Source organism: Lygodium microphyllum, chromosome 5, assembly GCF_053477565.2.
Source record: "Lygodium microphyllum isolate KBCC chromosome 5, Lygodium_microphyllum_v1.1.10, whole genome shotgun sequence".
Classification (NCBI taxonomy): Eukaryota; Viridiplantae; Streptophyta; class Polypodiopsida; order Schizaeales; family Lygodiaceae; genus Lygodium; species Lygodium microphyllum.
This window is the reverse complement of record NC_141139.1, coordinates 19,431,498-19,503,586: the sequence shown is the minus strand read 5'-3', so window position 1 is coordinate 19,503,586 and position 72,089 is coordinate 19,431,498.

Below are 72,089 nucleotides of genomic sequence, written 5' to 3'. Positions count from 1 at the left end.
AAGGAGTTCAACGAAGGTGATCTGGTTCTGGCCTATGATTCAAGATTTGGCAAGCTTCAACAACGATGGATGGGCCCGTACAAGGCACTTGCTGTCAATCCTAATGGCTCTATTCAGGTGTAGACAGTTGATGCCTTTGGTGATCCCTTCCTGATTAATGGCTATCGCCTAAAGAAGTACTTCTCTCCTTGGGGACCTTGACAATCACAGTCACCCCATCCTTTCCCCCATTGGCGTGGCACTGTAATTCTTCTGATGCTACTTCCTGATAGCCGTTCTTCTGTCATTCTTGAAGAGATGCATGCAACCCTCTGTCCCGTTTGGCCACTCTCTTGCCCCTGTGCTCTTATCCTCTATTTTCAATCAGCCGCGGTGGAGAGGATGGTTCTGACAAATGGTGTTTCTACCAGTTTCCTTCTGAAAGTAAAAAAAACAAAAGAGAGAGAATATATATATATAAATGTATATAACGGTTATGGGAGAAAAGGAATGTGGTCCCTACCATGCCGGCCTATTTCTTTGAGAAAAGGTGGAACCTCAGGAATAGGTTAAGAAAAAAAAAAGAGAAAAGAAAAATTTTATGGGAAAAAAGGAAGAAATTCCCTGTCATAGCAGGCCTTGTTCCAAGAAAAGGCGGAATCACCCTTGGGTGGAAAGCTGACTGTGGAAAAGGTGGTAACACCCTGCAATTCAGGATAGCTGATTCACTAACAGAACCTTTCCAGAAGCAATTTGAAGCCAGCTCCCTTGGTGCACTGTCTTTGCAATATCAGTCACTTTGCCCTCCTTAACAGATGATCTTTCATACAAATCATTGAAGTACTAGACATGTCATCTATCTCCCTAGGTATGCATCATCTTCAACACTTTGGTGACAACAACAGTCGACGCGATCTTCATCATCAACCCCTTGAGTGATGCGAGCTTTCATTCTAGCAGGATGGGGATGTGAGTATGGGCTGCCCTCTGTATCTATCAAAAGAGTGAGACAGAGGGTGGGGTGAGTGACCAATCTTTCCCTTCAAATCAAATGAGAGGTGAGATGTGTGAATGGAGCGTTGCATGCAGGGGTTGGGGCTCTCAATGCACAACTCACGATCTATTCCTATGGACTGCACCATAAGGCTCCCTAGCCTTCCTTCTTGCACCATATGCTGGAATAGGGCGGGATGCACTGTTGCACCATCAAATGCACACAAGGAATACAACCTCTACACAAGTGAATGTGAGGATTACATCAATGGGTTTCATGAATGGGATGCCCTCTGTATCTATCAACAGAGTGTGAGACAGAGGGTGGGCTGAGTGTGACTGGTATTTCTCCTCAATCAATTCTGAGAGGTGAGATTGAGGGATGTTACGACACCTAGATTCAGTTACGTTTCTGTTTCCCTATGCACACACGGTATGGGTCTCTGCCACCATCACAAGACACGTCACCCTATTCTGTACACTATACTACAAGGCTTTGTCCTTCCTACTTGCGCTTATGCTAGACAGAGTTGGACGCACTAACGCACCATCAACTATGCACCCTAGCATACTCCCTCTACACCATTCCCCTTGTCGATTTCTAAATCGGGTGTGAGATCTAAATTACCATCAATACTATCTCGAGTGATGTCAGTAATGGGGCGAGTGATTGTTCGTTCATTCCCATTTGAGTGTTGCGAGTTGAGAGACTATCCTTCGTCCCATGACACCTACCAGACGTGCTTTATCAATCAACTACCTCCCTGGGTGCTGTTGCGTGGTCCCTACCGCGTTGGATGTATGTTGTGAAGACACCTTGGTACCTCCTACAGAGCCAACTGTGACACATGCCATGACATCAACCATCAACTAGAATGCTCTGCAAAACGGGCCAAGTTTTTCTAACCTCATCTTTATGATTGCAAGTGTATGTAATGTTTTAAGTGTGGGGACATTAGAGTCTAGTTGATTGATGAGTCTTAGGTTATCTTGATGCATTTTACTATGTCCGTTAAGGTTTTAAGTATGGGGACGCGTCCCTATGCGTCTATAATGTATGCCCCCCTACATATCCCTCAATTTGATCATCCATGTATGCCATGACCTATTTTTATCCTCATGGGGTCCCTTTCCCACCCACCCATCTAACTTTACCCCCCCTTGGGGCATTCCTTCACTATTTCCCGTTATCCCTTGTTTTGATATTTTGCATGTGAATGCATCCTACGTTTATGGAATCCCACTCCACCCTTACAGCCCTATTCCTCCCTTCGAACTACCATTTTTCCTTTTTAGCAACCCTTGTTTCGACACATGGTTCTTGAGATATTAAATTTTCACGCATTTCATGTAAATTAGACAATTTTCCATGTGAATGCACCTTTGTTGCTTCGGCACCGTGATTTAACATGGCAGCCCTACCAATCACCTTTCCCTTGATAATTTTGTTTTTACTCTATATCATTCTGCTGCACGGTTGGTTTGATATTACTTTTTGCAGGTTTTCGAGATATTTTCATGCATAATTTTCACATTTTTTCCATGTGCACATGCCCTGTTTGCACCGGACTTCTAGTTTAATTTGACAGCTGTGTCTAGCCAACCTTTCCCCACCTTTTATCTTTTTTATCCCCCCTATTCCGACCGCCGAATTTTTAGTTATTAATTTTTCCATGTGTTTTCGGGTGTCTTTTTGTGTTTTTTGCATGTGAACCCCTCCTAATTCCCCCAGAACTGTTGTTGATGTGACAGCCCTACGAATCCCTTTCTCTCAGAAATTTTTCATTTTTTCTACCCTTCATTCTACCAAATGGTTCTTTTGGTACTAATTTTCGAGTCCATTTTCGAGTGTGATTTTTGGATTTTCCCCATGTGAACGCATCCTATCTGAGTCAGACTCATGTTTTAACGTGATAGGTTGTTGGGCACATTATTCTGCACATTTTCCCTTCTTCATGCACTTCATTCTGACACGCGGATTTTCCAAAAATTAATCTCCAAATGTGTTTTTGGAGTCGTTTTTCACATTTTTCCTATGAGCACACCCTGCTTTTGCCTCGAACATCCTGTCATACTTTTCCATCCTTTTCTCTTCGTCACTTGACACATTTTTTCTTTTTACGAAATTGCGTTCCGACGAACGGTTTGCGAGTTATTAATTTTTCTTTGTTTTGCCATGTTCCCGCGTGCCTCGCCTCGCGCGTGAATGCGTGCATTTTTGAATTTACACATCTTGAGACGCCCCGTCGCCTTCGCACCCTTTCGTATCGATGTCTTGGTCGTGTTCAATCCCCTCAATGCAAATTTCTTTACCCCCACCCTGTGTATACGTACAGGATGGGGGCGTGCTTCCCTTTTTAGGGCTTTTATTTTATTAATTTACTTTAATTCCCCGCATTTTTACATTAACTATCCCCCCTAATCATTGTTTTAAATTTTTTTTAAACTAATGAATAAAAAGAAGAGAAAAATGAAAACAGCAAAATGATAACAATAAGAAAAAAAAGGGTTTTTTTTCAATTAATTATCATTAAAAACAAGAAAACCAACAACAAAAAACAAAAACACAAACAAAAAAAAAACACACACACGCACAAAGAAAAAACAAATGAAGGAAACGGTACATGCATGCTTAATGTTATGCTATGTATCATCCCCTATGCAAACATATCCATGAGAACCTTCTACCAATGTGTCAAATCACTCTCCATGAGCAGTCACGTGGTTATCTGCTTTGCCTTGTGTAGGCAACTCCTTCTTCACATGTTGCATAGCAAACAACCTATCATCATCGTGCATACCACTACAAGAGGCATAATCACCATGTTTCCTTCCTCTTGCTCTCTAATCATTCTGCTTCTTGTAGCAATCTTTAGCTACATGCCTATATTTTCCACAATAACGATAATCCTTATCTGCATTTGATTGCTGTCCATGGCTCATTTGGGGCTACTGCCAAGTACCTCTTCCTCTAGATGAGTAACCCCCTCTTCCATGAGCATCAGAGACACTTCTATTTGCTTGAGGCTGCCTATTTTTCCATCCACTACCTTGTTGTCCATGGGTTGGATATGCATTTCCAGCCCCTCTTCCTCTAAAGTTTGACCTTGCTCTTCCACCTCTTCCCCTTTGATTTGAGTAGAAGACATTGTCCCTGTTGTTCTTAGACCCATAGGAACTTGTATTACTTCTTCATGCAAAACAAGTGCCACAAGTTCATCAAAGTTAGGCTATTCCTGACGCACCGATATGGAAGTGTCAAACTGCTTGTACTCCTCTCCAAGTCCATGGAGGGTAGTGGCCACAAAATCATCATTCTCAACTTCAGCTCCAGTTGAGCCTAGTTGCTCTACAATGGTTCTTATCTCACTCACATAGTCTTCAATAGACCTCCAGTCCTGGATATGTGGCTAAATCTTTACTTCAATTGTGTCTTTCTTGCATGAGTGACATGGCCATAATTCTTCGTCAACAAGTCCCAAGCGGCTTTTGGTGATGTACAATTTGATTTAAATGGAGTTTAGTGATGGATATTACCTAGTCTATGTCTGCAATTCAATCTCAGTTGATGATGTGGAATGCCCAGCTCAATCTTGCTCAGTTTGGTCACTCCAGTTGCTCTAGTGTAGTCCACTCTAGTTGAGGACTCTTTTGCTATGTTTTGTAGCTTCAATGGTTTCCTCTGAACTTATTGTAAATGAGCATATAATAGCTCATTTGGGTAACGTGCCCGCCTATTAGTTGTCCAGGCATGTTTTTAATGATCCATCGAGAGACGAGTCTAAGCGATGCCACATGGCACTCCCACGGAATGTCACGGGATTTGTCACCTAGGGTTTCTCGAGTCATGCCTCATAACGGATGTTCGCACCGAGGAACCTACTAGGGTTGACTTGAAACTTGGGTCCCTAGTGATCAAGGTCTCCTGACGGCCTTCTAACGTCGATGGGTCCTGGATATCTTACTTTACATAGAGATACCCAAGCCAAAGCAGACCCATGCCGCACTTGGTTCAAGGAGAACGGGAAATGAGAGGGATGCGCCACTCAACCTCTCTGCCCGTAGGGCATAGTCCCATTCCGATCCCCTAAAACGGCATGAATTGGACTCTAACTTAACAATACCTATAATAAAGCTAACCTAACTAGCCTAAATTGGCCTAGCTCCATGTCCAACCATGGATAAAGAAACAGGAAATCAACAAGATAAACTGAAAATGGAAAGAGACTAACCTTCATTAACATGGCAAGTTGCCATAGCTAAAAATGGAATACAAGAAAGAAAGTTATCTAGAACAAGATGCCTTCAAATGATCAAGAGATAATGCTACATTTGGCTGGCTGCCATTTTATATGTAAACCCTAGCTAATCCCTAGCTAACCCTAATTAAGGTTTCTTTACACATGTATGCCCTAATTCATAAAGGTATTTACAAAGGCAAAATAGGAGGGCAAAATTTCATACATGACAAACCATCCCCTCCTGAAGAAGCTTTGTCCTCAAAGCTGAAATTACATTGATTACAAGGATGGAAACATGTAAGAAGGTAGAGTAGAGGCTACATAATCCATGATAAACTCCAAAATTGGATCTTCAATAAATGGTCTTCATAGGATAGGAGTAACTATCATGAAATAGAGAGCAGGGCTGAATAAGTTAGCTAAAGTAAAATGCCCATAACTTTTGACTAAAGTGTCCAAATTCAGTGTTTGAGGTGTAGATACAGAATACATAACCCAAGGCATCAATCTATACCCTCAAACCCATATTTTGATTGTGTCAGGGCAATTTAATTCATCACAAAATTCATATACATCAAGCTTTCTCCTGTTCCAAGACACATGAAATCATCCCAAAATCAACCTCCAAGATCAAAAGGATGTGATAAATCCCATCCATAATCCATAGATGCACTCACGTAAATCCCTGGATCATATGGGAATGAAAGATCATCAGCATTATTGTTAACACCTCCATAATGCAAGGTACCATCCCCATAATCATTAAGAAAACCTGATGAATCATTATCATAATCAATAGGATGCTGAAAGTCATCATCAACATGAGGTATGAGCTGCTGAAAATCATCATGTAATGATTTCATATCCTCAATACTTATTTGGTCAATTGAATCTTCTTCAGCCCTTTCATCTTCAGCATTAGATTCATTGTCATATGCATCATCTTGGTTGACTACATAGTCCTCTTGATCCTCACTGACATTTACATGCTCTTGTTCTTCATTTACAGCTGCATCTCTTGGTTCTTCATCTTGGTCACTAAAAACATTCTCTTCTTCTTGTTCTTCTATACATGATTGCTCCTTAACTACATGTGTTACATGTATGGCATTGAGAGCAATTTGCCCTTGCTGCCCAATCACATCTTTAGGCTTGATTTTCAGCATAGGCATCATCTTCTTGCTGCCCATGACTATTATGTCCTTGCCCAACATATACATCTTCCATTGGGTCTTCCAAGAAAAGGACTGGAGCAAAATGTTTATTCCTGCAATAACCCTCATGATGAGGTAACCAATGCTCATTACACTTGTAGCATATCAACTGCCTTTGCATTTCCATCAGTTGTTGATGAGGAATAAGCTTTCTTCCAATGCCATGAGGAGTATGGAACTCAAGAACAACTGATACGTTAATATGCTTTGCCTTTCATACATTGTCATGCCCAAGGGTGTTCTTCTGCTTGCATTTATAACATAGGCCCTTGGAAGTTATGTTGTCCAAGATATGACTTGACAAGTAGATGCCATGTACACCATTGAAAGAAAATTGACGGACATTTTTCCCATCTATCAAATGATAACCATAACCATGAGCTTGATGTCCATGGTTTACTGCATAAGGCTCAATTTCTGTAGGAGCATTTGATTGCAGCTGCTCATAACCAAAATCATGATCATATACATGTTTCTGCCCATTCATGTACGACTGTCTATTTGAATGCATATCAAAAGAGTTGAAACCTTTCTCAATTCCTTGTGGCATTCCCACATGATTCTCATTCATGGAAGAGTGTCCAAAATGATTGTAAGGGTGTCCTTGCTTTTGGGGCTAACCATAAACATAATGATTGGCATGTTGTTTATGTCCAAAAATATTATGATCATTATTTCTATGTTGCAACTCAATAGTATTCTCATCACTGTCATCTGCATGTTGTTGGACATACCAATGCTCTTTGTACTCACCGTCATAATACAACTTCCGATCATAGTCATACTGTTGTTCATAATATCCATGACAAGAAGATTGTGGCTCATAATGTTGTTGATCATGTGTTTGATGTCCATACTTTGTGTATTCTTCATAATCTTCATGATAAGCATGCTATTGGTTTGCATAGTGTACTTGTTCCTGCATAGCTACTCCAAATGCATAGAAAAATGGTGTTTCAATGCTATTCATTTTCAAATGCACAGGTAGCCAAAGTAGGGGAAATGATCTCTTCCAAATTCATCAACTAGTTGTGATCTGCTCTAGACAGTGAGTGTGACCAAATTCTTGAATTGCCCCAAAACCCTGTACTTCTTTATGATTCACATTTCAAGGTCCAACATATAAAGCAGTGATCTAACACCATGTTACCTCCTTGATCAAGACCTGAATCAGAGACCGCGGAACCAAAGAGAATTTTCTAATCAAACAAGCTGAATCAGAGACCGCAGAACCAAAGAGAATTGTCTAATCAAACAAGCTAAACCCCATGTCTTCATCACTCTCTTCCTTCGGTTCTTCTTCTCTCTCTTTTTTTTCTTTCTTCATGAATCCTCTCATATTGCAAGCATAATTTTTCTCTGTTTGCTACAGTGTTTGAACTTACGAATATGTACTGAGACTGTCAAAATTCTGAAATCACCCTTGCTCTATGTCTTCTTTGGTTATGCTATATCTGAATGATGAACCAGGTTCTGGTCCTTGTGATTAGCTTGCTGGTCTTTCAAAGATGAGGATCAGCTCCAAAACATGTAGATTTAATGGTCTTTTTTTTTTAAGTGCAGCAACTGCTTCAGGATTTCTTCAATGGGAAAGAGCTCTGCAAGAGCATCAACCCTGATGAGGCAGTTGCTTACGGTGCTGCTATCCAGGCTGCAATTCTCAGTGGTGAGGGGAATGACAAGGTGCAAGACCTCCTCCTCCTTGACATCACCCCTCTCTCTCTTGGTCTGGAGACTGTAGGAGGTGTCATGACTGTCTTAATCCCTTGCAACACCACAATATTAACCAAGAAGGAGCAAGTGTTTTCCACTTACTTTGATAATCAGCCTGGCGTGTTGATTCAAGTGCATTAAGGAGCCTTCGAGGAACCATATTCATTGGAACACCTTCAGCGGAGCATATGCGATGAAGCAGTTTTGCTCTTCCTTTAATCTAAGCATTCGATCATGCTTTCGTTCCATCCTGGGAGGGAGTCTTGCTTGTTTGAGCTCCATCTTTAGACCTTATGCTCTCTGTAAGCATTCGATAAAAAAGAAGTCCTCAAATGCTTCCGTTCCATCCTGGGAGGGAGCTGTTGCCTATTTGAGCTCCAAATCTTTGTCGATGTGTAACTCAAACTAACTTCCGTCTCATCCACCTTTGGCCTGGCAACAGTGTAGAAGGCTTGCCGTAGGTTTATTAGAGCGGTGAGAGCCTCGGTGACCTAACCTGCTCTATGTGAAGCTTGCTATTCTTGCCATGAGCTTATGGAAGCCTTAGAAGCTCAATATGACCTTGACAATTTTTTTAAATGCAGTAATGGAGTATGTTTCAGCAGCACACACTCTTGGGTATGACAATGTATGCAAGGCAAAGCACATTAACGTATCAGTTTTTCTTGAGTTCCATACTCCTCATGGCATTGGAAGAAAGCTTATTCCTCATCAACAACTGATGGAAATGCAAAGGCAGCTGATATGCTACAAGTGTAATGAGCATTGGTTACCTCATCATGAGGATTATTGCAGGAATAAACATTTTGCTATAGCCCTTGACTTGGAAGACCCAATGGAAGATGTATACATTGGGCAAGGACATAACAGTCATGGGCAGCAAGAATATGTATATGTTGGGCAAGGACGTAATAGTCATGGGTAGCAAGAAGATGATGCCTATGTTGAAAATCAGGCTAAAGATGTGACTGGGCAGCAAGGGAAAATTGCTCTAAATTCCATACATGTAACACATGTAGTTAATGAGCAATCATGTATAGAAGAACAAGAAGAAGAGAATGTTTTTAGTGACCAAGATGAAGAACCAAGAGATGCAGTTGTAAATGAAGAACGAGAGCATGTAAATGTCAGTGAGGATCAAGAGGACTATGCAATCAACCAAGATGATGCATATGAAAATGAATCTAATGCTGAAGATGAAAGGGCTAAAGAAGATTCAATTGAACAAACAAGCATTGAAGATATGAAATCATTACATGATGATTTTCAGCAGCTCGTACCTCATGTAGATGATGACTTTCAGCATCCTATTGATTATGATAATGTTTCATCAGGATTTCTTCATGATTATGGGGATGATACCTTGCATTATGGAGGTGCTAACGATAATGCTGATGATCTTTCATTCCCATATGATCCAAGGATCTACATGAATGCATCTATGGATTATGGACGGGATTTATCACATCCTTTTGATCTTGGAGATTGATTTTGGGATGATTTCATGTGTCTTGGAATAGGAGACAGCTTGATGTATAGAAATTTTGTGATGAATTAAATTGCCTTGACACAATCAAAATATGGGTTTGAGGGTATAGGTTGATTCCTTGGGTTACGTATTTTGTATCTACACCTCAAACACTGAATTTGGACACTTCAGTCAGAAGTTATGGGCATTTGACTTCAGCTACCTTATTTAGCCCTGCTCTCTGTTTCATGACAGTTACTCCTATCCTATGAAGACCATTTATTGAAGATCCGCTTTTGGAGTTTATCATAGATTATGCAGCCTCTACTCTACCTTCTTACATGTTTCCATCCTTGTAATCAATGTAATTTCAGCTTTGAGGACAAAGCGTCTTCAAGAGGGGATGGTTTGTCATGTGGGAAATTTTGCCCTCCTATTTTGCCTTTGTAAATACCTTTATGAATTAGGGCATACATGTGTAAAGAAACCTTGATTAGGGTTAGCTAGGGATTAGCTAGGGTTTACCTATAAAATGGCAGCCAGCTAAATGTAGCATTATCTCTTGGTCATTTGAAGACATCTTGTTCTAGGTAACTTTCTTTCTTGTATTCCATTTTTAGCTATGGCAACTTGCCATGTTAATGAAGGTTAGTCTCTTTCCATTTTCAGTTTATCTTGTTGATTTCCTATTTCTTTATCCATGATTGGACATGGAGCTAGGCCAGTTTAGGCTAATTAGGTTAGCTTTATTACATCATTCAACCAGGAAAAAAAATCTAACTAAAATTGAAATAGATATGAAATAACAAAAGAACTATTGCATCAAGACATCTTCCATGTATTAATGATGAGAGCTCCAAAAATACATGACAGCCATGGCTGATGCTTCATCTAGCAAGAAGGAAGCTAACATCAAGAAAGTAAAACAACAAAACTTAGTGAATGAGCCAAAATATGTCTTCTCTTAGCCTCTTTCCCTCTTTATCCTAACTCCTCCTCTCCAAAGTTAAGGGTATATTTACATAGGCAAGGGCTGGAAATTACAAGGTATAGAATTAGCATGATTCCAAAGTACAAAAATATCAAGGTATTTTCTTTCATGGCAAACCATCCCTTCCTAAGATGGTTTTGTCCTCAGAACCAAGGATAAATGGATCAAATTCAAGCCAAGGATGATAGTAATCATGTCCAGGTAGTTCCGATATGATAGGAAAGCACTTTCCATATAAGGGAGACCTTTATGTATACCAAACTGTGAGTAAACTGGCTGCTGTCCAAGCAGGACTGAATTACAAAAACTATCATAACTTTTGATAGAGTGGTCCAAATGACACATATGAAGTATAGACATGAAGTATAAAATCCCTAGTATCACCCCATAATGTCAAAATCAAATTTTGATAAAGTCGGGATAGTTTTATTGCCAACAGTAATATCTCATAGCAAGCTGTCCCTGCACATTCTGTCATGTATCATCCTGCAATAACCAAGGAAAATCATTCACATAAGTGGATGGTTGCCAAGAAGACTCCTCTATAGGTAGGCTCTTCCACTTAATGAGGTACTCAATAAGAGTACGATTTCTGAGCACTTTTTCTCTCTTTCCAATAATACTTTCAGGTTCATATTTGACAAGTCTTGCTTCATCCATTGGTGGCAACTCTTCCAATACCTGCACATCAGGTCCAACATACTTTTTAAGCTGTGAAATATGAAATGTATCATGTATTCTAGTGGAAGAAGGTAGTTGGAGCTTATAAGCAAGCTCTCCAACTTTGTCCACTACCAAATATGGTCCATAAAGTCTATGAGCAAGCTTATTGTTCCCACCCTTCAATGAAGCATAGTGTGTCTTGGGCACTTTAAGAAACACCCAATCTCCAACTTTGAAGTCCAAATGTCTTCTCTTCTCATTGGCATAGACTTTCATTACTTCTTGTGCTTTCCTTATGATGTCCTTGCATTGTCTCATGAGTGTCTCCATCCTTTCCAACTCTTCCTTTGCTTGGGGGTTGATACCTTCATGAAACAAAACTGATGGGATTTGGACTTTATACCCATAAAGTGCTTCAAATGGGGACATATCTATGCTCATGTGATACGTATTGTTATAGCAAAATTTAGCAAGGTGGACCCAATGATCCCTTAAAGCTTGTGTGTCATGACAATAATGCCTAAGGTACACTTCCACCCAGTGATTGACTCTCTTCGTTTGCCCATCAGTTTGGGGGTGATAGGCTGTACTAGGAGTGAGAAAAGTACCCATAGAAGAGAATAGACTTCTCCAAAAGTTGCCCATGAATTTTGTATCTCTATCCGATACTATTATCATTGGCATACCATGCAGCTTGAACACACCTTCCATAAATTGCTCAGCCACTTGCCTTGCTGAATATTGTATTTTGGTTGGAATAAAGTGGGTTGATTTAGTCAATCTATCAAAAACCACATAGATAATATTCCATCCATGACTAGTAGTAGGTAATCTCGTTATAAAGTCCATGGAAATGTCAGTCCATTTTCTCGTAGAAATAGGTAAAGGATGAAGGAGTCCCCGAGTGGTAATAAAGTGGAGTCCTTATTTTATTGGCACTCTAAACACTTGGATACATGCTCCTTGACATCTTTCCATAAAGCCTTCAAATAAAAACTTTTATGGACCTTGTCAAAGGTCTTGAAATGATCCAAATGACTAGCCATTGGTGATGAGTGCATCTCATGGAGCACTTTTAGCTTGAATTTACTGTTAGGAACCAAGTACACTTTACCCTTAAACCATAAGAGTCCATTATGCACTTTGAAATTTGGAAATTCTTCATCATGTCCTTGCTGTAATTTCTGTAAAATCTGGACAACATGCTCATCCAACACATATTATTCTTGGATGTCATTTATCCAGTCCTTATAAATTGTAGATACTGTAGATAAACTGCATGCCCACATTCTAGATAACGCATTAGCCACAACGTTATCCTTTCCAGCCATGTATGCTATTTCAAAATCATATGACTGCAAGGTAGCCAACCATCTCTTTTGCTTGGGAGAAAGGTTGGGCTATGAGAGAAAATACCTCAACACCCTGCCCACATTCTAGATAATGCATTAGCCACAACGTTATCCTTTCCATCCATGTATGCTATTTCAAAATCATATGACTGCAAGGTAGTCAGCCATCTCTTTTGCTTGGGAGAAAGGTTGGGCTGTGAGAGAAAATACCTCAACACCCTATGATTGCTTTTGACTTTAACATGTGTTCCATAAAGATAATGATACCATTGTCCTTGTTGATTGATCAAATAAGGTACTAAATACTTTTGTGTTAAATTGATTGTTGGGATATGATTTGGATGATTATTCCAAGTTCTTGTGCTTGATGGTAAATGCATGGCATGGGTCAGTGATGACAAGTTGCCATGGGAAATAAAGGAATGTTTTCTTGGTAGATTATATTAGGTCGATTGCCTTTATTGTGCTTGATTCTTAATTGGATGAATTAAGGAGGGATATTTTGCACGGGTGGATAATCTCCAAGGTCACACTGTGTTTCAACCCAAGAGGGCACTACTCGATTCACGAGCTGAAGGTCGATCATGGAAGTTGTGTCTCACTTGTAGGTCGCTTGGGGTCAGTTAGAGCTCTAAACACCCCTTGCCTAGTCCAAAACGAAGTTGAAGACTGTCGTGACTCCAACGTCTATGTTGTTGGAAGATCCTATACTAGATAAAGGATGGAAATTATGGTGCCATGTGATTTGGACCGGGTACTTCTGTTGGGCAGAAGGGATATATAATTTCTCATGTATGGGCAAAAGACAAAGATTAACATCAAGATAAGTTCAAGAATTTGTTTTAACTTGTTTGTCAAAGGATTTCTTGTTGCGTATTCGTGTCTGTGCCATAAATTACGTTAAAAAACCATGTTCCCTAAAAGGATTAATTAAGGAAGTCGATTTTAAATGCCACACATAAATGTGATATGACCTAATTAGATAACTAAAGAATGCCTATTGAGGGAAGCGAGTGGATGAAACCCCCAACAAGTTTGTCCTATATGGCACGATGGTCCCAGAGAACTGGGAGGCTTCTCACAAGGTTTTATTGTCATTCATCGACTTTAGGCATTGTTAAGTTAGAACCCGATTCATGTCGAGAAGGATGTAGTATTTCCATGGGCCGTGAGACCTGCCCCCCCCCCCCCTTCAAATTAAATTTAAACAAAAAAATTTAACACCCCCTCCAGTTGGTGGAGGGAGGGGGAGCTTTAATATTAGGTGAAGAAGATGACAATAACGGGGAGTTGCAGTGACAGATGATGAGATGACAGGGAGTAAGTCGATGGTAGCAAAGTTGTTGATGATGACGAGAATGATGATGAGGTTGAGGTTGACGATGATAACGGGGAGGAGGGGCACACGTGTGGCACCTCCAACCCCCCCACTATCTCTCTTCCTCCCTTAGAAGTCATCGACTACATGGCGGGGGGACCATTTTGGCTGCTTGGGTGGAGGCAAAGGGAGGGGGCCCCGTGTCAACCCCCCCTCCAAAAAAAAAAACCCTTCTCCCCCCTATAAACCCCCCCCCCCCAAAAATAAAGAACACGATAATTTTTTCTTCCCTCCCTACTGCTGGTTTGATAGAGAGAGAGAGAGAGAGAAGGAAGGTGAATCCTAGAGTAAGAGAGAAAGGGAGAGAGAGAGAGAAGAGGCTCAAGGGAAATTCCTTTCTTGGACGGAGCTTTGAGTACCCTCTCTACCCATGATGATTTTCGTGATCTCTCAATCAACTACCCCTCTACGTGGGAAAAGGTTGCGAGAGTCAAGGCAATGCGCATAAAACTCCGACACAAAGGAGTGCTCCAAAAGAAGAGAAGACCCGCATTCCAAGCTCCAAAATGGCCCCAAAGCGCAAACTCTCCCAAGTAACCGGAAAAGCCACACCCATGGAAGGAGGATCGGGCAAGGATGTCACTACTAACACGAATAGGTTTTCGAGTTTAAATGCTAATTCGACACTCCAAAACTAGATACTAACATGGTGTGTAGTCCTATGAATGAGACATCAAAGCATATTTATCGTAAAAAGAATCATACTTTTGCATCACGTAAATTGCTTAATTGGAGAGGTAGTTGTAAAGGCTTAATGCCCATGATTCGCCACGCCTCTACGGGTTGTTGCAGTACTAAGCCAAGTGTATATAAATATACCATGTAAGTCGATTGCATCCTATAGACCATTAGAATCAATTAACTTGCATTTACGTCAGGTATGATGAACTCATGTATACTCACACTTAAATACTTAGGTCAACTTTATGATTTGCATAAATTCACTAGAATGAATTTTCATGAATGAGAATCCCGCATCCTATCATCAACTAGGAAAAAACTTGCATCTAGATTTGCATGGCATCATGGACAGTTTCGATTGCAGTACATAACAGGGATTCATCTTAAAAGATAGATTTGAGATGCACATGTGAATTGCTAAACTTAATTGCAAGAGGCAGTTCGGTAAATGAAACCCTATATGATAAGTAAGGCTAGGGTTTAATTCGACTCAATCAGGATTTAGTTGTAAATAATTCAAATTATTGTTACGATCATATGTTGAATTTGAGTCAAGTAAACATGCTCATTGGTCTCCATCCTAACAACTAGCCGCACGATAAGTCCAGAACTCCCTTAGAGATATCATTCTAAATTACGATAAAACTCGAAGCCAATACGAGAAAACTCAAATGTCATATCCACATGAAAGAATGACCATTCGCCTTGTGACCTTCACTGCTCACAAGCATTTAAGGATTGCAAAAGGGCTTAGTTTACTCTTGACTTGTGAAAGGAATGAACAAAAGTTTCTGTCACGAATTCTTAAGGGACTGAAACTCGAGGGTAAAGTTAGAAACCTTGATAAGGCTCTAAGGAGAAAAAATGGTTACCAAATAACCAATTAAAACCCTAGATTGAATTATTAAAGACCTATGATACCAAGACAAGAACCTTAGACTAAAGGCTAGCAAATTAGGTCAGCTACCATCCAAAAACTATTAGATATAAATCCAATAGCGTAATTACTCGCTCCTATCACATAAGAATGAGGTCAAAATGAGGGTATTCTCTATCCCAAGGAAGGTCACGGTAATTGACACCAAGGCAAGAAAGACCCAAGAAGGGTGAATTCTAAGCATTCAAAAATAGGAACTCCACCTTAGTAGATGTCCCAAGCACTCATCTTCCTTATTGTTTGTGCTTGTTAATTTAGGAACACCGTCTGTGAAAGGGTTGTATGACCCCAAACTCACAAAAGAAATTGGAACAATGAATCATGTTAAATTCATGGAGGGCACTCCAAACCACCCCCAGCTAGCCGCCAACCCTATCCAAGGGGTTCTAAATAACCGTGATAAGAACGTAGACCAAATCTGCCACAAGAGGTCTCTCCATGGGTTAGTTTGAACGTAGGAGAATACTTGGATGCCAGGGGGGACTCTGGCTATAAATTCCCTGCCTTTGGGTCCTACTCAAACAATCTATGTGACTTGAGATGGATTCTCGAGGCCTTGTTACTAGTGCAAGGGCGAAAACTTGGAGAAAATAAGATGTATCCTCACAGATTGTGGGAATCGTCCTTTTTGGATAAAACTTGTACCTTCGTTAAAATGCTAATATAAATTTCACTCCCAAGGAACCTGTTTGAACAGTTTTCGTGTCAGTGCCATAAGTTACGTGAACGAACCCTGTTCCTTAAAGGGCTTAATTAAAGAAGTCGACTTTAAATGTCACACATAAGTGTGGTAGGACCTAATTAGATAACTAAAGAATGCCTATTGAGGGAAGCGGGTGGGCAGAACCCACAATGGGTCCGTTCTATGGAAGGAAGGTACCGGAGGATTGGGAGGCTTCTCACAAGGTTCTAAATCATACCACCTTTAGGTATTGTTAAGTTAGAACCCGATTCATGCCATTTTAGGGGACCAAATGTCAAGATTGTGGGAGAGAAGGAAGGAGTCTCACTTGTAGCTTTCTTTCTTGCACAATGGGGGAATACACACAAAGGTGGAGGCTGAAAATAGTTTTCCTCTTCTTAGTTGTGTAAGCCAAAAGAACTCTCATACAAAGAAATAGAAGAATTCTATATATGGGTCTCAAACCAAACTCAACTAACTAAGGTGGCATACTAACTGAGCCACGAACTAGAGTAGATAAGGATAGCTATCATGTAGATATTATTCATGGGCGGTGTACCAACCGCATCTGCAACTGACAAGTCGGTGACATAAATACACAACGGTCACCCTAGCGTATCACGAGTGGAGCTCGATATCTCAACACTCCCCCTCGAGCTCAATCCCAATTCCTGCACACCAAGCAGGTCTCTGAACTTGCGCAGCTTCTCTGCGCCCAATGCCTTCGTGAATATGTCAGCTACCTGATCCTCTGTGCTGACATAAACTAGATCAATAAGACCTAGTAAAACCCTCTCTCGCACATAGTGCTAATGCACCTCAATGTGCTTTGTTCTAGCATGATAGACTGGGTTATTTGCCAAGTGTATACTACTCATGTTGTCACAATAAATGACAACTGGCCCATCTATAGACTGATGCATATCATAAAGTAGCTTATGCAACCAAGCTACCTCACATGCAGCCATTGCTGCACCCCTGTACTCAGCCTCTATGCTCGACAAGGCAACTGTAGGCTGTTTCTTGCTGCTCCAAGTGACTGCAGCACTCCCTAGATTGTCTATCAGAAATACTACCAGCCCAATCAGCATCAATGTATCCATGCAACTGTATCTGAACCCCAATCACACTTGGTGATCTGATCACCTCAATGCCCAAGAAATAACACAGCTCTCCCAAATCCTTCATCTCAAACTTCTGCTTCAATAGCATTTTCACATAAAGGATATCTTCATCACTGTCACCTGTCATAATCAAATCATCAACATAAATGACAAGTAGCATAATACCTTTCTCTGTTTTTCTCACATAAAGTGAGAAATCTGCCTTGGAAATCTAAAAGCCAATAGTGACAAGATACTGTCCTATCTTGTCAGACCATGCTCTAGGTGCTTGCTTCAAGCCATACAAGGCTTTCTTCAACATGCAAACAAACTCTGGATGAATAGCACGCACATAACCTGGTGGCTGCTCCATATAGACCTCTTCTTGCAAATCACCATGCAAGAAGGCATTCTTTACATCCATCTGATGTAAAGACCATCCCTTTGATGTAGCGATAGCAATGACTGCTCTTACGGTTGCCATCCTTGCAACTGGACTGAATGTTTCTTCATAGTCAATGCCATATGTTTGTGCATATCCCTTGACTACTAATCTTGCATTGTATCTGTTCACAGAACCATCTGCATTGTGCTTCACCTTATAAACCCACTTACAGCTTTGCATTTTTACCTTTAGGCAAAGGTACCAATTCCCATGTAGCATTTGCTTCCAAGGCATCCATTTCTTCATCCATGGCTTTCTCCCATTTTTCTTTTCCCATGGCTTCCTCAAAAGAAGTGGGTTCTGGTTCCTGTATCTCTTTAACCATATATGCATAGTGAATGGCTGTAAATCCATCATATTTCAGCCTATCCACAGGATACCTAACTCTCGTAGACCTGCGCAAAGTAGGTTCACCCCAGGTGCTCTCAAAACATCCCTGGTCTTCCTTACTCCAGGTGTAACAATAGAAGGAATACCCAGCTCATCATCAATGCTCTGTTCTGAGCCACTGGATTCACCATCCACATAAGAGTGATCTGCATTCACATCAAACATGGGCTGATCAACCTTCTCTTTTCCTTTTTGTGATACCTGCATACCACTATCTGCATTACTTTGAGAAGATTCTCCTGATCTCAATCTGCTTGTCCATGGTGAAGAATGTGAACCACTGCTAGAGGACGCTCCAGGTCCACTAATATTTTGTGACTGCTGCTGTGAATTCTGTGCAGCATTACCATTTTGTGCATCTACATCATCAATCACATTTACTAGTTTATACCAGCTACTCATCTAATCAAAAACAATATCTCTGCTCACCGTAAACTTACGAGTAGAAGGATTATAGCATCTATACCCTTTTTGCTGCAAAGAGTAACCAATAAAGATGCACTTCTTAGCTTTTGGATCCAACTTGGATCTCAACTCATCTGACACATGTACATAGGCAATGCAACCAAAAATTTTCAAATGAGAAATATCTGGTTTCTTACCAGTATACCTCTCCTCTGGAGTCATTCCATGTATTGCTGCAGTGGGAGTCCTGTTCATTATGTAGACTGCTGTAGCAACTGCTTCAGCCCAATAAAAATCTAGCAAGTCTTTTTCATTGAGCATGGCACAAGATACCTCTCCAATATGCCTGTTTTTCCTTTCTGCAATTCCATTTTGTTGTGGGGTATGACGGCATGAATATTGCTGCTTTATGCCATGCTCCTGCAGGAACCTTGCAAACTCATTTGAGAGGTACTCTCCCCCTCCATCTGACCTTAGGCATTTTATTTGCAGGCCTGTTTCTTTTTCAACCATAGCTTTAAGGGTTTTGAAATGCCCAAAAACTTCACTTTTTTTTTCATAAAATACACCCAAACTTTTCTGCTATAGTCATCAATAAAAGTGACAAAATAATGACAGCCTCCAAGAGATGCAGCTTTAGTAGTCCACACATCAGAGTGGATTAATTCCAATGGCTTCTCACTCTCTTGAACATGTCTAGGAAATGGTTTCCTTGCCTGTTTTTCAAACTGACAGGCTTCACATACCTTATGCATTTCTGCAACCTTGAATTTGGGCAATCCTGCAACAATATTTTGGGCTTGCATTGATTTAAGTCGCTGTACATTAACATGACCAATGCGTTTATGCCAGATATCAATATCTGCAACTACACCGATCCCATGTGCAAACATTGCTGCACTCAATTCAGGCATGTCTGCATCCAACGTAAACATTCTGCCCTTCTTCTTTCCTTTTGCTATCAAGTGACCTTTATTTTTCATATCCTCAACAAAGCATCCATGAGGATTAAATCTGACCTGCAAGCCCTGCTCAACCATTTGACCAACAGAAACCAGATTCTTGGTGATATTCAGGACATGAAATACATCGGACAGGTATTTCTTTTTCCCATCCTGCATAGACAAAGGAATTTTTCCAATCTGCACAATAGGATGTGCAGTATCATCACCAATCTCCACAAATCCTGGTTTTTCCATTTTCCTTGCATCCTCCATCCATTCTGCATGACCTGTCATGTGGTTTGATGCACCTGAGTCAACATACCACACATCATTGCTTTCTTCTGCACTTATCACAGAATTGTTCATGTGCTGCACCATAAACAAATGCTCATTTCTGTCATCACCCTGTCTACTAGAAGATGCATAATTCCCTTGTTGCAGTTTTCCATTCATGATGTCATTCTGCTTTTTATAGCAGTCTTTAGCCATATGACCCATTTCTCAAAATTAATGCTACATTTTATGCTCAATGGATTCGGAATAGATCCAATATCTATATGAATTTGATAAAAGAGAATTATAATGTCCACATTCACCTTGTGTTTGCACATATTAAGGCTTGCTATTTTGCATGTGCTTGTCTAAACATGCTAAGGCTCTCAAAACATTTGGTCTAGTATCATGGCAAGTGGATATGACAAATATGAACCAAAAATATCATGGGTCTTCTTGTGTTTCTTTATACTAGGAGTTAACTCATGAACCAATACGGCACACCCAAAATGCAATAAAGACCTTACACCTTTATTTCCACAATCCTAGGAAGGGTTTTCATCATTTCCAAGGGGGAGGAATAAAAGTGCAAAATGAATGAAAAATCAAAACAGGAGTGGAACTACAAAGGAAAGGATGAATGGTTCTTTTTCTTTTCGTAAATATGCTCCATAAAGTTCTTGTGTAAAATGTATGGACTGATTGATGTGAAAATTCTCATTTTGTGATTTGTATCTTTCATCATTGGATATTGATCTTTCTAGTCACTTTATCTTTTGTGTAAGAAACCTTGTGAGAGAAGGAAGGAGTCTCACTTGTAGCTTTCTTGCTTGCACAATGGGGGAATACACACAAAGGTGGAGGCTGAAAACAGTTTTCCTCTTCTTAGTTGTGTAAGCCAAAAGAACTCTCATACAAAGAAATAGAAGAATTCTATATATGGGTCTCAAACCAAACTCAACTAACTAAGGTGGCATACTAACTGAGCCACGAACTAGAGTAGATAAGGATAGCTATCATGTAGCTATTATTCATGGGCGGTGTACCAACCGCATCTGCAAAACTGACAAGTCGGTGACATAAATACACAATGGTCACCCTGGCGTATCACGAGTGGAGCTCGATATCTCAACACCAAAATGGGATTGTGCCCTATGGATAGAGAGGTTGAGTGACGCATCCCTCTCTTTTCCTATTTTCTTTGACCCAAGTGCGGCATGGATTTGCTTCAGCTTGGGTATCTTTGTGTAAGGTAGGATGTCCAAGACCTGACACTAGAATACTGTTAGAAGACTTTGGCCACTAGAAACCCAGATTTCAGGTCGATCCTAATGGATTCATTCCATCAGACTCGAAAACCCCTAGGCGAAAAACCTCGAAAGAAGAATAATAATAATAATAATAATGAGAGAGAGAGACAGAGAGAGAGGTGAGAGAGAGAAAGAGAGAACCTTCCAAGAAGGTTCTCCTTCTCTTCCCCTCCTTAGAGGGTTGCCACACACATTTCCTCTTTTCTTTTCCCCGAGCTCATCCCTTAACCCACAAGCCAATTACCCCTTTTCTCGAGCAAGTGGCTACTAAAGTCTTGTGTGATTCGCATCTAACAGAGGAGAAGACGAAGGATGGCCCCCAAGTGAAAAGTGTCACATGCATATGGCCATCCCTCAAAGAGCAACGAAGCCACGGTGAAGGGCATCATTGCCTATCCAACTGCGGTACTGGTTGTAAGTAATGTATTTCTAAATTAATATATGCTTGCTTTGATTCCCGCATGAGGAGCATTAGACCTATATTATGTCACACGAGAATAAGACATTGAGAAGGATAAACTACATCGCAAGTATTCAAAGGATTAAATTCCCCAAATGAGTGTATCAAGATAAGTTAATTGTATTTAGATGCTACGTGATGAATTCATAAACAACATATAAGGCTTCAAGCATTCCTCGCTAGGTGCGCTTCATCACTTGGAAGGTATATGTTGCAACTTGCATGCTTGATGGATTACGTGGCAAGCAACTTAGTCTAGAAGAGAATCATTTTCGAAGCTCTAGACCTTTGCCCAAGCTCTCATTAATAGCTCATGTTTGATGGATTGGGAATCTTGATGTTGTGCTTAGCTAGTACAAACTATGATCATAAGGATTAAAGACTAAGATGCCTTTGATCCATTTGATAACAATTACATTTATCAATCCAAATTCAGGGATTGGGCTTGGATTGGTGGGCTAGATACAAACAACAACTCTAGGCCTCAAAGGCAAGTAGAGAGCTCAAGGGGTTAGGAAAGCTCGAGTCAAGGGAAAGACCGATGCTTTTGCACTTGTAGGTTATTGATAAATGTAAGTGATTAATAGAACTTATGTCTTGTATAATGTATGAAACCTTAATATATGCCTTAGCCGAAAGAAGGGTGTGTTAGGTAAATTTTACATAGAACCACTCCTTGTCCCAATGGGGGTGAGCAAATACGTGATGGAAAGGTTATTGCGACTATTCCTCCAATGTTTTGGAAAAGGATACTATTGTTTTTGTTGATTGATCAAATAACATCTTAAATGCTTTTGTGTTAAACTGATTGTTGGGATGTGATTTGGATGATTATTCCAAGTGCTTGTGTTTGATGGTGAATGCATGGCAGGGGTCAATGATGACAAGTTGCCATGGGAAATAAAGGAATGTTTTCTTGGTAGATGATATCATGCTGATTGCCTTGATTGTGGTTGATTCTTAATTGGATTAATTAAGGAATGATATTTTGCATGGGTGAATCATCTCCAAGGTCATACCACGCTTCAACCTGAGAGGGCACTGCTCAATTCATAGGCCAAAGGTCAAGTGGTGAAAAGGCCAACCACGGAAGTTGTGTCTCACTCCTAGATCACTTGGGGTCAGGTGCAGCTCTGGACACACCTTGCCTAGTCTGGAATAGAGTTGAAGAGTTCCATGAGGCCAACGTTTATGGTGTTGGAAGGTCCTATTCTAGATAAATGATGGAAATTATGGTGCCATGTGATTTGGACCAGGTACTTCTGTTGGAAAGAAGGGATGCATAATTTCTCCTGTATGGGCATGAGACAAATATTAACGTGAAGATAAGTTCAAATATTTGTTTTAACTTGTTTGTCAAAGGATTGCTTGCTATGTATTCTTGTCTATGCCATAAATTATGCAAATAAACCATGTTCCCTAAAAGGCTTAATTAAGGAAGCCGATTTTAAATGCCACACATAAATGTGATAGGACCTAATTACATAACTAAAGAACACCTATTGAGGGAAGCAGGTGGACAGAACCCGTGATGGGTCTGTCCTATGGCAGGATGGTCCTAGAGAACTGGGAGGCTTCTCACAAGGTTTTGCTATCGTTCAACTTTAGGTGTTGTTAAGTTGGAACCTGATTCATTCCAGGAAGGATGTAGTATTTCCATGGGCCGTGAGACCTGCCCCCCTTTCAAATTAAATTTAAATGAAAATTTTTAACTCTCCCTGTCGATGCCGCCAGTTGGCGAAGGGAGGGGGAGCCGTAACATTAGGTGGAGAAGATGACAATAACATGGAGCTACAGTGACAGATGACGAGACGACAAGGATTGAGTTGATGGCGGCAAAAGTGTTGATGACAATGAGAACAATGATGAGGCTAAGGCCGAAATGGCCTCGAATCAAAAAAATAGGGCTACCGACGGCTAAAGCCCTTTCCCACAGCATATACTGCCCTCTTGCTACACCGTGAAAGGCGTCTCAATCTAAGACAATGCACTCTTGCACTTTTCGGATGTACTACTTGCAAAGACTTGCTCCCAAACTCGAAAAATGAAAGCAACACTAGTCCTCTTACCAGAACACCGCGAACTTGGTTTGCTTTCTTGAGCTCCTTACCACAAACCAGGCTCCGATACCATGTCAAGATTGTGGGAGAGAAGGAAGGAGTCTCACTTGTGGCTCTCTCACTTACACATTGGGGGAATACACACAAAGGTGGAGGCTGAAAACAGTTTTCCTCTTCTTAGTTGTGTAAGCCAAAAGAACTAGATCTAGTACAAAGAAATAGAAGAACCCTATATATGGGTCTCAAACCAAACTCAACTAACTAAGGTGGCATACTAACTGAGCCACGAACTAGAGTAGATAAGGATAGATGTCATCTAGCTATTATTCATGGGCGGTGTACCAACCGCATCTGCAGCTAACAAGTCAGTGACATAAATGCACAACGGTCACCCTGGCATATCAGGAGTGGAGCTTGATATCTCAATAGAATTATCAGGTCGGTTTTTTCGAGTGCGATACTAAGCAAAATTTTAAACCTGGCTTAGCTCTACCTAGCGTATTGAAGTGGTCATCATTTGAGTTACACCCTTACAATGAATTACCTAGCTGATCCAATTGTCTAGTGACAAGAGGTGATATTTCCTTAAAAGAGATGCAAATCCCTTTTCCTAAGAGATGTAAATAATTGCAAAATAGAACATTCTATGCGATTCATAGACTTTTCCTTCTATGCAGCTAAAAGATTTTCAATGATCATTTGTTTTCCCTTGCACTAAAACTATAATGATGCAACGGAACCAAGCCTTAATGATTGACCATTTAGGACTAACTCATATAGAAACCTACGTTGAGTTTCAACAAGAACTATACCTATAAACCTTTTGTCCAATGCATTGAATTCATGATTTACTATGAAATGCATCTTTTTCTAAAACAACTTCAATAAAGAAGTTCATGCATGACGAATGTCATAAGACTATTGTTGACTTAATCCATTCAGCGGCACTTAACCCGACTTAAAAATGCAAGCATCCTCACATGCAACAGGTAAGTTTATGGTTTCCTTTTCATGCAATACAATTGTTTGGACAATATTCAACGGCGTCTAAGATTAACCTTTATACGAATCATGTCTATGGATTTTGAATCATAAGTGCAATATGAGACAAGTTCTATCCTTCTTAGCACAATCCCTCTTCTAATTTATGCATTATACATTCAAGGAGATTGCAACTTGGAGGTGCAAGCATCTTTCAAAGGCATGGCATGCACTAACTTCATAAACGAATGGATAATTACGTTTAAAATTTCCAAATGTATTTAGCTCGACTACATATATTAAAGACATGCTTAAATGCATTCTTCCCATGAAAATTAAACGTGCCTAATGCATTCCTTTTATGCGAAATTAATCTTCTAAGAACCTGGGCATTGGGGTTCGAGATATTGTCCACACATGTGCTCGGGGTAGAAACTCCCGCTTGTGCTCCTCTTGCCACTTTCTTGGGAGCCATTGACGACATAAATAATTTGATTCAGCAACTCTCTCTCTTGGGCTACTTTCGCATATCGACTCCTCTCTGCCCAGGATCTTTCCTTCTGCGCAGGACACGGTTTTTACAAAATGGGGTTTTAAGACAAACCTACAATGCACGGGAGAACAAGATTTATGGAAGCTCAAAATTAGAAGCTTCGAAGCTTCTCAAGCTTCTACTTCTGACAAAAACATGGGGAAGAAATACGTGATGATGGAGAGGATGGAGAGGATGGAGAGGACGACAAAGAAGCGGAGGGTGATGATAATGATGATGGCGATGGCGATGACGCGGGCGGCAGCCTAGCGGACTGCAGGGCGTGATGGCGGCAACACGGCTGCTCCCTTCTCTCTCCTCATGCCTCCCTCCCAAGCTCCAGGGGGGGTTCATATAGTTGGAGGGGGGGGGGAGATAGCCATACACATGGCTATTGCATGCTCCCCTCCCTCATGCTTCCCCATGCCTACTCAAGCTTCTCTCCCTCTCCCACTCCTCTCCCCTGCCATGCATCGGCTGAGGGGAGGGGGTAAATAATAATAATAAATTACCTTTTTTTTAAAACCATTATCCATTTTCCCTTCCCGTGAAGGGTGTTCTTGTGCGGTCTTGCAAGTTTTTAGCCTCGGCCTCCTACGCTCGATGTGGTGAGCTGTTTATTGAAGCACGTGGGGTAAGGGCTTAGCCATTATCATTATTCTGTTGTGGGAGATGTCTTAGCACTGCTTTTGCACGGGGCATGTAGTGGTCAAAATTCTTTAATATTTCGTGCGGAAATATTACAATTTAGTCTCTCTCTCTCTTTCTCTCCCATAGCGTGTCGAGCCCTTTCAAGGCCTCCCATGCCCCTTGCGATGAGGGAGGGGGTTTATAGGTGTTGGGGGGTGTATTATTGGGGGGGGCATGGTGGCGGCCCTCACCTCCAATCTGGGCAGCCAGATTAGCTACTGCCATGTAAGGGGGGAAAATAGATAGTGGGGAGGGGAGGGGGAGAAGATGTGGCACACGTGTGCCCCTCCCCCCATTGACTTCATCAATATCATCTTCCTCCTTCTTGATGTCATCTCACCGCCTCCATGTCACGTCGTCGTTATCTTCCTTCCCCTCGCCACCTATTCGATGGAGACTAGGGGGGTGTTATAAGAAAAATTAAACTAATTTTATTAAAATTATAGTGGGGGTATACATGGGAATTATAACCTAGCCTTCTTCCCAACATGTACAAAAGCATCAGTCTTTTCCTTGACTCAGGCTTTTCTAACCCCTTGAGCTCTCTACTTGCCTTTGAGGCTTGGAGTTGTTGTTTGTATCTAGCCGAATCCCCAAATTTGGATCGAATGCATCTTAGTCTTTAATCCTTATGATCATGGTTTGTACTAGCTAAGCACAACATCAAGATTCCCAATCTATCAAACATGAGCTATTAATGAGATCTTGAGCAAAGGTCTAGAGCTTTGAAAATGATTCTCTTCTAGACTAAGTTACTTGCCATGCAATCCATCACACATGCAAGTTGCAACATATACCTTCGAAGTGATGAAAGTGCACCTACTATTGCAAATGCTTGAAGCCTTACACATTGTTTATGAATTCATTGCATAACATTTAAATACAATTAATTTCTCTTGATACACGCATTTAGAGAATTCAATCCTTTGAATACTTGCGATGCAGTTAATCCTTTTCAAAGTCCTATTCTCGTGTGGCATAATACAGGTCTAATGCTCCTCATGTGGGAATCAAAGCAAGAATCTATTAATTTGGAAATACATTACTTACGACCGGTACCTCATTTGGATAGGCAATGATGCCCTCGGCCAAGGCTTCATTGTTCATTTAGGGATGGCCATTTGTGCGTGACACTTTCCGCTTTGGGGCCATCCTTGGCCTTCTCCTCTGTTAGACGCAACTCGCACAAGAATTTAGCAGCCACTTGCTCGAGAAGAGGGGCAATCAGCTTGTGGATTAAGGGATGAGCTCGGGGAAAAAGAAAAGAGGAAATGCGTGTGGCCACCCTCTAAGGAGGGGAAGAGAATGAGAACCTTCTTGGAAGGTTCTCTCTCTTTCTCTTTGTCACCCTCTCTCTCCATCCCTCTCTCTCTCTCTCTCTTCCCTTCTTCTTCTTCTTCTTCTTCTTCTTCTTCTTCTTCTTCTTCTTCTTCTTCTTCTATGTCTCTCTCTCTTCTCACCTCTCCCTTTCTCTCCCTCTCTCTTCCTCTCCCTCTCTCTCTCCTCTTTCTCTCTCACACACACACACTCTCTCTCTCTCTCTCGCCCCCATAGCGTGTCGAGCCCTTTCAAGACCTCCCATGCCGTCTTGCGATGAGGGGGGGTTTTATAGGTGTTAGGGGGGTGTATTATCGGGGGGCATGGTGGAGGCCCTCATCTCTAGTCTAGACGGCCAGATTAGCTACGGCCATGTAGGGGGGAAAAGAGATAGGGGGGAGAGGTGGCACACGTGGGACCCTCCCCCCATTGACTTCATCGATATCTTCTTCATCCTTGACATCATCTTGTCACCTTCACGTCACGTTGTTGTTATCTTCCTTCCCCTCGCCGCCTGTTCACAGTGGCAGCTTGGTAGGGAGGTGGGATAAAAATAATTTAAAATAATTTTATTAAAATTGTAGGGGGGATTCATATGTGGGGGTTTTACATCCTCTCCCCATTAGAGAACTTGAGATGTCCTCATCTCAGAAGAACTGGGGAAGATAAGCATTAATGGGGCTTAAGGCCTGTGGATTAGGACCCACCATGCATCCAATGCGCTACTTGTAATAACTCAAGTAGTGCAACTCATACTATTGCAATTAATCGTAGGTACAAGAGTAGTATTTATTCCAATACAAGTTATATTATATGTCGATAAAGTTTCTAGGATTTCTAATCATCCTGAAGAGGTGTAGTGGGTTCTAAATCTTTGTCTTCATCTGATTCCTCTATATATCCATAGACTACGCCTATGTAGCTTCGTTTTCTTGGAGTCTCAATATCTTATGGGCTTAAGTCAGGGCAATCTTCTTGGACGTACCTAGCTCATTGCACTGGAAGCATTGAAGGTAGGGACATCTCCTACGGATGTGCCCTATCTCTCCTCACGTATGGCATGTCTTTCCCTGATCTCAGGAATCCTTATTGTCACCATTGCCGGAATTAAGTTATTGGATGGTTGGCTTTGCTCAAAGTAATGCATCTTCCAAGTCCATTAGACATATTGCTTCAAGATGATGGTTTGGAGGAGTGTTCAGGCCATGGCAAGACTTGGATACTTGCTATGCAATATCCATAGGCGGTCATGTTATGATACCAACTGTAATGTGCCTACCTTGTCCAGGCACATTTTTAGCGGTCCATCGAGAGACGAGTATAAATTACTACACTCGGCACTCCTGCAGAATGTCACGGGGTTTGACGTCTAGGGTATCTTGAGTTTGCCTCGCAATGGAGTGTTCGCAGTTGAACCTACTAGGATCGACCTGAAACTTGGGTCTTTAGTGATCAAAGTCTCATGACAGCCTTCTAGTGTCCGGGTCTTGGACATCCTACTTTATGCAAAGATACCCGATCCGAAGTAAACCCATGCTGCACTTGGTTCAAGGAGAATGGGAAATGAGAGGGATGCGCTCCTCAACCTCTCTGCCCGTGGGGCATAGTCCCATTCTGGTCCCCTAAAATGACATGAATCGGGCATAGTCCCATTTCGGTTCCCTAAAACGGCATGAATCCTTGGTCTTCTCCTCTATTAGACACGACTCGCACAAGACTTTAGCAGCCTCTTACTTGAGAAGAGGGGCAATCGGCTTGCAGGTTAAGAGATGAGCTCAGGGAAAAGAAAAGAGGAAATGCGTGTGGCCACCCTCTAAGGAGGAGAAGAGAAGGAGAACCTTCTTGGAAGGTTCACTCTCTTTCTCTCTGTCACCCTGTCTCCCTCTTTCTCTCTCTCTCTCTCTCTCTCTCCCTCTTCTTCGTCTTCTTCTTTTGTCTCTCTCTCTTCTCACCTCTCCCTCTCTCTCTCTCTCACCCTCTCTCTCCTCTTTCTCACTCACTCATTCTCTCTCACCCTCTCTCCTCTTTCTCACACACACACACTCTCTCTCTCTCTCTCAGTGTGTCAAGCCCTTTCAAGCCCTCCCATGCCCCTTGCAATGGGGGGGGGCATGGTGGAGGCCCTCACCTCCAGTCTAGGCAGCCAGATTAGTTGTTGCCATGCAGGGGGGAAAAGAGATAGTGGGGGGGGGGGGGGGGGGGGAAGGAGGAGGTGGCACATGTGTGCCCCTCCCCCCATCAACTTCATCAATATCATCTTCCTCCTTCTCAATGTCATCTCACCGCCTCCACGTCGCATCGTCGTTTTCTTCCTTCCCCTCACCACCTATTCAGCGGCGGCTAGGGGGTGGGATTAAAAAAATTTAAGATAATTTTATTAAAATTGTAGGGGGGATTCGTATGCAGAGGTATTATAACATAGTCTCCTTCCCAACAAGTACAAAAGCATCGGTCTTTCCCTTGACTCGGGCTTTTCTAACCCCTTGAGCTCTCTACTTGCCTTTGATGCCCAGAGTTGTTTGCATCTAGCCCAATCCCCAAATTTGGATTGATAAACGTAATGGTTATTAGACGGATCCCAAGGCATCTTAGTCTTTAATCCTTATAATCATTGTTTTTACTAGCTAAGGACAACATCAAGATTCCCAATCTATCAAACATGAGCTATTAACAAGATCTTGGGCAAATGTCTAGATCTTCAAAAATAATTCTCTTCTAGACTAAGTTGTTTGCCATGCAATCCATTAGGCATGCAAGTTGCAATATATACATTTGAAGTGATGAAAGCGCACCTACTATTGCTTCAAAAATGATTCAAAAATAATTCTCTTCTAGAGATTCAAAAATGATTCTCTTCTAGACTAAGTTGCTTGCCATGCAATCCATTAGGCATGCAAGTTGCAATATATGCATTTGAAGTGATGAAAGCGCACCTACTATTGCGAATGCTTGAAGCCTTATATGTTGTTTATGAATTCATCACATAACATCTAAATACAATTTACTTATCTTGATACACACATTTGGGAAATTCAATCATCCCAATACTTGCAATGTCCCTTTCAATGTCCTATTCTCCTGCGGCATAATATGGGTCTAATGCTCCTCATGTGGGAATCAAAGGAAGCATCTATTAATTTGGAAATACATTACTTACGACCGGTACCATAGTTGGATAGGCAGTGATGCCCTCGACCAAGGATTCATTGCTTGTTGAGGGATGGCCATCTGCGCATGACACTTTCTGCTTGGGGGCCATCCTTGGTCTTCTCCTCTGTTAGACGTTACTCGCACAAGGCTTTAGCAACCACTTTCTTGAGAAGAGTGGCAATCGGCTTGCAAGTAAAGGAATGAGCTCAAGGAAAAGAAAAGAGGAAATGCATGTGGCCACCCTCTAAGGAGGGGAAGAGAAGGAAAACCTTCTTGGAAGGTTCTCTCTCTTTCTCTCTGTCACTCTCTCTCTCCCTCTTTCTCCCTCTCTCTTTCTCTCTTTCTCTCTCTCTCCCTCTTCTTCTTCTTCTTCTTCTATGTCTCTCTCTTCTCGCCTCCCCTCTCTCTTCCTCTCCCTCTCTCACCCTCTCTCTCCTCTTTCACACACACACACACACTCTCTCTCTCTCTCTCTCTCTCTCTCTCTCTCTCTCTCTCTCTCTCTCTCTCTCTCTCTCTCTCTCTCTCTCTCTCTCTCTCTCTCTCTCTCTCTCTCTCTCTCTCTCTCTCTCTCTCTCTCTCTCTCTCTCTCTCTCAGCGTGTTGAGTCCCTCCCATGCCCCTTGCAATGGGGAGAGGGGGGTCTATAGGTGTTGGGGGGGTGTATTATTGGGGGGCATGATGGAGGCTCTCACCTCTAGTCTGGGTGGCCAAATTAGCTACTGCCATGCAGGGGGAGAAGAGATACTTGGGGGGGGGGGGGGGGGGGGGGAGAGGTGGCACACGTGTGTCCCTCCCCCCATCGACTTCATCGATATCATCTTCCTCCTTCTTGACATCATCTTGCCTTTTCAACACTCAACCTTCGATCCATGAATCAAGCACTGCCCTCTTGGGTTGAAGCACGGTGTGACCTTGGAGATGATCCACCCACACAAAATATCTTTCCTTAATTAATCCAATTAAGAATCAACCACAATCAAAGGAATTGGCCTGATATCATCTACCAAGAAAACATTCCTTTATTTCCCATGGAAACTTGTTATCATTGACCCTTGCCATGCACTTACCATCAAACACAAGCACTTGGAATAATCATCCAAATCACATCCCAGCAATTAGTTTAACGCAAAATCATTTAGGATGTTATTTGATCAATCAATAAAAATAATAGTATCCTTTTCCAAAACATTGCAGGAATAGTCGGAATAACCTTTCCATCATGAATTTACTCTCCCCCTTGGGATCAGGAGCACTTCTATCTAAAAATTACCTAACACACCCTTCTTTCGGCTAAGGCATATGTTAAGGTTTCAAACGCTTTACAAGACATAAGTTCTATTAATCACTTACATTGATCGATAACCCAACCTTCTTCCCAACAAGTACAAAAGCATCGGTCTTTCCCTTCCCTTGACTCGGGCCTTTCTAACCCCTTGAGCTCTCTACTTGCCTTTGAGGCCCGAACTTGTTGTTTGTATCTAGCCCAATCCCCAAATTTGGATTGATAAATGTAATGGTTATCAGACCAACCCCAAGGCATCTTAGTCTTTAATCCTTATAATCATTGTTTGTACTAGCTAAGCACAACATCAAGATTCCCAGTCTATCAAACATGAACTATTAATGAGATCTTTGGCAAAGGTCTAGAGCTTCGAAATGATTCTCTTCTAGACTAAGTTGCTTGCCATGCAATCCATCAGGTGTGCAAGTTGCAACATATACCTTCTAAGTGATGAAGTGCACCTACTATTTCCAGGATGGGAAGTTGATAATGCTTGAAGCCTTATATGTTGTTTATGAATTCATGTCATAGCATCTAAATACAATTAACTTCTCTTGATACACGCATTTGGGGAATTCAATCCTTCGAATACTTGCAATGCAGTTTATCCTTTTCAATGTCCTATTCTCGTGCAGCATAATATGGGTCTAATGCTCCTCATGTGGGAATCAAACCAAGCATCTATTAATTTGGAAATACATTACTTACGACTGGTACCGTAGTTAGATATGTAATGAGGCAGAGGCTTCATTGCTCATTGAGGGATGGCCATCTACGTGTGACACTTTTTGCTTGGGGGCCATCCTTGGTCTTCTCCTCTGTTAGACACAACTCACACAAGACTTTAGCAGCCACTTGCTCGAGAAGAGGGGCAATCAGCTTGCGAGTCAAGGGATGAGCTAAGGGAAAAGAAAAGAGGAAATGTGTGTGGCCACCCTCTAAGGAGGGGAAGACAAGGAGAACCTTCGTGGAAGGTTCTCTCTCTTTCTCTCTGTCATCCTCTCTCTCTCTCTCTCTCTCTCTCTCTCTCTCTCTCTCTCTCTCTCTCTCTCTCTCTCTCTCTCTCTCTCTCTCTCTCTCTCTCTCTCTCTCTCTCTCTCTCTCTCTCTCTCTCTCTCTCTCTCTCTCTCTCTCTCTACCTCTTCTTCTTCTTCTTCTTCTTCTTCTTCTTCTTCTATTGTTGAGATATTTGCAATCACACCTACTTTAGTCTCTTTAGACTGAGTACTAAGGGCTCAGGACAAGAATCCCATATGCATAGAGAGGAAGACTGGCACCTACCCATGGCACCTACCCATCTCTATATAACATTGTACTTGGATGTCACTTTCATATATGATGAATGCAATATCATGATGCCTTCCCATTTAAGTTAGTGTCCTATTCATTGTCAGTCTTATACACAAGATTGTGTTCATGAGTCTAAGCTTCCATCTTGAAACCTAAATCACTTGTATAATAGGTCAAGTCTTTATCTATGTCATCATGATCTTAATCTTCATCTTCCATCCACTATAGCATCTGCCATGCTCTAGATCCCACATCTTTTGACATGGTATCAAATCTCAAGTGAGCATGTCACTGCCTCTCCGGTCTCTTCTCACTTGTGATCATCTCTGCCCAACTCACATCTAAAACTGGACTTCATTTTCAACGTCATCTTCATCTTGACCTTGAGTCTGCCATAGCCAAACATCATGCTGCTTTGTTGGGCCACTAAAGACTCTTGCAAGATTTATCCTCAAACCATTGAGGAGGGAAGATTTTGGAGATTTTTCTTGCAAATATTTTGAAGCATAACCCTTCTCAAGCTTTTTTTCCTCACCTTGTCACTTGAATCTACTACCAAACCAGACGAACATCAAATCAAGGAGGGGATTTGAAAGATTTGAAGTAGATTGGAGTAGATTTTTTAAGGTTCTTGAAGACCTCAAGTCCAACAAAGCAAGCAACACTCAGTTTGTCATAACTAGTATCTCTTGATACTACTCATCTAGTGTCTCTTAGCATGTGCACACTCAAGATTAACCTTTGAGCTAAAAACTTAGAATTCTTGGAGTTGATTTGCTACTGCCTTTGCAACTCCAACATGGGAAAATACTCTCCAACCGTCAAGTTCAAAGGTGTTGGGTTTCACACCTGGCAGACCCACATCAAGCTTATCTTAATGAAGAAGGGTCTCTATGCCATCACAAGTGGCAAAGAAAAGAAGCCTCGTGATGCGAACCTAGTAGTCACTTGGCAAAAGAATGATGATAAGGCTCCGAACTGGAGCTAGATGACAACTATATCCACCGTGTGGATAACTGTGATACTTCATAGGATACATGGATCACCTCTTGCCATGTCATCAGTTCCACTCCCCACATCGACCTCATCGCCACTCCCTCTTCCTGTCAGTGACGACAAGGGAGGGAGATTAAAAAATTTCAATGTTTTTCAATTATTAAGGGAGGGGGTTTTATGCTGTGTGGGCGATGGGGGATATTACAGATGTGATCAAGAGGCAAGTGCCAGAACAAGTCCAGAAGTACGTGTGGGAAAACTACAAGTAGAGGAAGACTAGGATGGAGCAAGTAAAGGTCAAGAGCTACATGCTCTCCTCCCCTTCATTTTCTTCTCATTCTATCTTCTCTTCAATCTTTTTTCTTAGGAGCCCATTATTGTATATCTATACTATTCCAGGGAAGGATGGGTAGGTGCTATTCTGTTTGATCTCGTTAGGCCAAGAGGGCCAGTTTGCGAGGTGTTACTATTTTATTTCATTAGGCCAAGAGGGCCGATTAAGTTTTGTAGTGAAGTGTTTTATTTCATTAGGCCAAGAGGGCCAGTTGTCTGTTTAGTGCAGGTGCGGTTAATGGTTTCTTGTTTTAGTTTTTCGCTGGACAGATTCAGAAGAAGAGCTTGGAAGGAGCCTTTGTTGCATGGAAGCTTCTCGTGGCCCTATCCAGGTGATATCCCTCCTTTCTGAATGCCGTGTTTTATGTTATATGTATCTGTGTACTTGTACGGGGGTCTTTCGTCTTGAGATAGTTAGGAGATTTAGGAGGTTTTGATCCTTGGAGCAAGTAAGTATTTTGATTTGTTGTTGAATATTAGAGTAGGACCACCCATCTCCATCTCTAGTTTTGATTTTCGTTGCATTAGGTTAAGATTAGGATACGAAAAAGAAGGAATACAGAAGGGTTTTTGCTACTGCTGGAAACAAGGAAATAGGGGCACATATTCAGATTTCTAGCTGGAAGAGTGTGGAGGATTAACTTCTGAGGTTGCAGCAGGCTGGGATGGGGCAATAAAAGGCCCAGGGAACCAAGAAACACCACATTTGACATTCTGCCTTCTGAGAAGAGAGTGAGCTTGAGAGCCAGGGAGAGAGCGAGAGAGAGAGAGAGAGAGCTACCAGGAGACTGTTGAAGTACTGATCGATTCGAGCACCACATCGTTTCCAAGTGTGCCCAGTAGTTCCTTGCATTGTTTTGCACCTATTTGGAAAGCACGAGATGATTCCAGGGAGTAGGCATTGACCTTGAAGGATCGCACGCAACCCGCAGGCCGTCGTCTGCGCCGTCGAACCAGTCCGTTCCGATCCCAAGAATAGGACCACCCAATTTCTGGAGTCGAACCATCCGACTCTGAAAATCATACCACTTTTTCGATCCGACTCCAAGAATCGGACCACTCCATCCGACTGCTATAATCGGACCCAGTGTCAAAATCAAACCACGTGTCCTAGTCCCAGATTCGAACCACTCGACCCATCGCAATAGTTGGACCTCCCCTATCCGACTAGGAAAATCAGACCAAAGTAAAATTTGACCACCCTGTCCGAGTCTCAAATCGGACCACTACTAGAATTGGACAACTGTTCCTAGCATGAAACTCGGACCAGCCTATCCGATTCCCAGGATTGGACCAGTCCGTCCGACTCCCAGAATCGGACCACTTCACCAGAACTTTAAATAGAGGGTTTTTAAACCTGCCCCACAGTCCTGGCCACCTTGTTCACATCTCTAATCCCCCAAGAAACCCAATTTAGCCCTTAGAAGCCAGAGGCCAAATAGGATAACTGAGGATCACCCCGAACAGCTAGACACTGAGCAGACCAAATTTAGAATTTGACTTGACTTTCGGTGACCAACAAACCAACCAACCCTGAAGCAGAATAGAGAACGCAGTAGGGACTTTCAGTAAAACCTTAGATCAGCCAAATCCTACGCTTAAAGCCATATCAGGCTACGAACGTGAGGGGAAGAGTGGAGTTTGCATTGAGCATTTCTTGCATCCAGACCTCACTTTTTGATTTTGTCACCAAAGGTGCACTACAAGAAAAGGAGAAGCATGTTTTCGCACTGAGCACTAGAAAGCACGAAGCACAACTTGTGAATAAAATTGACAACTGCTTTCAATAACAAGAAACTCATCAGGAGACATAATAACATCAAGGAACCCACTACTAGGAGAAGATCCCAAAACATAGTTGGCTACATGTGAGCCCCATCAGTAGGACCCTAAGAGGACATGAAGATCTAGAGGGCGACAACATAGAGGATCGGACTCTGCCGTAGCTACTCAAATTGATCGACGACCTTGTGGATCTGGAAGTGGGAGCAATGTCAAGATCACGAGGCGGACAAGGAGCCAACTGGACTTGGGGGAATTCCTAGTCCTAGTGCAGGAGTTAGTCAATGAGTACGACTTGTTGACTAGGACGGTAGTTCAGGAGGGCATGCTAGTAGAGGAAGTGGTAGCAAACCTAGAAGAGGAAAGAAAGGTGATTAGAAAGGCGCTAGAGAGCATAATTGCCTATAACCACGAGCAAAAGGCTAGGAAACTCCAACAAGATGTAGACATGTACAAGGCCCGCCCTCGCTGGTGCAGCCAAAGCAGGACCAAATGCAGAGAGACAGCAAGTAGCAGAGGCTGACTTATCATTGAGTAAACTTGTAGCTAGGCGGCTCATGGACAATACGTCCCCGCTGAGCAGAGCGCAACAGCCTTAGCCATAGCATTACTCTTGGGATTAGGGGTCATGCAAGGGGCAAAGGGGCAATCTAGGATCCCTATTGTAGCAAAGCAGCCAGACAAGTATGAACCTAGCAATGACCCATATAGCTTTATGGAGCAATTTGAATAAGTTTGCAAAGTAAACGGTCTCACGGACCTTGCACAATGCTCTCAAGCTTTCGGGCTGTGTTTAGGTGACAAGGGGAGAATTTGGTACACTAGTCTAGATGCGGCTGAGCGCACAAACTTTGCATGTCTTAAAGACCTCTTTATAAAGAGATTCTCTGAGGCAGGGTACTCAGACAATCTCATCGTCCGGTTGATGAATGTCAGTCAGAGGGAAAAGGAAGACGTAAGAGACTATGTCACTCATGTGCATAGCCTCTTCAAGAGGATCCCTACCAATGAGCGACCTAACGAGACGGCTGTGTCTACCATGTTTATAAATGGAATTCGAAGCGAGGAGCTCTACAAGGCTTTGGCTAGTAACTCCACTCTACACCGAGACGTGTTAGCTAGAGTCTTTGAAGAGGCAATAAGGGTCGATGATCAGCTTAGGGAGTGAAGCATGAGGAACACCAATCGAGACAGTACAAGTCAGAGAGCTCCAGAGCGGACAACAGCTTTAGGAGAGGGAGAGAACTCTAGCATAGGGGATAAGGGAAAGTGAGAGGGAGAGAACTCTAGCATAGGGGATAAGGGAAAGTTGACCAAGGCCAGGAGCTGGCTGAGGTAAGAATGGAGCTTGCATGATTGCAAGAATAGATGAGGAAGCATGTGTGGTCACATGTGCAATGTATACACTGTGGTGGAAACCACCTCCCAGCCGAGTGCCAAGATCCTAGATCTAGGCCATGCTCGAACTGCAGTAGGTTCGGTCATAACACATTACATTACAGATTGCCAAGGAGATTCCCATATGCGCAGCAATACAACCCTCCATACTTAGGAAACAGGCCACCTAACCTCTTTGGCAGGGGAGCCCAATTGGCGCTTTGAGCACCAAATGACACAAGACCAGCCATTCCTAGGCTAGAGATGAACCCAACAGGCATACCCAGACCACCAAGGCCCTATGTAACCCAACCAGCGAGTGACGCTCCTGTTCACTATGTGGAAGAACCTAGTGAAGAGGAAACCTATGTGAACCCATACATCTCCTATGATGAGGAAGGCAATCCAGTCCTAATGGACTATCGACTAGTACCGGTAATGGTGCTAGGTAGAGGAAGAGGCAGAGGCTTTGGAGGACCAAGCCAAGATCCAATCTCATGCTGGACTTGCGGTCATCTAGGACATATTTCATCACGCTTCCCGGAAAGGGAATAGGCAAACAAGGACAAAGCTGACCTTCGATGCACCGAGTGTGGAATCACAAACCTATTTCCTGATTGTCCTAGACAGAAGCCATCAACTAGTTCTGCCAACGTGCCCTCCGTACCCTTGGGGCTATTCAGTGTGGAGACCTTTGACAGTGAGGATACACCCATCCCAGTGCATGTCATGATGCGAGCACAAACAAAACAAACAGGCATCTCATTGCCTGGGCCAAGTAACCTGGATGCAGCCTCGTTGGGAAAGAAAAGCCAGAGGAGAAGGAGAAAGAGAACAGATGCAAAGATTACCCTTAAGACTGAGGAAGCTACAACTCTAGTGGCAAGAAAGAGGGTCACTAATGCAGAGGCAGAGACCTCAGCTCCTAAGATAGCAGAACTAGGGAATCCCAAGGTAGGGGAATACCCCCACCCCAGACGGCAACTCGAGGCTATAGCCAAAGTCAAGGAGTGGGTCAAGGATGCCCAGGAACACCTTAAAGATGTAGAGTCCATATTGGAAGACCGAATGGAAGACCTCTCTAGTGTGAGTACACCTGTTTCACTATCGCGACCTCAATCAGGGAATGCACCCACACCATGTGAGATGCCACAGAGGCAAGACCAAGAAGAAGCATGTCAGCAAGCTAACCAAGACATATGGCCAAAGAATGCTAACCAAGGAGAAAAGCAACCACCCAGCAACCTTCTCACCACTTTAGTAACCACCCCAGTAACCGTGAGCCTAGGAGATCTGCTTCGGCAGCACCCTCCCTTATGGCAAGAATTAAAGCACTGGGTGGAGGGAAAAGGGGAGCATACTACCACTGACTTGCAAGAGCAGGATGCAGTCACGCAGATTCCAAGCCTAATGCTACACTCAACTCCAAGGTCACTGCACGTCAATGCTTTCTGGGAAGGCACGGAGATGCATGCAGTCTTACTTATCTTAGCCTTGGGGGATGCAACACGAAAAGGAATCGTAGACACAGGCGCCGGTGTCAGTGTCTTGAGCCACGAAGTTCTACAGACCTAGGGAAACCCACCTGTGGAAACAGCTAGGTTCAATGTCACATTGGCCAACGGAATGAAGGTTAGACCATTCGAGGTCCTAAAGAACTGGCCAGTGAAAGCCATAGGGGTGTAGTTTTTCATGAACTTCATTGTCATGAAGGGAGTGGACTACGACATACTACTAGGCCGACCCTGGATGAGGAATGCGCGAGTTATTAAAGATTGGGGAAACAATCTCATCTTCTTGGGGAATAGAACAGAAGCGGTGAGGGTTGAGATGGATACCTAGAAGATTACCCCAACCAACCTAGATGCTATCTCAACCATGCTAAAAGGTGATGCACATGCAAGCAAACCCTATGGGTCATTGACCAAGTACATCCCTTGCCCTGAGGATGAGCGGGATTGGATGCATGTCTTGGCAACCATTGACCTACCGTTCTCAGATGAAGAAGAGCTATATAGGCAAGCTGCTAAATCCCCAAGCATGCCAGCAAGGGAGCCCATCGTGCCACTATGCATGATGGTAGGAAGCTCACGTGATCCAGGGAGACCGGTCTCGTTCCATATCTCCACCAACAAGCTCGAGCTTCAGGGAATCATAGAGTACCTGGCAAATAAACTGAAAGGCAACATGGCTGCTAATCTAAAACCCCTAAGTGATCTCTTGGCTAGGCCTGAGTGGAAATGGACCAAAATTCACGATCTTAACATGTTATACAATTGGGCTTTAGTCACTGACGAAGAGGAGGTTGGAGAGGAAAACCTGGGGGATGACGAGCAGTCAGAGGGGCAAGATTCTAATGATGAGGAGTACGAGGATTGTCGCTCTATTGGAGACGAGAGTGAAGAAGAGTTAGACACGATAGAATATGACACTGAAGGGAGAGAGATCGAACAGATCAAGGCAGACTCTAGGCCTAGAAGGAAACGGGCAGGCTGGAATGAAAGAAAAGTCATGCGGATGGAGTGCGATAGACTACTGAATTACGACCCCCTGGCGAAACTCCTTCCTCAAGCTAGGGATGTGAGTTTAACTCGGAGTCTGAAGTCAGTACGAAGAGTGATCCCGAAATACCCCAACCCTCTAAGGTCAGACGCACCAAGGGGGCCTTGCCAGTCCACCCAAGGTGTAGACGGCTAAAGGAGGAGGCCAGGAAGCGAACTAAGGACTCAGAATTAGAAACGCAAAAGAAGCCACAAGATCTCCCCAAACACTTCACGAAGTTTAAGAAGGGTGATAGAGTGGTGATTTTGCTAGGAGCAAAGAGACAAGGGCAAGCCAGCGAGCCAATTGAGGGACCCGCCAAGGTCAAGGAAGTCAACTTGGCAGGGAAAGGTGAGAAGCCTCGACCTACGTTCATCACTGATGACTTGACCAAGTCATCGAGGCTAAACTTGTTGCTCTCCTATGAGAGTATGTCGACATGTTTGCCTGGTCCTTGGAGGAACTTAAAGGAGTCAATCCTAGGGTTGTGACCCATAATATCCCAATTTTTCCAGATGTGGTGCCAACAAAGCAACGGCCTTACCCTATGAATCCCAAACATGCCCATGCAGTGAAGGAAGAAATCGATAAGCTCATGGAGGCGGGATTTATATATGAGATCGAGCACATGGATTGGGTATCGCCCATAGTGATCGTTATGAAAAAGAATGGTAAAATTCGAGTGTGCGTGAATTACAATAAAGTTAATGCCGCTACAAAGAGGGACAACTACCCCTTACTATATACCGAGCACATGTTGGAAAGGGTAGCATGCAAAGAAGCCTACAGCTTCCTGGATGGCTTCTCTGGCTATAATCAAGTGCAAGTGCACCCTGACGACAGGCACAAGACTGCCTTCGCCATGGAGTGGGGTGTATTCGCCTACATCGTTATGCTCTTTGGGCTAATGAATGCGCCTGCAATCTTCCAACGGTTAATGTGCACCATCTTCAAGGATATGCTTAGACACGAGTTAGAGGTGTTCGTAGACAACTTATGCATACACTCTAGTTGGGCCGAACACTTAACAAAATTGAGAGCTGTCTTTGAACGGTGTTGGTTATACAACCTCTCGTTGAACCCCTTAAAGTGCCAGTTTTGGGTGAAGCACGGATGTATCCTAGGGCACGTAGTGTCAAGGAATGGCATTGCCACCAACTTCTCAAAAGTCAGGGTCGTTGTCGACCTACCACCACCCATTAACTACAAGGGCGTTTAGTGTTTCTTAGGCCATACGAGATACTATCGATGCTTTGTACTGAATTACGCGCTGATTGCTAGACCATTGTACAAGCTGTTGATCGTATTCGAGTGGATTGAGGAATGCTAGCGTGCATATGAACAGTTGAAGAAGGCTCTCACCACTGCACCAATCTTACGAGCCCCAGACTGGAGCATAACATTCCATGTACACATAGATGCCTCTAAGTTTGCTATTGGATCTATTCTATGCCAGCCTGATGAACATAACCTAGATTACCCTATGAGTTTTGCCAGTAGGCAGCTCACTGAAATGGAGATGAACTATTCCACCAAAAAGGGAAGGGTTAGCCATGGTGTTTGCTGTAAAGAAATTTAGGCATTATCTGTTGGCCACACCCTTCGTCTTTTTCGTTGACCATCAAGCCTTGCTTTATCTTGTGAACAAGCCGTGCGCTACAGGTCGCATAGCGAGGTGGTTACTTCTCTTGTTGGAATTTGATTTTTCTGTGGTTGTACACAAGGGAAAACAACACTACATGGCTGATCACATGTCCCACATACCCACAAGAGAAGCTACAGGACAAGGCATACCTGATGACCTACCGAATGCTCATCTCTTTGGCCTGTCTAGAGAAGGAGACTTGTTTAGGGTTGATTTGATGCCATATTGGGCCAATGATATAGTTCAAGTGCTAGAGAACTGTCTGCCTGAGAGACCTATTGAGAAAGCCAAGCTAAGGAGACTTATCTTAAAAATCCAGCCTTACCAACTGATTGCCGGCCAACTCTATAGGTTAGGACAAGACAGTTTGTTGCGTAGATGTGTGTGTGAGCACAAGATGCATGATGTATTGAGAGAAGCGCATGGCGGGATAGCTGGAGGACACTTTAGTGGGGATACAACCACCTGTAAGGTGCTACAATCCCAACTATGGTGGCCCACCCTATTCCATGATGCTGCTAAGTTTGTCAAACACTGCGATGAGTGCCAGAGAACTAAGGTGCCCATGTGCAAGGATAAGATGGAGTTGACCCCCGTAATAGCTCGAGAGCCCTTCAAAAAATGGGGCATTGACTTCATTGTACCTATCAATCCTGCGGCACAATACTCCCAGGCATGCTACATCATTGTGGCACAACTGATTACCTGACGAAGTGGGCGGAGGCAAGAGCCACTAGAAAGAATGATGCTAGAACCACTGCGAAGTTCCTGTGGGAGCACGTCTTTTCACGGTTTGGTTGAACTAGTGAGTGATCAAGGCACGCACTTCATTAATGAAGTGATATCCCACCTGCTCTCAAACTTCCTAATCATTCATAGAAGGTCCTCGCCCCTACTACCCTCAAACAAATGGCCAAGCAAAGTCCACGAATAAAATCCTAGTCAATGTGCTTACTAAAATAGTATCCACATCATGAAGAGACTGGGATAATAAATTGATGGCGGCCTTGTGGGCCTATCGCACAGCTTATAAGACGACTGTAGGGCATACGCTCTTTAGGCTAACTTATGGAACAGAGGCCATTCTACCCTTAGAGTTCTTTGTCCCTAGCTTAAGGATAGCAACTCAGGAGCGTTGGGAGGAAAGAGAAGCTTGGACCAACCGCTTAGTGGAGTTAGAGCGTCTCACGGAGACTCAACTCTTAGCCACCCACGCTCTGATTTGTGAGAAGGCACGATGAAAGATGTGGTTTGACAAGCATGTCAAATAGCACAACTTTGATCAAGGGATCTCGTTCTACTACACTTTGTGAAGGGTCACAAACAGAAAATGAAATTTTGAGGACTAGGACCTTTCCGAGTACGTACAATTAGTAGAATAGGCAATGTTGAGTTGGAGACACTCGAAGGTGAAGGAATAGGCTTCTTCAATGGCAATCGCATGAAAAAGTACTATCCTCCTTTCCATCCGTTGCACGAGCCACCTATGCTTGAACCCCGTGTCAACGTCTGCGTGGCCACAATTACCGAACTGATAGATCAAGATGAAGAAGTAGTAGCACCCACCTACCTACGAATCACGGTCATTGCAAAACGGACGTATTCTTTTGATGCCTTGATCGACGAAGATGCCAACTATAATATCTTGATGCATGACGATTGGACACGCATTGGTCAACCTAAATTATAGCCCACAAACACTAAACTCAGCCCATTTGGGGGCAACACTCACTCACTCTTAGGAAATGCAAAGTGGCTATCTCCATCGAGTCTGAAAGTATCCCAGTCTTCTTTTATGTGTTACCAAACACTAAAGGGGCCGGTAATAAGTCACTACTAGGTCGCACTTTTAAAAAGCAGACGAAGTGCAATGTGGACTATAACCTAGATCGCATCCATCTTGCTGTAGGCAATGTGCGCATAGTGACTACTTTCAGCAAGGGTTATCTTGCGGCTCCTACAATTGCAGAGCCACCGATAGAGACCCCTACGGCTACGTCCATGACCAAGCCTAAGGAGAAGGGCAGTGATATCTCACCCCATGCTCAAACTGGTAGAACCAAGCCTACCCAGGCCATTCACAAGGCCAAAGAGTCCACGCTCATATGGGTGCCAAAACGACAAGGACCACCTCCTTGTAAACTGTAGAAACGTGCTTCTAAATGCAAAAACTATCAGTTTTGCAGCCTAAGAGGCAGCTCACATGCTATCAACATAGGCACACTACCACGCCACGATGGATCCCCAAAGATCTCTTGCAAGCACAAGGATACTATGAGGGTGTTGAGATATCGAGCTCCACTCGTGATATGCCAGGGTGACCGTTGTGCATTTATGTCACCGACTTGTTAGCTGCAGATGCGGTTGGTACACCGCCCATGAATAATAGCTAGATGACAGCTATCCTTATCTACCCTAGTTCGTGGTTCAATTAGTATGCCACCTTAGTTAGTTGAGTTTGGTTTGAGACCCATATATAGGGTTTTTCTATTTCTTTGTACAAGAGTTTTTTTGGCTTACACAACCATGAAGAGGAAAACTCTTTTCAGCCTCCACCTGTGTGTGTATTCCCCCATTGTGCAAGCAAGAAAGCTACAAGTGAGACTCCTTCCTTCTCTCCCACAATCTTGACATGGTATCAGAGCCTGGTTCGTGGTAAGGAGCTCAAGAAAGCAAACCAAGTTCGCAGCTTTCTGGTAAGAGGACCAATGTTGCTTTCATTTTTTGAGTTTAGGAGCAAGTCTCTGCAGGTAGCACAGTCGGGAAGTGCAAGAGTGCATTGTCTTAGATTGAGAGACCCTTCACGGTGTAGCAAGAGGGCAGTATATGCTGCGAGAAAGGGCTTTAGCCCTTGGTTGCCCTCTTTTTTTTATTCGAGGCATTTCAGTGCCTATTTTGGAGGCGGAAGTTTTCTGCACGCACTCAAGAAAAGGCCCTATTTTTTGCTGTGCGACCACTGTTCTACAGGTCGGTGAAAAGTCACTGTAGAAATTGCATCGTATGCCTGTGCGCAGAGACATTGGGAGTTACAGAATCATCCTTGTTGCTTGTTGATGCAAAATCATCACTAGGAAGTGACTGTGTGGTCAAATACCACTTTCATCAGTTTTGCAGATTTGCCCTTGTGAGGCTGAAGCTGTGTTTTTTGCAATGACAGAATTTTTTGCAATGTTCTGTAATGGCGTTTGATTCTCTTTCACAGATTGTCACTGAAAAGCTTGACAAAAACAACTTCCAAGAATAGAAGTTTAGAATGACAAATTTCCTTATGGGAAAAGGATATTGGGAATTTATTGCAGGAAATGAAGAACCAGTTCTTCTTGATGTTCCCAATCAACAGCAAATGCAGGCATTTAAAGGATGGCATGAGAGAGCCAGAAAAGTTATGTACTGGCTGTCTATTAGTATTTCAAACTCTATGATTGTGTATATTCAGGATGCAAGTACGCCAAAGGAGGCATGGGATACTTTGTCAAAAATGTATAGCACAAATACACAAGCCAGGAAAATGCAGCTCAAGCAAGAGTTGCACAATGTGCAAAGAGAAAGTATGAGCATCAATGACTACCACATGAAGGTGAAGAAGATTGCAGATGCACTTGCTTCCATTGGGTCACTAGTGAAAGATGATGATTTAGTTTCTGTGACCTTGAATGGTTTAGGAAAGGATTATGCACAGTTCCGAACATCCATTTCCGTCCGTGAAAGATTTCCTGATTTTGAGGAGTTGATTGATCTTCTAATTTCTGAGGAGCAGAGAAATGGTGGTGCATCTTCTTCAGGAGGAACTTCAAAAGAAACTGTCTTCTACTCAAATGCTGGAAGAGGTAGAGGCAAAGGTAGAGGAGGCCGATCTGGAGGCCGTGGTAGAAATCAGAATATGCAGCAAACTCAAGAAAGCCAGTCCTATGGAGAAGGATGTGGTAACTCTAGAGGCAGGGGGAGCCAAAGAGGTCGTGGTGGATGGCAAAGAGGCCAAAATGCAAACAGCAATGTTGAATGCTATTACTGTGGTAAAATGGGTCATATGGCTAAAGACTGCTATAAAAAGCAAAATGACATCATGAATGGAAAATTGTAACAAGGGAATTATGCATCTTCTAGTAGACAGGGTGATGACAGAAATGAGCATTTGTTTATGGTGCAGCACATAAACAATTTTGTGACAAGTGCAGAAGAAAGCAATGATGTGTGGTATGTTGACTCGGGTGCATCAAACCACATGACAGGTCATGCAGAATGGATGCAGGATGCAAGGAAAATGGAAAAACCAGGATTTGTGGAGACTGGTGATGATACTGCACATCCTATTGTGCAGATTGGAAAAATTCCTTTGTCTATGCAGGATGGAAAAAAGAAATACCTGTCGGATGTATTTCATGTCCCGAATATCACCAAGAACCTGGTTTCTGTTGGTCAAATGGTTGAGCAGGGCTTGCAGGTCAGATTTAATTCTCATGGATGCTTTGTTGAAGATATGAAAAATAAAGGTCGCTTGATAGCAAAAGGAAAGAAGAAGGGCAGAATGTTTACGTTGGATACAGACATGCCTGAATTGAGTGCAGCAATGTATGCACATGGGACCGTGTAGTTGCAGATATTGATATCTGGCATAAACTCATTGGTCATGTTAATGTACAGTGACTTAAATCAATGCAAGCCCAAAATATTGTTGCAGGATTGCCTAAATTCAAGGTTGCAGAAATGCATAAGGTATGTGAAGCCTGTCAGTTTGGAAAACAGGCAAGGAAACCATTTCCTAGACATGTTCAAGAGAGTAAGAAGCCGTTGGAATTAATCCACTCTGATGTGTGGACTACTAAAGCTGCATCTATTGGAGGCTGTCATTATTTTGTCACTTTTATTGATGACTATAGCAAAAAAAATTGGGTATATTTTATGAAAAAGAAAAGTGAAGTGTTTGGGCATTTCAAAACTCTTAAAGCTATGGTTGAAAAAGAAACAGACCTACAAATAAAATGCCTAAGGTCAGATGGAGGGGGAGAGTACCTCTCAAATGAGTTTGCAAGGTTCCTACAGGAGCATGGCATAAAGCAGCAATATTCATGCAGTCATACCCCACAACAAAATGAAATTGCAGAAAGGAAAAACAGGCATATTGGAGAGGTATCTCGTGCCATGCTCAACGAAAAAGACTTCCCAGATTTTTACTAGGCTGAAGCAGTTGCTACAACAGTATACATAATGAACAGGACTCCCACTGCAGCAATACATGGGATGACTCCAGAGGAGAGGTATACTGGTAGGAAACCAGATATTTCTCATTTGAAGATTTTTGGTTGCATTGCCTATGTTCATGTGCCAGATGAGTTGAGATCCAAGTTGGATCCAAAAACTGAGAAGTGCATCTTTATTGGTTACTCTCTACACAGTAGAAACGGTATAGATGCTATAACCCTTCTACTCGTAAGTTTATAGTGAGCAGAGATGTTGTTTTTCATGAGATGAGTAGCTGGTATAAACCAGTAAATGTGATTGATGATGTAGATGCACAAAATGGTAATGTTGCACAGAATTCACAGCAGCAGTCACAAAATATTAGTGGACCTAGAGTGTCCTCTAGCAATGGTTCACATTCTTCGCCATGGACAAGCAGATTGAGATCAGGAGAATCTCCTCAAAACAATGCAGATAGTGGTATGCAGGTTTCACAAAAAGGAAAAGAGAAGGTAGATCAGCCCATGTTTGATGTGAATGCAGGTCACTCTTATGTGGATGGTGAATCCAGTGGCTCAGAACAGAGCATTGATGATGAGTTGGGTATTCCTTCTATTGTTACACCTGTAGTAAGGAAGACCAAGGATGTTTTGAGAGCTCCTGGGAGTGAACCTACTTTGCGTAGGTCAACCAAAGCTAGGTATCATGTGGATAGGCTGAAATATGATGGATTTACAGCCATTCACTATGCATATATGGTCAAAGTGATACAAGAACTAGAACCCACTTCTTTTGAGCAAGCCATGGGAAAAGAAAAATGCGAGAAATCCATGGATGAAGAAATGGATGCCTTGGAAGCAAATGCTACATGGGAATTGGTACCTTTGCCTAAAGATAAGAATGCAATTGGTTGTAAGTGGGTTTATAAGGTGAAGCACAATGCAAATGGTTCTGTGAATAGATACAAGGAAAGATTAGTAGTCAAGGGGTATGCACAAACATATGGCATTGATTATGAAGAAACATTCAATCCGGTTGCAAGGATGGCAACCGTAAGAGCAGTCATTGCTATGGCTGCATCAAAGGAATGGTCTTTACATCAGATGGATGTAAAGAATGCCTTCTTGCATGGTGATTTGCAAGAAGAGGTCTATATGGAGCAGCCACCAGGTTATGTGCATGTTGCTCATCCTGAGTTTGTTTGCAGGTTGAAGAAAGCCTTGTATGGCTTGAAGCAAGCACCTAGAGCATGGTCTGACAAGATAGGACAGTATTTTGTCACTATTGGCTTTCAGATTTCCAAGGCAGATTTCTCACTTTATGTGAGAAAAACATAGAAAGGTATTATGCTACTTGTCATTTATGTTGATGATTTGATTATGACAGGTGACAGTGATGAAGATATCCTTCATGTGAAAATGCTATTGAAGCAGAAGTTTGAGATGAAGGATTTGGGAGAGCTGCGTTATTTCTTGGGCATTGAGGTGATTAGATCACCAAGTGGGATACGGCTCTTGCAAAGGCAATATGGATTGGACATGCTGTCCAAATATGGGATGACAGGTTGTAAGCCTATTTCAATTCTTTTGGAGCAGAATGTGAAGCTGAGCGCAGATGGAGGTGAGCTTCTGGAAGACCCTACTATGTACAGACGCATAGTAGGAAGTTTGATTTATATGACTATTACCAGGCCAGATTTGAGCTATGCTATTGGATCGGTAAGTCAGTTTATGCAGGCTCCAAGGAAACCGCATTTGGATGCGACTAGACGCATACTCAGGTATGTGAAGTCCACATTGCAGTATGGACTACTTTATGAGACTGGGGTTCAGATACAGTTGCATGGATACACTGATGTTGATTGGGCTGGTAGTATTTCTGATAGACGATCTACTAGTGGATATGTGTTCTCTTTTGGGAGTGCTGCAGTCACTTGGAGCAGCAAGAAACAGCCTATAGTTGCCTTGTCGAGCACAAAGGCTGAGTACAGGGGCACAGCAATGGCTGCATGTGAGGTAGCTTGGTTGCATAACCTACTTTATGATATGCATCAGCCTACAGATGGGCCAGTTGTCATTTATTGTGACAATATGAGTAGTATACACTTGGCAAATAACCCATTCTATCATGCTAGAACAAAGCACATTGAGGTGCATTATCACTATGTGCAGGAGAGGGTTTTACTAGTTCTTATTGATCTAGTTTATGTCAACACAAAGGATTAGGTAGCTGACATATTTACGAAGGCATTGGGCACAGAGAAGCTGCGCAAGTTCAGAGGCCTGCTTGGTGTGCAGGAATTGGGATTGAGCTTGAGGAGGAGTGTTGAGATATTGAGCTCCACTCGTGATATGCCAGGGTGACCGTTGTGCATTTATGTCGTCGACTTGTTAGCTGCAGATGCGGTTGGTACACTGCCCATGAATAATAGCTAGATGACAGCTATCCTTATCTACTCTAGTTCATGGCTCAGTTAGTATGCCACCTTAGTTAGTTGAGTTTGGTTTGAGACCCATATATAGGGTTCTTCTATTTCTTTGTACAAGAGTTTTTTTGGCTTACACAACTAAGAAGAGGAAAACTCTTTTCAGCCTCCACCTGTGTGTGTATTCCCCCATTGTGCAAGCAAGAAAGCTACAAGTGAGACTCCTTCCTTCTCTCCCATAATCTTGACAGAGGGAAACCCCTGGATATGGATCCCTAAGAGTGGACATTCAAGAGGCTCAACTCTAATCAACCCCACTCTAGCTAGACAGGCTGGCACATATAAAGCACAAACTGCAAAGAAAGCTAAACCAGCACTAATTGTGATTAATGAATCCCAACACATTTATCGTCCCAAGCTAGATGCCCCAGCATCATCCAAGTCAGAGGAGTTGTGCACCCCCATGCCGGCTCAAATAGAATGCAGCACACCTCCTATTCCACACTGAAGCCCACTACATCATCTCAAAGTGCTCCAGAGTGCAAAGTCCCATCTATGATGCCAGCAATGGAGTCACCACTGTCCATCCCAATTGCACCATCACCACTAGTAGGCCTTAGGCCTTCGTACGAAAGACGATCTTGCCTTTCGGTGGCCAAGGATCTCACTAAGACCTCAGGAGATGATGTAGTGACATGCATCAAGGAGTTGGATAACACCTTCACCACATTTGCTAGGAGCTATGAGAGGCTTGACCTAGGACTTCTTGATGAACCCCTTGCTTCTGATGTTCGTGAGTTGCCATGCACTTGGGAAGACTACGAGTTTATGACCATCAAATTTCCCAAAATTGCCGCCGAATCAATTGCTAATTGAGAAATCTCAAAGGAGCAAGCTATTCTCAGAAGACTAATCACCTCTTACCGCAAGCCTGCTCACTCTACACCTAAACAAGAACTGGAGGATCAAGTTCGCATGGTCGTATGGAAGCTTGGGTGATATAGGTCAAGACATCATGAAAGATGTCCCCGGAGTTGAGGCGACTAGCAACGTGCACCCGTGAGGAATTGGTCAATGTAAGGGTGGGCCATTACACGCAACATACACCTAGTCATCTAAGTGTATGTTGCATGTAATGGCCAAAACCCTAAATGAAAGAGGTGCCACATAAGTAGGGTCATATTCAATTGTTTTGATTGCCCTCCTTTGCTCAGCATTGGTTATGATATGGCAGCCTTTTTTCTCCCATTGGAGTCGTAAGGCATACCATAGTTGTAAGAATGAAGAAGCAGAGCTGGCAAGCTACATGAATGCCCAACTTGAACCTTTATACTTGGTTGTTGGCCAAGTAACTCGCCCCACACAGTCCATGCGAGCCCTTCTTCTCCCCTTGCTAATCTTAGGAAGGATTCCCTTAACACTTAAGGAAAGGGGGGGGAGAAAATGAGAGCCAAGTGATGTAGCAAGATGTATAATGGATGAAAATGATCAACTGAATTCAAATAGAAAAGAATGCAAGGAGGAAATAGATGTTGTTTGTGAATTATTTCCAAGTTTCATTCCTCTGAATCAACACGGCAAATTGTCACACGCATTCTTTCTTGGGTTTTTGTTAGTGATGAGTCAATTTATAACGCTAATGTTGACTTGGTGTGATGACAGGCACCTACCATGGCAGGATAGAGTAAACTCCCATTCACTGAAGCGGAGCTGACAAAGTATGGAATCAGCGTCGAAACGCGTGGATTTAGCCAGTTCACGTTCAAGCATACCATGAATTTAGATGAAGCCATCCTAGAAGAGCCGGCCGTGAGGGAGTTGGTGGACAAATGTAACCTCCAAAAGTATGTGGAAAAGGTCGGACAGGCTATAGACTACAGCATGTGCGCGGACTTCTTAAGGAGCTTTGATGAAGGGAGGAGCTGTGGCACGCTCACAGTAAGGACTAGTGACCAGGAAAGAAGGGTGCAAGTGCCCCTTAATGCAGACATTGTCAAGAAAGCCATGGGGCTTGTGTCCAAGAAAGAGAGGCACCCAAAAAGAGATGTGTATGCCATAATGGGAGTCAAAAAAGAGGACATGCACACGGTGGATGGAATCAGTTTGGCTAACATTCCAGACCCTGCGACAAGGATGCAAGCTAAAATGGTCCACGCCCTTTTCTCGGGCCACAGATACAATGCACTAATGAATAGAATCGGGGTGCCATTGCTGGAAAGCATCGCAGCAGGAGTTCCAAAGGAGGCGGATTGGAACGACTTTGTCCAGAAAACTATCAGGAGTTCAGCCACGTTCCTGACTCCAGCCGCAGCACCAGCTAGTGGGGAATCGTCGGCCTCTACCGCACGATCAACAAGAAAAAATCCTGTCACAAAAGCCTCTACAATCAGATACGGAGGTGTCCTAACGGCAATCATCGATGAGGCTATCAAGGATGCCGGCATAGATGAAGAGCAAGCTATGCACCAAAGCTCACCTCACTGCAAGGAAGAAGGCTTGAGCGAAAAGACAGTAAGTGACAAAGGAGAGCTGGAAATACCACCCACTCAAACAGCCAAACCACAGATGCAAATGAAGACTGACAAGAGTCAAAGAAGAAGGAGGAAAGACTGAGCAAAGAGGAGCAGGCCGAGGTGAAGAAGGCTCAAAGAGAGTCAAGGAGGGTGGAGGAGAAACGAAGGAAAAAGGAAGAGGAAGAACTCGAAAGAGTTAGAGAAGAGTCAAAAAGGGCAGAAGAAGAGAGGCAAAGAAGGGCGGAGGAGGAAGCCGACGAGCTAAGGATGAAAGTACTGGCTGAGTTGGAAGAGGCCACTCGCAGATCTGTTGAAGAAACCCATGGGGGAGGAGAGATCGACCCTTTGAGTCCCCACCATGGGGCTGAAGCAAGTGGCAGTGTGGAAGTGGCCCTAGTGGTTGTAGGCAAGGGCAAGTCCCTGTTGCACCCCCTGCCTTCCTCCTTCGTGCCAGTGCCAACCGACACCACAACCACCTCGCAACCCACGCCCTCTCTGGACACAGCCCAACTAATGAGCATGATGCATATGCTTGTTAGTAAAGTAGCAGAGATTGTACCGAAAATCAGAGCGAAAAGACCCGTTGCTGCAGATGCTGAGTCCAAGAAAGATCCAAAACGGCAAAAGCTAGAGGCGTCAACCACTACAACCCCTACTCCCATGCCACCTGGTGCGAACTATGATGCTTATGTGGCTGAGCTCCTAGCACAGTTGGACAAGGCAAAAGAAGAAAAGAAGGTGGCACTGGTGGAGCTAGAGAAGGAAAAGGAAACTTTGGCAGCCTTGAGGCTAGAAGTTTCAAAGCAAGGAGCCAACCAAAAAAGGGAGGTGAAAGTGCTACAAGATCAACTAGAAGCAAAAACAAAGGAAGCCCAGAACAATGAGAACCACCTAAGACAAAGGCTGGAAGACGAAGAGAAAAACTTGGTGGTAGAGCAGCAGAGCTTAAAGTTGCTAGTGCAGCAGTATGCTTACTTGGAACAGAGAACTGCCAAACTAGAAAGGTACGGGCAGCTAGCAACTTAAGAAGGCGAGCCAAGCGAGCGGCAAGAGGATACCATAGCTTTTCAACTATGGTATGAACTTGAGAAACAAGACAGACTGGAGAGAGAGATAGAGTTCCTAGCACAGGAAAGGCCGGCAATCCCTGCAGTAGAAGCATAAAGGCTGCAACATGAGGCACAACGACTGCAAGGTGCATTGGAGATTGCCAAGGGAGACACAGAGGCCCTCATGGCCATGGCCTTTACACAAAGAATATTACACCTTGCAGAGATCCAAAGCCACAAGCAACTAGCGCAAGAAAAGTCAGAACTAATTGCTAAGGCAGAGCAGAGATTCAGCATTGCAAATCAAGCAAAAGAAATCGCTGAAGAATAGCTGGCTCAGAAATCCAGGGAGTGGAACCAACTCTGAGTCTTAACAAATGAATAGCAGTAGGTGGTAACCACCTTGGCAAGTGAGCTGGAAGAGGGAAGAAAGAAGATGAACAAGAGAGCCAACGAGTGGGAAAAGAACAAATTTGAAAGGGTTCGGAACGCTTGGCGGTGGCTGAGTGCGAGAGAGTGCTTGCCGAATCCAGGCTAGAAGCAGTCGATGTATGCGCCAACGCACAAAGACAAGCCTTTCTCAGCACAGTACTACATGTCACCGAAGCGGAGGGCAATGATTCAATGGAGAAGGTAAGAAGGAAGCTAGAACTGACTACCCGAGTGCTAAGATATGGCCTTCAAGAAGGGGAGCTTCCAACAGGCACAGGAATCACAAAAGAGCAGCAATTTCACTACCACGAATAGCCGAGCAGAATGTCGAAGAACAGGAGCAGCCAACACCACCACCATAAGTAGCCCCAGCAGTGGCCAAGCAGAATGTCGAAGAGGGTCCGGACTTGGAGCAAGATGCTGAAGAAGAACAACAAAGAATGCCCAGTCTGCCTCTACCAGACCTCCCGTGCCTGAAGAGCCCAAAGATGCCCACATGCTCGAGCGCATTGTGGCAGCCAGAAGAAGAAGGCAGGAACTGGCAGAGGAAGCCCAACGCAGAGCACGGTCACTGCCCAGACAATTCCCTGAAGAGCCGATGCCACTACAAGGGGATCCCAACCCTATCAATTGGCCTCAAGAATTGGTCATATAGTGTGACCGGGAGTTCCAAACGAGACCATTTTAGCTTTCATTTGCTTATCCATGCTCTCTGGAGTGTGCGTTGCCTCTAGGCATTCTAGCCAAGATCAAGGACCTAGCCAATGATCTTGCAAACAGGTGGATAGAGGAAAGGAGCCTATAATAACCAGGTGGAGGCAAGAGCCTGCAGATTACTGGCAGGACAAGGTAAACAGGGTTCCCAAAATCGTCCAAGGCTATGAGGCACAGCCGAAGTGGTGGAGGAGGATTTGGGATGCCAATTTTGATGCCTGGTCAACCTTCTGCAACTCACTTCCTGAAGAACGCAACAACCCCATCTATATGCCCTACCCCCGTAGGCATGGAGTTGATTATGACCGAAACATTCATGGGGATTTTGACTTTCCTAGAATATATAACATAAATGCCCGAAGCCCCGAGGAATGCTTAGTCTTTAGAATAGAGGATCTACTCCCATCTGTCAACCGCTTCCTCACGAATTTTTCTTCTTGCCCGAATCTAGCCTTCTTAACCACCTGTAATTATCTTAGGCTTATCAAATTCCTATTAATGCAGAGACCTACAGCCGAGGAAGCCCACCTCCCTCCACTCTTTTTTGACATCAACCCAGGGATAGATAGTAGGGCCATGACTTGATTAATGATGAGGGCAACCCTGCTTCCAACTTTTTGCCTAGAAATCTTAGAGAATATGAATGATACCCACTGTCCGAGGTGCAATCATCCCTTTTTGTCATCCACACCTCTGAAGGCCCATGCCGCTATTAAAGAATATCTACAAAGTCGCGCATTCCTATCCCAATGCTTGCGATCACCTCGTACTCCATCTAAAGGTGATAAGCATTAGCCAAAACGCCTTCTTTCTATGCAATTCTCCAAAAATAAATAAATAAATAAATAAAGAAGCACGAGGGCTCACTTTGCTCACTACACCTAGGGTTCACCCCTAGCCCCTCCCCCACTTCACGCTTAGGGCACATCAAGGGCAGGAATTCCAGACCTGTCACCCTAAGTTCTGCACTGCACCTCCAACAACACACGAACTATGTCCTTAAGTGTGGGACATTACCAAGGGCCTACCCAAGGTTAGACCCATCTCCTAGTTCCACTACACATGCACATATACCACACCGTGAGATAGACACACCCCTTAGGGAGTGCACAACTTTCTCTTGCAGGCTATGATCGTGACTCAGTGATTGGCGACCCAGCTAAGGAAGACCATCCACGACATCCACTAGTGACCAGGAATTTTTCCATAAGTCGCACAGGACACCACTACAGCAGCTTTAGGAGCTTTTGCATACTTTGACGGTTAAATGGACCAACATGCTTGATGTGGCCGACCATCTGCCTGCTGCTGATGGCTACTATGAATAAACCAAATCAAGCAGAAGGAAAACTCAGTGGACCCGCCATTGGCATAGATCTTGGAACCTCATATTCTCCAAATGATTACAAATCCCTGGGTTTGACAACCGCCGCAGAAGGGGAGCTACAACTGTGTGACAAATGCCGAGCATCTTCATGAAGATCAAAGCACGCCAAAATCTCCCAATCATCATTAATCAAACTCCATCACCTCTCATTCACAATAGCACCTTTTGATTGTGGTCATCTACCCACCAGTTCCACTTAGCAACAACCCCAACTACCCCACTCCACCCCAGTGCCATGGGACTGGCACTCAGCTAGGAGGGGGGTAATGTTTACCGTAGCACAGAGGATCGGAAAATGGAGCAGAGGAGCAAAAAAAATGGAAGAAGGAGATAACTAAAAGGGCACAGGACAAAGGAAGGAAAAGGTGCCCGGATGGAGGTCAGACCCTGAAATTTTGAATGACGACCTCTCCAGAAGGCCTCAGTGTCGCCTCGAGAAAAGAAAAAAGTAAAAGCGCGCCATTAAATGTGAAGGCACTCCCGAATCCTTGTAAAAGAGTGCCAGGCTCACTCCTGTGCAAATTGTATGCATTTGGGAATGGGATAAGTTAGAACGGTAAGAAATAGGAAAAGAGGGCCTAGGCTAATGGCCGGCTATGTAAAAAGTGGGGATGACCGCCCAAAAAGTAGGGCATGTATATAAAGTTCAAAAGTGAATGAGAAGCTCATTCTTGTGTGTGGCCAAAGCTTCTTCTTCTTCTTCTCTTATTTCTTGACTTCTTGCTTGTGCTTGAGTGAGGGATTGAGGGAGTATGAGGGAGTGAGTGTGTGAGTGTGTGAGAGTGAGGGATCGTGGAGAAGAAGCTCCCCATCTTCTCTCTTCATCTTCTCTTCTCTTGCACGGCTATGGAGGATGGAGCTTGACGGAGGAGGCTTGAGCTTGCCACAAGGATCGTGGAGCTATCGGAGTGCAAGAGAGAGCAGGGAACTCGATCGAGCATCAAGGTAAGCCCACTACACCTGTAAGGTAGGCATTACGCTTCAACTATGTGAGAGGTAGCCATGGCCGCTCGGCTTGAAACTCTTGATCAATAAGTGGTCCGTAGGTCTCGGGGTAGAGCTCCGTAGCTCCCCTCCACACCTGCTAAGGTGGAGTTCCTTTTTGAACGCTTAGCATTCAACATTTGGATTTTTCTTGCCTTGATGAGATTAGTCATGATGCGTTTGCATCAAATCCTAAGTTTTATCATCCATATCTCCAGTGTGATAGAGGTATTCTAGGTATAAGTCCTCTTACTCCTCAATGAGTAATCTACGCTTCTTCCTTGACTATCCTTGCAATAGGAATTGCAATTTTCCTTTAGTAGGCGCTACCCTCCCCCATGATTATTCCCACAAAACCCCATCCAATTTTCTAGGATTAGAGTTTTTGCGTAAGTTGAATTAAGTCATCCTGGATCACTCTAGGGTCTATTCAAGGTCCCTTCTATTCTCATTATCTCACACCTTTGATTTTCCTTACAGAAATCATTATCAACTACCTCATGTACAATAAAAATAACTCTACCGTAGTTTTGATGACCACCACTATCATGGGGTTTTATTTTTTTCCCATGATAGCAACCCTAGTTTGCTATGAGTAGTCACATGTTTGTGGGCAACTATGCTCTCGCCAACGAGTGTGGAAAGAGAACTCAGTAGTCTTATGGGTTGACGGTCCTTAGACAATGTTTCCATCGTTTTGATAGTTGGGTCACAAGTATCACACAACTTTATCTATTGATCAAGAATCCTTGGGGATAACGTAAGTGAGTTGACCTTCTTACTTGGACAACTTCAAAACAATCTAACTATCCGCGTCATTATCTCAATCAAATAGGAGCTTGTATACCTTTCACGTATTCATTATTTGTGAGAATGCATGGATCTTGCATGGCTACATCTATGGAGGTTGAAAAGTGATAACTAGAATCATTGCAACATGGACAAATGATGCTAACTGTTACTTGATTGAATTAGGTTCCAAGATTGAATGCTTGGACTCATAAACACAATCTCAAGTAGGATGTGACAATGACACTAAGTGTAGTACAAAGTATAATAAAACTCTTCTCAAAAAGTGAACCAAGTACATGCCTTTATAGAAGTTGAGTTATTCCACTCTCCTCACTGTGCATATGAGATTTAGGACAACTCTTTCTAGAGCATACAACATTTGTCATTTCTCAACACTCCCCCTCAAATGATGAGTCCCTACACTTGTTGGCTTTTGCCCCCTACACGATTGTGGCCTGGGAGATTAGCTCATAGGCAGCCTAGTCAAGTTAAAGCTTGAGACTTTACATCTTTGGCAAGGGTTTTTACAAATCAAATCCACTAAGGGAAACATAGAGATCCACTATGGGAACAAATTCATTAGAAAAATCTGTCAGAGTTGTTGATGGTAGCAGAAGCATCTTCTTCTTCTTCTTCATTCATGAATTGACTTTGGTGGTGGTCATTCTGCATCTGCTGTGCTCTTTTCTTGTGAAAGCATTCACTGGCAATATGGCCAGTCTTACCACAATAATGGCATGTCATCCAATTTTTGTTGTCAATATTGAATCCTCGACCTCTTCCTTTGGATCCACTAGCTCCTTTGGTGTATAGGAGATTTTCCCTTGAGCTAGTCTCTTTTACATCTTTGCTTTTAAATTTACTTTCTCCATCAAGCAGTGAGTGCTCAATGTCTTTGAGTGAGAGACTGGGAACATTAATTAGGGTGGACACAAGGTTCTCATATGGATCCTTATTTACACTTGCAAGCAATATGGCTATTGCTTCATCTTCATCAATATTATTCTTAAGAGTTGCAAACTGGGTTTTTAGGCTCTTAAACTTGTTAATGTGTGTGGTCATGGAAGCATTGTCTTTGATATCTAGTTTATAAAATTGCATAAGTAATTTTACCTTTGAATTCTTTGCTTGGGTACCAAACATCCTGTCAGGTTCCTCCCAAACAATTCTAGCATCTCTAATGCCAGAGATATGATATAGCACATCATCACTTAGTCCCCAGGCAATGATGCCTAGTGCCTTGTTATTCATCTTCTTCCATTCTTTGGTTTTGAGCTAATCTTCTTCAAGGAACCTGTCTTCATCATCTTCCTTCTTGCTATCTGCATCATCTTCAAACAGGTCCCAGAAGTCCTTTCGCATAAGGTGATACATTGTCTTCTCCTTCCAGACATGAAAGCCCTCACTATTGAACTTTGCTATTTGCTCAAGCTCTGCCGTACTTATCAGCTTCAACCAACTAGCAAAAAGTTGTAAGTCAATGTGTCAAGAGACACAAGAAGATCAATTTCAAATGACACTAGTTGAGTATTAATGGATACTATTCTTAAGCTTAGTGATGGAGGTCAATGCTTGATTTTCCTCTTACTTGCTGATTTGATGTGATGGTTTGCTGGGAATTGAGTGTAGACTCAGATTAGAGTGGTAGTAGTTTTTCAAGAGTGAGAATTTCAAGTTGTTTATGAGCTTGAAGCTCAAGGCTATGGAGTCTTGCACTAGGGTTTCACCAGGTCAACTGGTTTCTCTTTCCTTGCAGCTCGTGGAGATGATAATCTGACAAAATATCTGGTGAGAAGGAAGCTTAGAAGGTAGGCTTCAAAAGCCCTAAGGTCTTAGGGTCACCTACGCCATGTGTAGATGGCGGAAGCTGTACAACCAATGAACAATGTATTCTGGGGAGCGAGCTACAATTCTTGCAATGCCGGGTGCTAGGGCGAACAATGCCATGCTCTGACATGCCAAGTAGGAGCGCATGGAGTTGAGAGAAGAAACTCTAGAAGGATGCTAGTGAAGATATGGCTTATTTTATTCTCCTTGAGTCCTCCAACACAAATCAATACAGACTGGCTATGGCAGACCAAAGGAATAGAGTGAAAAAAGAAGTAAGAAATGAATTTATGTGTTTGTACTAAGTTTGCCAGAGGTTGTAAGAGACTAAGAGAGTAGTGAGGAGAGTTAGCCTATGCTCACCATGGTTCTAATACCATGTGAGAATGCATGGATCTTGAGCATGGCTGCAGTTATGGAGGTTGAAAAGTGATAGCTAGAATCATTGCAACATGGACAGATGACACTAACTGTTACTTGAGTGAATTAGGTTCCAAGATTGAATGCTTGGACTCATAAACACAATCTCAAGTAGGATGTGACAATGACACAGAGTGTAGTACAAAGTACAATAACATTCTTCTCAAAAAGTGAACCAAGTACATGCCTTTATAGAAGTTGAGTTGTTCCACTCTCCTCATTGTGCATATGGGATTCAAGACAGCTCTTCCTAGAGCATACAACATTTTTCATTTCTCAACATTATTTTAAATACATTTTTTTATGCTTTAGTGAACACAAATAGACTAATCCATGCACATTGCAATCATGCAATTTTTGTGAAAAGAGAAGAGCACTTTTATCTCCTTTAATTATTTCCTCTCTATAATGAAGTGGAAGTTGAATACACTACTTACGCAAGCGAAGAAGAACTTAACTTTATGCACTTGCAGTGAAGCAAGAATTTGATGCATTTATTCCTTGCAGAAATGGATGCAAGTATTTCTTTATCAACTAAGATGCTTAGGATTCTGCCTTGCAATCATAAGATGCAATTTCCTAGATGCAAGTCTCCTTCATGATCTTTTTGATGTAAAATGTCAATCCCTAACAATCTGTATCAATTTTTTTACGCACTCAAGTGCAACCATCTATCAGTTCCTTTTATCTCTCAAGCGTGCCAATGCTAGTGCATAAAATTTAATGCTTCATGGAAAAAAACCAATACAAAATCTCTGATTTCAATGTGCACCAATGCGAAGTCTATTATGCAAACTGTCCATTCTGACATGCCTTAGTGCAATGAAAAACACAATCCCCAACATGATTTTTAATGCAACATAATTGGTTGCTGTCATGAATTTTAGCACGAATATTTTTTTTCCCTACTTGATGTAGTTGATGATTTCTCCCAGAGTAAAATTTATTGAATGCACCTGGTTTACTGAGCGTTACGGTTACCCGTAGCTCCATAATTTGGCACAAGATTAGCATTTTCTTAGGCCTTCCTTCACTTTGGAGCCATTTCTTAGCTCGAGCCTTCTTCACAGATGCACGCACGGACTACTAGGGAAGCTAGCTCCTTGCGAGAGCCGAGGCGTGGGAACCCCTCTCAAGGGGGGGAATCTTGGAAACTTCTCTCTCTCTCTCTCTCTCTCTCTCTCTCTCTCTCTCTCTCTCTCTCTCTCTCTCTCTCTCTCTCTCTCTCTCTCTCTCTCTCTCTCTCTCTCTCTCTCTCTCTTTGTGTGCATAGTTTTGGCAGGGGGAGGTGATATCGATTCTTTTCCAAGGGGGGTCTTTATAGGAGGAGAAGGGGTGTTATGGGGGCGTGACAAAGCCCTCTCCTTACCCTCCACCTAGGTGGGCCAAAATGGCTGCCACCATGCCAACTTGGAGTTAGGGAAGGGATAGTGGGGGGGAGGGAGGTGGCACACATGTGCCCCTCCTCCCCATCGTCATCTTCGTCACTATCATGGACATCGCCATCTTCAACTTTAGCTTCCTCTCCCTCCTGCCAACTAGCAACGTCGACAGGGAGGGGGAGTAAAAATATTTCAAGTAATTTTAATTACTTTTTTAAGGGGGGTTCCTATGGGATGTGATGTGGGGGGGGGGGGGGGGGAGGGGGGAGGGGGGGTTATTACATATACTTCTTATGCAATGGCTGTTAGGGACAATCATGATGGTAAAAGCAATAATGACTACTTTGGTAGATACTTATAGAGGTTTCAAACTTTCGAGCTGTCTTGCAGTAAATCTGGTGGTCATAAGTCCTCTTTGACATGTCATGACTATGGGAAGTAGGGTCATGTTTGGCCACATTGCCATAAGGTGCACAATGATAAGTGCAAAGAGAAAGGCAAGGGCAAAGTGCAAGAAAAGTTTAATGATCGCAGCATTGTTTCTAGTAAGTCTAGTATAAGGATTAATGAGATAAATATAGTGCAACTTGAGTCGGATGATGAGTGCATCTTGGCAGCTTTAACCCTTGATACTTTTTTGTTAATCATGCTTTGTCTATATATTCTTAGTGTTGGCTACTTGATTTGGGGGCTTCTTTCCATGTTGCCCCCCGTAGGGATTGGTTTCAATCCTATCGCAGTATCACAGGTTTTTTGAGACTAGGAGATGACTTGCCATTCCTTGATCTCCACATGATATGTAAGAAAATGGACTTCTTTACTTGTTCCTCTAAGCTAATGTGATCTCTCTCTCTCTCTCTCTCTCTCTCTCTCTCTCTCTCTCTCTCTCTCTCTCTCTCTCTCTCTCTCTCTCTCTCTCTCAGTATACATAAGCATGCAATCAATAGATGTAAGGCTATCTCCTTCTTGCATTTACACCAAGAGATAATGAATTTGATTTTGTGCTCATAGAAAAGCTCATAAAGATAGTAGAAGATAGAGAAAAGGTAACCCATGTTGATTTTGAAATTAGAAGAATAGTCTTTTTGACTAGTTTTTTCCCTTAAATATGGGTAGAACCATTTACTTTTGGAAACTTGAATACTGTACTTCATTAGTCTAGATGAGAATACTTAATCCTATTTAACAGTTATGTATATTGCATTTGCAAGTTGCTTGATCAACATGGATGGGAAGCAAGACAACCAATGCCACAACACCACCATTCCTTCTGCAGGTAGAGAGGTCCCATTTGGCCATCTTCTCTCTTCAAGTTGACAATAGCTAACAATGAGAACATCAATTCAAGAAATCATGCATGTGCTTTATTGGTGCTTCAAAATTACACACAAGTGAAACTAACATAGGCATACTCATAGGCTTGAGTAGTCTAGGAAAATAGCTAGTCCTTTAGCACATGCAACAAACTTTTTCCCTCAAAAAAGAAGCATGCTTTTTCAACTATGTTTGTAGTGTCTACAAGGTGGAGTGCAATCATTAGCCATTGTGGTTCTTAAACTCATCAAGTAAACATCAACATATCATCAATTTAACTCAATGCTATATCTTGACTAGAAAGCTTTACTAATGTGCTTCAAATTGCAAGAGAATCAATGTTTGGCTTACCTAAAGATGTTGAATGCTAAAATGACTAGAATTTTTTGCTGATTTTTGTTGTTTTTGAAGGCTGAATGGTTAGTTTTTGATGGATTTTGAATGATGATTAGTTGTTTTGGAAGTGTTTGAAAGTTTTTTGGATGATATTGATTATGTTTTGGAAGCTCATGATGATTTTCTGTAGAAATCTAAGGCTCTGTGATGTTCTGATAGGTTCTGTTGAGGTTCTGATTGGTTCTGTTTAGCTTTTGTTTTGTTCTATTTCTCTTCTGTATGAAGCATGGATTGATGGTTGATGGAAGCCACGCTCTTTTGAAAGCTCATTGAATGTTTTTTGATGGTTTGGAATTGTTTTGGAATGAGTTATGTGGTTTTGATGCTTTCTGTTGACCTTCTGTGAAATCTTATGTTGATCTTTTGTGAGCTTCTGTAAACCTTATGTATGTGTTCTGTGGAGTGTATGTATGATTTTGGGAAATTTTTCTAGCCTTGGAAAGATGTGAATACAAGTTCAAAAGAGCTTGAAGAATTCAAATAAATAGATGCTCAAGACTCAAGAGAAGACTGAAGTGAAGTGATAGTGATGAGATATGAAGAGTCACTGTAGTGGCTCTAGTGACCTTTCATATCAGACACACCTTTTGGAAGGGGCATCCATGACCAAAGAATGATTATTATGAGTGATTATAGAGCATTTTAGTAAAGATATTATGTACTATTGATTAAGAGAGAAAGAAAGAGTAAGAGATAGCCAATTCTATGTAAAATAATGTATCTTTTTATGAAGGACTGTGAGAGAAAACTATGAAGACAATGAAGATAAATACTATGTGATATTTTTCCATTCAAAGTGGTGTTTCTTTTGTGTTCTCTTTGTTGGTTGATGAATTCTATGAAGAATATGAAGAAAATGATGGACTTTGTTGAAGTTAAAGCGAGGGGAGATTGTTTCTATGATGCTTCGTGAAGATTTATTGCTAGTGGTGTTCTTTTCCTTGTTGTGGTTCTCTAAATAATGAAACAAAACCTTGTTGATGTTACAAGATAGATTTTCTTGCAGTAGAAACCCCTTTTCCTTGGTGTCTCTCTTGGGGCTCCAAAAGACTATGATTATTTTCCTTCAAATGTAAAAACAACATTAGAACCAATGCATGGTAGCTTTAGGAAAGTATCATTGAGAGAGGTGAATATATAGAGATCTTATCTAGTTTGGATTTAAAGGCTCGAGTAGCCTATATTGATGCAAGCATGTACATCAACTACCTAGAACAGATCATATAATTGAGTAATCAAATAGATCAACTATCAAGCTTGTTACTAAACATGGGATTAACATCTGCTAACCCCATGCAAATTCCATCCAACTTTATGAACAAAAGTTGGATGGAATCTTTCTAGGACCATAATTTTTAAGTGCATTGTTCAAAATTTGTGAACAAAAGTCAAGCCGACATAAACTTTTAAATCAATATTAGAATGTACTTAAGTAAAACTAATATAACCTGATTAATTCAATTTTCTATAACTCATGTTATATGTATGTATAATCTAATGTATGTACATGTCCATGTGGCCGATGTGTTTAGCTGCTTCTTTTTGGGTATTGTGGAGTTGTATTGAAGTAAGAAGTAATTACAATAGCCAAATAAAACCGGCATATTAGGTAGATGCCTTATCCAAACACTAAAGGAAAAATAGGCTTACCTCAAGGCAGGGCCTCAAGCTTTTTATGGAATATCTTGAAAATCCAAAACTTAGGCTCGATGGCCTTGAGGAGCACAAGGAGGTCATCTTTGAGGTCAAAAGGAGCTAGAGTCATTTGACCATGAGAAACTAGGGTATTCTTTTTCTCCAAATAAATTGGAAGGTTGCACCATAAATAATTGTGATGAGCTTCCAGATGGTAGAATCCAAGGTTCAACATCTCCAAAAAGAGCTATGGACAATCCTAAGATTGACACTTTTTAATCATTTCTTGATCTATGAAAAAATGGGTCTAATTGCAGGGCAATCCTAAAAGAGGTGTTTTCCTTCTTCCTCATACCTTTTATAGAATATACAAAAGGGGGATATTCATAACCTCTTAGAGAGTCTTGCTTTGAGGGGGAGTTTCCATGAGATAACTCACCATCTAAAGATGTTGATCCTACAAGAGAGAGTAGCCTTCCAATTGTGCTTCAACATGTGCTCTCATGTGAAGGAGGTTGCTTGGGGTGGGGGGGATGGGGGGGAGGGGGGGGAGGGGAGGAACTTTCTTCAATTCGGAAATGAGGATGAGAGGGATAGCTAGAGAGGGAGGAAGACATCTTGGCATGATTGACAATGGAGAAGGGGCTTGCCAGCTACAGTATGTAGTGGGTTGAAGCTGGTTTGGGATTGTGGGAGAGGTAGGCTAGTCAATCTAGATAAAGCAAAGGACTAATTCCATCCAATAGGCTTCAGTAGGATTCAACTTGTAATATCTAGTTAGAGTTTCCAAGGGGAGCCAAGTTACCTTCCTTTTGTCCTAGACTTGCTTCCAGTATGTTGAAGACCTACTTGTTTGAGAGATCATTCATTGCTATTCTTTAACCATGCTTCTGGCTACTTCAGACTAGGAGATTCTAATAGGAAGGAAATATTTACAAATTGCCTCTTTCCATGGGAGATTTCACATGAGGGTAGCACCAAGGAGAAAAGAGGATATCCATGTCCTCAATATGATGAACCATTGTTGGGAGGTGTCCAGCCTCTTGATAAGCTGCTAGAGTCCCAATCTACTTGCCTTACTTTGAAGAGGTTCAAGTCATGCTCCTCCCTCTAACATGTCCAACGTGAGAGTGTCACATCTCACTTGTACCACCAATTTGTGATCCCCTTTAGACCATAGGAACTACATAAATGAGTTCTCAATCAATTTCCATGATGCCTTGCTGAATGTGAGCAAGGAGACCATGTATACAATGGTTGACATAAGGATGGTCTTTAGCACCATGACTTTCCCAACAAAGGAGAGTGATGAGCCAGCCCACTTGGAGACCTTACCTTGAATTTTGTTATAGAACCACTAAAACCATTATTTCATTGAGAATTTGACCCCAACCAAGGAGCCTTGATATCTTATGGCCTCCCTTAGACCAAGCATCTTGAATCCATATGTAAGCATCCAACGTTGTGATCCTTCCCATGTAAGTGGGAGGAACTCAGTCTTGGTTTGGTTGATGACTAATGAGGATAGGGAGGCAAAATTTGTGAATGTGTCCACTAAGGCATCTATAGAATCTGTCTCAGCAGTTACTATAGACAAACTATCATTAAAAAAAAAAAGGTGATGCCATCTTGCTTCCATCACGTAGGGGAAGTCCTTTAATGATCCCATGCTTGGAGAGCACCTTGTACATGAAGTTAAGCATGGTAATCGGATGCTAGTTGGATACTTGGGTATTTATTGGAGGCTTATGGACTAGCTTGATGAGGCCTCTATTAGCTTTTGGTAGAGTAGAGTTCTCGATCTCCTAATGCGATTCATTAGCAAGAGTTTGAAGTCACTTTTCAACCTTTTAGCATGTAGAGAGAGTGTGCACTCCACAATGAGGAGAAGGATTTTGTTATGGAACTTTTTTATTTTAAATATATATATATATATATATTCTCAAAAAATAAATATAGTATTTTTTATATATTAGTTTTATTAAAATGAGCAGAGTAATTGTCACTTTCCAATAGTAAAGTGGGGCACTATTGTTTTCCAATAGTAATGTTTTGTCATTATATTTCAGTCATTTCTCTTATCAAGGGAAAAAAGGTTGTGGAAGCCTCTCCTCATTTGAAGTCTTTGAGTGCTCAATGCTCATTTCCTCTCTCTTGCCTCCAATCTACACCCTTTAGAGTCTTTGTTTGTTTTCTCTCCACTCAACCACGTGTTTCTTCCCTCTATCTTCCTACTCCATGGAGGTGTCTTCTCAATGTGGAAGACCTAGTTCTTCCATGGAGTGCATAATCACTTTCAATACACTCGGTGAGTAGGACAAGTGGGTTCCTTTGACCATAACAAAGGGATGTTGGATAATCATGCAACAAGGAAAGTGGAAGAGATCTTCAATAGCCAACCCTTTTTATCATGCTAGAAGGGTAGGGTTATGGATTTTAGGCTTGGTGGCTCCAAGAAGACAATCAAACAAGTGCATGTATAACATGTTTTCATGCATAAGGAGTTTCACCTTGAGCTCACTACCTCTAATATCCCTCTCTATAGACCCAATTGTTGTTGCATATTGGTTGCATCTACTTTCTAGTATGAATGAAGGTATGTATTTCTGATTCACCTTGTAACTGACAAGACCATTTCATGTTAATAGACTTGTATCTATCAAATATCCAACAGTGGCAGCCAATAGAATGTGTGGTAGATGTTTTGGATTTTATCCATATCTCTGTTGGCAAAGAGCTTTACAAGGGGAGGACCAAAGTGGCACTAGCTTAGAGGGGCATATCCTTTTACAACCATTTTTACATACCGCCTCCCTCTAGTGGGCTATGGAGAGCCTAGTATAGACTTCCCCTTCTAGATTTCAAGAGCAAGGAATGACCATTACCAAATTCTTGATTAAGTGAGAGTTATAGGTGCAAAATATTTCATGAGGTGTGGAAATGCCTAAAGCCCAACATTTCAAGTAGTTAAAGAAAAATATCAACTTTTATACCTATAGCCATTTTTCTGCACTTCTTCTCTAGCACTAAAGTCCAAACCTCAAGAACCATATTCCTAGTGAAGTGCCTAGATACATCTAGTATAGTAGAGTTTACATATGCAAGTTGGGATACAAAGGTACAAGTTGGAATCACCTACAAGGTGCAACTAGATTCTATTGTCTGCAAGTACATGATTGCCACTTAAAACTTCGTCACAACATTTAGATGGCACCATTTTTGTGGAAAATTAGTGCCACTAGACCAAGACATGAGGGAATTTTTTGGAAATTCATTACAAGATATTGATGTTTGGCTAGATGGTGAGGCTTTTTATCATTATGAAGGCAAGGTCAATGTGCACATTATGACAATTGAGGAAGGACTTGCACAATGAAGACATCCAATTTCCTACTTCATTTAGCTTCTATGTTGATGATAAAAAGGTGCATTGCTATTTGCATTGTTTATCTTGCTTTATATTCACATGATCAAAGGAATTGTTTGCACCACTTTAACTCTAATACTCTCTCGATGTTTGCTAGATCCTAATAAGAAAAGAAAAGAGTTTCACATGTAAAGAGATAGCAAATAATGATGTGCATCTATATTTCCATTAGTAGCCCAACAAAGCTATCTCTAAGGACTCTACAATTACAAAACCTCATGCGCCTGCTTGCAAGGTTCAAGGAGGCACACCTAAAATCAAGGCTTGGACTATGAAAGAAAGATACATATCATCACCTAAGAAGTCCATTTACACTCAACAACAATCACAAAACGAAGCTAGCCTCACTCCTATAAAGAGAAATAGTTGTTGCAATGACAGTGACAAAGGTAGAGAGTGAGAATCCAAAAATGGAACAAAAGTTGTACAAACATAAAGTAGAATAGACTAAATTTTAAGCATCACAATTTGCATTTGGATACTGCATTCCCTATCTCTCAACACTTATTTTTTATCTACAATCATTCCATACTTTTGTCTAGGACTATCTTTACTAGTGGTTTTCTTTGTCCCAAGGTACCAAAATTGATAGTTTATGGTACTTCCTTGGTACCATTACTATCTATCTCATTGTACCATTATTGGTAGCCTTAGTACTTTTGAGTACTAAATTTGGTAGTCCCAAAGTACCTTTCTGTGGCATCTGGGTACCTTTTGTACATGATAAATAGGTTCATAAATGTAGGTTCCTTGTGCCTCATTTGAGTAATCTCTCATATCGGTGTGTAATCTACTTTGGGCTATAAGAAAATCACATTAGAGCTAATTGTCATTGAGAATGGCCTTATCAAGGGCAAGCTCATCCTCCATCAAAACTAGTGGAGGATGATGAGGAGTTGAGGTGGAGGTAGAGATGCAAGAAGGTGCTAGTGAGGAAGGGGCGATTGCAAGTTAGGGACCCATAGTTGAGGATGGTTGTGGGCAGTGGGGCTCATCCTTGGGGGGGTCGACTTGGAGAGGCTCCTCCTTGGGGGGCTCAATATGGAGGGTCTCATCCTTGGGGGGCTGAGCATGGAGGGGCTCCTCCTAGTGGGGCTCATCCCTTGGGGGCTGAGCATGGAGGGGCTCCTCTTGGAGGTGCTCCTCCTTGGGGGGCTCGGCATGGAGGGGCTCTTTTTGGATAGGCTCATCTTGGAGGGCATTGAGGAACTTGGGGTGGCAAGACTAGGGCTCCTCGGCATGGAGGGGCTTGACGTGATGGGGCTCAATCTAGAATGGCTTGCTAGGAGGGCCCATCATTGAGGGGCTCCTCTTGAAGGGCCTTGAGGGGTGGGACAACTTGGAGGGGCTCACAGTGGTGGGGCTCATCTTCTTGGAGGGGCTCAAAGTGGTGGGGCATGGTGGGGTTGGACCTGAAGGGGCTCGAAGGTCAGGACCTAGAGAAGCATGGTGGGGTGGGACTTGGAGGAGCTCAAAGGTCAGGATATGGAGGGGCTCGGAGTGGTAGGGCTCATTCAATAGGGACTCAGAGTGGTGGGGCTCATCCTCCTAGAGAACGTGGAGGGGCTCAACGTGATGGGAATCAAGGTGGTGGAGTAAGACTTAAAGATTGTTAACCGTCAGACGAACAAGGTGGAAAATTTGGAAAAGCTAAAGCAGAAGACAAAGGCCAAGGCAAAGTAAAACGGAAGATGAAGGCACGCTAAGAAAAATCTAGAAACACAAGAAGCGCAGAAAAGTCCTAAATAAGGGAAAAGGGCGCACAGGAAAAAGTGCAAGTCAATACTTTTGTAAAAGAGCACAAGTGCATCACGATTTAATTTAAAGAGCGCCAGCCGTGCAATTTGTAAATGTAGACGGGCGGTGGAAAGGAAGCTAGGAATATAGAAGGACAATGGAAAAAAGGGCCTAGGCCATGGCCGGCCATGTAAAAAAGGGGATAAGGGGATGACCGCCCAAAAGGGATTTAGGGTTTTGTATATAAAATTGAAAAGTGAATGAGAAGCTCATTCTTTTGTGTGGCCAAAAGTGGGTCTCCTCTTCTTCTTCTTCTTCTTCTTCTTCTTCTTACTTGCTTGCTTGATCTTGTACTTGAGAGAGGGAGTGTGAGAGTGTGAGGGAGTGAGTGTGTGAGGGCCAAGGACCGGGGAGGAGAAGCTCTGCATCTTCCCCTCTCTTCTTCTCTTCTCTTCTCTTCTCTTGTCTTGCTCGCGGCTATGGAGCTTGGAGCGTGGAGCTTGAGGATGGAGCTTGCTTGAAGCTTGCACTTGGATCGTGGAGCTACCGGAGTGCGCGGGAGAGGAGGTAACTCGATCGGCATGAAGATAAGCTCACTACACCCGTAGATATGGATGGCGCGTCAGCTATGTGAGAGGTAGTATTGGAGCACTTGAAACAATAAGCGGTCCGTGGGTCTTAGCAGTTGAGCGAAAGCTCCCACATTTTGGTTCCGTTGCCGGGACAATGGATTCAAGCCTTCTTGAGCGCTTGCACGCTCTTCGAATCGAGCATTGAAGTAAGGGTTTTTCCCAAACCAGTGTTTGAGGTAGATAGGTAGGAAGTGAGGGAGTTTGAAGAGGTATTCTATCTCCTTAGCAAGTAGGTTTTTGGTTTTTTGGATTTGGGAAAGCATTTTGGAGTAGTATAGGTATTTTTTTTGTGATTTGGATGCATTAGGATAGGAAAAAACAAAGAAAAACAAGAAAAACAAGCATTAGGGTTTCTGCTATCATAACAGGGCATGAGGGTTTGATTCGGTTGCCTATTTGTATTTTGGAGTTTATTGGCTATTCCAGGTATATACAACTCTCCCCCTCCATCCATACCTTTGATCTAGAGGTGTGCGTGATGGGCCATGACCTGAATCGTGTGATTCGAGCAATTTATCGTTGCGTCGGCCAAAGTCACACCGTCCTCGGCCTGTCCAAGTGACAACGATTCTGGGTCGAGTCCCAGAATCGGCCCTCAGCCCACTACCACTCGGACCACTTGACTCGGCCCACCTGACTCGGCCCTCCGTCCTCGGACCATTCGGCCATTCGGCCCACTACACTTGGACGCCTTTCACTCGACCCACCAACCCCACTCGAACAAGTTGACATTTAGCCCAACCGAATTCACCACTCAGGCCTCAGCCCACTTGAGTCGACCCTTGGCCCACTCCACCACTCGGCCCTTGGATGGGCCAAATCGGGCATTCGGCCCCTGCAATTTGGACATGTTGGGCAAAATTTGGATTTGTCCAAATTTTAACCTGTAGACCCTAAAATTGACCGAGAGACCATATAGAGCCGAAACCATATCATAGATCAATCATTGGGCTGAAATTTAGAGAAGTAGTTCAAAGTTTGACTACGAATGGTCCTTCAAATCGCACATGGCATTTACCGTAACAGCCCTGCGGGCCAGGGAGGACTACCCCCCCAGACCCCCGCAGAGGGGGCTCTGCTCCCTCCGTACCTCCCCCGAGTAGATTGGAGAGAAAATGCATGACATGACAAGTCCTCCAAATTAGATCATAGTGTAGTAATGGCTCTACACAAGCATGGATTCTCACTTACAAAGGAGCAATCAAAAGTCCATACCCAAACAAAGACAAATAGAGACCCTAGAACCTCAATGAGTCAATCTAGCCTACAAGGGCAAAAAGGCCATACCACAAAAACACGTATGTATTGCATTCGGATTGCATCTAGTCAAAGCGGAAATCAACAACATCAAGCTACAACTGCGAGGATGACTAAATATGACAGTCCTGACAATAGATGCACCTTGAATAGCACTGCACAGACGATCCAAGACATTAGTGGAGAATCCACATCTAGTCGTGCAGTTGGGGATCCAAGGGCATTTGTCAGAAGGCTTACATTTAGAAGCCAAGACCCGGAAGAGGAAGACATAGTACCACTTGCTTATCTTAGGGTCAAACTCACCGCGAAAAGAGAGCACATTATTGATGCTCTGATTGATGAAGGAGCAGATTTTAATAGCTTGACCTATGAAGCATGACCCTACTAGACTAACCAGAGTTCACACCGACTAATGCAACTCTTAGCCCTTACGGGGGACACCCACAAGCACTCATAGGGAAGTGTAAAATTTTTGCAACAATTGAAACTGAAAGCTTGCCTATCCTATTTCATGTTCCTCCAAATAGTGCTAATTGCGGGAAGGAAACCCTCCTAGGAAGACCCTTCAAAAGGGCGACCAAGTGTGAGGCCGACTATGTAGCACAGAGGATACACCTAACACTACCGGGTGTGAGCATAGTCACAACCTTTAGCAAGGGTGACCCCATCAAACCTCGAGGGAAAGTCAAGGAAGGTGCTGACATAACAGTCAAGCCTGCTAACGAGAGCAAGGACTTGTTGGAAGAGTTGATACAAGCATAGGTCGAACAACGAGAACCAGTGTGAGTGAGGCCATGCCTCAAACAAGAAGGTCAAGAGACAATGCCAAGGACGGGCTTTGGACTTATAAATATCGTAGAAGACCCCAAAAGAAGCCTAAGCCTTATAGACAAAGGCATCGATGGAGAGCCAATACAATGCCAAGATGGATATCCAAAGCATTGCTACGTGCTCAAGGGTATTATGTAGGTAACCAATGGATTTG